General features: G+C 31.8%; 4 protein-coding genes and 2 long non-coding RNA genes across 9 annotated transcripts; 2 read left to right on the forward strand and 4 right to left on the reverse strand.

Annotated features, from left to right (window-relative positions):
- Window positions 1–2592: 2592 nt before the first annotated feature.
- Window positions 2593–4632, reverse strand: LOC107919759 (uncharacterized). The gene is made up of 3 exons (XR_001690445.2): window positions 4546–4632; window positions 3527–3628; window positions 2593–2969 (listed from the first exon to the last, which is right to left on the reverse strand). It is a non-coding gene; the product is annotated as an uncharacterized lncRNA (long non-coding RNA).
- A 26594-nt stretch (window positions 4633–31226) lies between these two features.
- Window positions 31227–32398, forward strand: LOC107918656 (probable calcium-binding protein CML11). The gene is made up of 2 exons (XM_041074796.1): window positions 31227–31632; window positions 31757–32398. Exon 2 carries the CDS (start codon window positions 31807–31809, stop codon window positions 32305–32307), a length of 501 nt encoding a protein of 166 aa, XP_040930730.1. The 5' UTR covers window positions 31227–31632; window positions 31757–31806; the 3' UTR covers window positions 32308–32398.
- A 1085-nt stretch (window positions 32399–33483) lies between these two features.
- LOC107918782 (uncharacterized) lies at window positions 33484–34455 on the reverse strand. The gene is made up of 3 exons (XR_001690239.2): window positions 34265–34455; window positions 33992–34083; window positions 33484–33894 (listed from the first exon to the last, which is right to left on the reverse strand). It is a non-coding gene; the product is annotated as an uncharacterized lncRNA (long non-coding RNA).
- Window positions 34456–35237: 782 nt separating this feature from the next.
- On the reverse strand, window positions 35238–37803 carry LOC107920635 (uncharacterized). The gene is made up of 2 exons (XM_016850442.2): window positions 37469–37803; window positions 35238–35970 (listed from the first exon to the last, which is right to left on the reverse strand). The coding sequence occupies exons 1-2, from the start codon at window positions 37597–37599 to the stop codon at window positions 35508–35510; spliced, it is 594 nt and encodes a 197-aa protein (XP_016705931.1). The 5' UTR covers window positions 37600–37803; the 3' UTR covers window positions 35238–35507.
- A 7205-nt stretch (window positions 37804–45008) lies between these two features.
- Window positions 45009–47247, forward strand: LOC107920718 (uncharacterized). Of its 2 annotated transcripts, none has more exons than XM_016850551.2 (4): window positions 45009–45147; window positions 45381–45715; window positions 45818–45862; window positions 45963–46664. In XM_016850551.2, the coding sequence occupies exons 2-4, from the start codon at window positions 45451–45453 to the stop codon at window positions 46103–46105; spliced, it is 453 nt and encodes a 150-aa protein (XP_016706040.1). In that variant the 5' UTR covers window positions 45009–45147; window positions 45381–45450; the 3' UTR covers window positions 46106–46664. The 2 variants fall into 2 exon arrangements, 1 of the variants encoding a protein (XP_016706040.1); XR_005899760.1 differs by adding an exon at window positions 46767–47247 and having other exon boundaries at window positions 45129–45715; window positions 45963–46539.
- A 3556-nt stretch (window positions 47248–50803) lies between these two features.
- Window positions 50804–54952, reverse strand: LOC107920790 (protein PPP4R3C). 3 transcript variants are annotated; one of them, XR_005899761.1, is made up of 7 exons: window positions 54608–54838; window positions 53282–53331; window positions 52828–52907; window positions 52408–52467; window positions 51853–51983; window positions 51671–51748; window positions 50804–51151 (listed from the first exon to the last, which is right to left on the reverse strand). XR_005899761.1 is itself a non-coding variant. In XM_016850638.2 (7 exons), coding segments are annotated over exons 1-7 (453 nt in total). In that variant the 5' UTR covers window positions 54691–54952; the 3' UTR covers window positions 50804–51149. The 3 variants fall into 3 exon arrangements, 1 of the variants encoding a protein (XP_016706127.1); XM_016850638.2 differs by having other exon boundaries at window positions 51853–51952; window positions 54608–54952; XR_001690788.2 differs by lacking the exon at window positions 50804–51151 and adding an exon at window positions 52240–52332 and having other exon boundaries at window positions 51670–51748; window positions 51853–51952.
- Window positions 54953–72089: the final 17137 nt, after the last annotated feature.

A 72089-nucleotide genomic window follows, 5' to 3' on the forward strand; every position in this document is an offset into this window, starting at 1 on the left:
CAACACCCTTTTAAATGAATTAACTAATTCTATAGTACCAAAAATGGTGAGACCCCCCAATACCTCCCAAATCAATCAAAATCATAAAGATGGAAAGAAAAAAAATTTCTGCAAGCAAAAAAAGTTGGTGATCATCCCAATCATGTAAATCAATTTTTAATTAGTGTCTGTCTATATGTCTTATCCAACAAGGTTGTTGAGAGTGGTGGATGTGGGGGGGGGGGGTCCTTTTAACATGACCAAGAGAGCTTGAAAAATGCAGAGCAGTCAAGCCGAAATGTACTAGGAAAAGAGACTTGGATAACAAGGAAACAAGCTAGGGTAGGGAAAGGCAAGTGAGGTGACTTGTGTAGCTTTATCCTTCCTATAGAAACTGAGTTCAAATAAAAGCTGTTGTGTGTTTATATTTTGTCAGGATGGGTGCTTGCAAAGAAAAGGGGAGGATAAAAACCAAGGCCCGTGAATGACGGTACTCTAAATACACCCCCAATCAAACCAAAGGGTACAATAAGCAAAGCTTATTCTATTCAGTCTGTGAATCTCATCGCAAATTAGTATCTGTTTTTAGGTTGTATTATAATGTGAATTTAGTTGTTATATTTTATTTTATTTTATTTTTGTACTTTTTGAATTTTAAAATTTCAGTATTAGTTGAAACAGTAATAGTTAAATTTATTTGTTAAATTTTGTTGTTAGTCTTATACTATGCATAACCATAAAGTAGTAGTTTTAGTTCATATTCTTCAATTTGACCATTCTTAATTCATAATACTTTTTGAATTTTAAAATTCTAGTTTTGACACTCGTTAAACCCATAGAATAAATATTAAATTTATATAGGAATTTTGGTCAAATGTACAATTTTATATATGAGCTTTAATTTGGTGCAAGAATATACATGAAACTTGCATGAAACTTTGATGTTAATTCAACTATGCACATTTGAAGAAATGAATATATACATTTATTTTCTTATTAGATTAATATAATTGTTTGTATGTGTAATATATCAATGTAAAATGACACTAATTCAATAATGTTATCAACTATTTGTGAAAATTAAATCAAATCAATATTTCATTTATAAAATTGCACAGAATCAAGGTTTGAGTATGAAGTTGCAAATTGAATCAAAATTCATATATAGTTTTGATATGTATCCCTTAAATCCATTAACTATCTATATTTTTAATAATACATAAAAATAACAAACCGACATGGTATTATACATGTGATAATATATTTACCGCATAAGATTTTGAAAACATCAAAACTTAATAAATTTAACAATTATCATTGCATCAATACTAAAATTTCAAATTTAAAAAAAAATACATTAAAATATAAAGATTAAATTCACAACCTATATGATTAGCCCATCTTATTTGGCTTAGTCATGTGGCGCATTTAAAAGAATCGAAATCTCATTATCTTTCAAGTAGTTCCATGGAGTGTTGATGAGATCATCAGAGAGTTTGGCAAAGCATTATGCATCCCATTCCAAGGCAAAATCCATTGCGAGACAAAGGACGAGTTATGAATTTACCTGGTTAGGCAATTGGGTGTGACTTAAAACGGATAGTTCAGTTAAGGTTGACTTTGGAATGGCTGCAGTAAGGGGAATTGGTAGGGACGAGCAGGGGAAGTGGATCATGGACTTTAATAGGCAATGGGCAAAATGTTAAATTTTGGAGGCCGAATTATGGGGTATTTTAGATGGTTTGTTATTATTACAAGAGAAGCAATGCAATATGGTGTTGATACAAACCAATAGTTTGGAGGCCATTGAAACTATCCAAGATTCAGAGCTTACGTCAACGAGATCATCAATAATCCATCATATCAATTTTTTCCCGAAGAATATAGGGAATTGGACACTCGAATATGTTCCCACAGAAGAAAATAAATAAGCAGATCAAAAGGCGAAAATAACTTTTAATAGAGAGAAAGTGTTACAATTATTTGCTGAAAATTCCTTTGTATTAGAGTAACTGTTTGTATATTGAAATTTGAAATATAATACAAAAAGTAATAATAGGATTGGTGAGAATAACAAAAATTGAATTAAATTAAGCAGTAGTTATGGTATTGGGAAATGGGGAAGTAAGAAATAGTTGATTTGCGATATTGTTTTTAGTGTATTTATAAAACACCTGGGTACGGCCTTATATTTAAAATAAAGCAAGCACATTTTGGAAAGGGTAAATGAAGATGCATAATCCTTATCCGTCATATTGAGAAAACAACATAATTAATAAAACTCTTATGTTAAATAAAAGAATTAATAAAATACACTAAACAAGGAAGTCAACCAGCTTAAATTAATAAAATACATAAATCACAACACTCCTTGTGCCTATGTTGATAACAAGCTTCAGATGTGAATCTCTACCTGCACCATTACCTAAAAAGCGATGTAAGTGGGCACAAGATATTGCCACAATATGTACCTCCTTATGTTCCTTTTTAACAAACCAAAATTAATATTTACTGCATTATATATTTTTTTAGATAATTAAATGATTATACTACCAACACCAACATCCAGTTACTCCTACCTTCCTTAACCCTAATTTATAAATCCTTACCTAATACACTCAAACTCTCATTTGATAATTATTTTGTTAAAATTAAAAAATATTTTACGTAAATTAACTAACACTTGAGGAACAAAAGAAAAAATATAAAAGATGATAGTTCACACAGTGATTAAGTGTTGAGAGCGGCTAAAAGAGAAGAAGAATAAGAAAAATGTATAAAGCACGAAAAGTGGGGAGTAGTTAGAAAATCCCTCTTCTATGGTCAACGATGGACATTTATATAGGCAGGGTCACCATCATTTGGCCTTAGACCTTGGCACGTGCCTGTAGTTGGTCTTGCCTTGGTTGGCCACTTAGGGAGAATGATAGCTTTTTATTAATGTGATTGTCATTCATCAAACGACGCCTCTTGTGTGATCTTTGTCAGACCTGTTCATAGGTCGGGTTATTTTTTCAAGTATAAAAGTTTACTCGAAATTTGAAAAAAAATATTAGGTCTGAAAAATGAGTTTGAGAAAAAAAAAAGGCTCATTTAAAATATGGGTTGGGCTTAGGCTTGAACATTCAAGACTCGAGCTAAGACGTTTTAAGTTTATAATACTTTATATTATGTTATATATATTATGTAATTTAGAACACATTAAAAAAATAAATCTATACTAAATATATAATATTACTCTAATGTTTTGTTAAAAAAAATATTAATCTAATATAAACATTAAAATAATGTTAAGATGACTATATAAAAAAGTTCAATAAAAATGTATAAAATTATTAAATATTAAAATAAATATATTTTTTTAAAATTAAAAAAATAATATGGGCGGATCTAAAATGGACTTGGGTTAGTTTTTGCAAATATGAGCAGGTTTGGGCAAAATTTTAGGCCAGGCTTGGGCAAGCATAAAATATATTAATATCATACTTAGACCGGACCCAACTTGGCCCATAAGCACCTCTAATCCATGCAAAGAAGAATCCAACACCTGTTCTTGGCAAGGTAGATTCATGGTGCTCCATGTGTTGCGTATGTGCATGTCTGCAAGGTCCATAGTTGACGAAGTGTTGCCCATCGGCAAAATCGTAGCCTAGAAAGTTGTAATTGGTCAAAATGAGAGTAACGAGGTCCATTCTGACAATACTAATAACAAACATAATTAATAAAAAAAGAAGAAGAAGAAGAAGAAGAAGAAGTAATATATTTATTGTGGGATAAAATATGATGTATCGTCAATACATAAATCTTATGCACCATCAACAAATTACATTAAGCCACCTCATCAATAAGTAAAATAGAATAAATATTTGAGTATTTATAAATAATTATATGATTAAAAATATTAATTTTTCATCTTCTACTCAAGGTATCGAGATAGAAAATTTCAGTAAAATCCCAAAAAGAAAAATTATACTAAATTCAAGTGATGGTTGAAAGGTTTTTTTTATTGGTAGGAATTTATTTTCTTAAAGTTTATACATGTTGGAAAATTGTTTTTGATAAAAAAGATTTTCAATAAGCAAACGGTTTATACGTAATCAATAATTTCTAGATTTAAACTTGTTTATAAGGCTCCATCGGTATAAATTGTAATTAGTTATTTCTATTGACCTTTTTCAATAAAGTTTTTTAACATTTGTGTTGATTTACAAGAAAGGAAAGAGGATGAGAAAAATAATAATTTTAATTATATTTAAATACCCTCAAATATTTATTTTATTTTATTTTATTTATTGACGAAGTGGGTTAATATAGTTTATTGTTGGTGCATAGAATCTTATCCCATTTAGTATTGATAATGTATAAAACAAAATTTGTAGTAAAGGCTTATTAGAACCGACAACATGATACTTACTATTTACTTAAACGAATTAGGTAATGCTAAGTTGATGGAATTTATAAGATACCTCATTGTCATCATGTAGTAATAAGGTGAATCTGATAGCGCATGGAAATAAAGATAAATACTGGAGTGATAAAATAGAAAATAAAGAATTGAAAATTTACTTGTAAGATCTGTCCGATTCGAGATGGATCGCTCTCCCAAATAATACTTTTCAATAAAAAGACTCATCCCTTACTAAAGAGTTTCTTAGGTTATTTATACTAACAATCCCAGGTAATAACCTCAACTAATAAGCTTAAATAAAGGAACATAATCTGTAACAGCTAAAGTGGTTCCTAATTTTTAGATTAGTGTAACCAAGGTGGTTCCATGATTTCAGCTAACTGACTAAATGTTACTTCTTCCATATTTTTTCCACGTGTCCTAGATTTCTGCCTTGAGTATACTTGTAGGAGAGTTGCATCAATACTTCCCCCCTCGTAAGACAACTTGTCCTCAAGGCGAAAAGATGGAAATTGTTTGACAAGGAGATCATAATTTTCTCATGAAGCTTCTTCCAAATGTCACTATTTCCATTCAATCAACAACTCTAATATAGGAACCCCAGCTTCACGAACCCACCGGTGAGATAATACTTTGGTAGGAGAAAGAATTATTTCTCAATCTGCCGAAATGGGCAAAGGAGCAGGTGGTGATCAGGGCAGCTAGCCCGTGGCTGGTTGAAGTAGTGATACATGGAATATAGGATGAACTTGAGAAGAATGCAGCAAGCTAAGTTCATATGCCACCTTACCAATGCATTGCAAGATTTTATAAGGGCCAAAAAAACGTGGAGACAACTTTTCATACCGTTTCTTGGTAAGTGATTTTTATCGATAAGGTTGAAGACGTAGGGAAACAGAATCCCCAACCTCGAAAGAAAGGTCTCAATGCTTAGAATTAGCTTGAGATTTCATACGAGACTAAGCTTTGAGCAAGTTACCCTTCAAGAGCTTTAGCATGTCATCTCGATGGATTAGTTATTGCTCTAATTTCATCACTGCAATCTCGCCAGGAACATAAGGATAAAATAGTGGCGGATCACAACCATAAACTATCTTGAAATGAGTAGTATCTGTTGTTGTGTGAAAACCAGTATTAAAAGAGAATTCAACCCACAACAAAAAACTACTCTATCCAGTAAGTTGTTCTCGTGCAAAATAGTGAAGGTAGGCTTTTAAACATCGATTGACCACTTCTGTTTGGCCATCAATTTGAGGGTGGTAACTTGTGCTCATCCATAGTTTTGTTTTACTTAGTTTAAAAAGTTCTTACCAAAAATTTCTGAGGAAAATAACATCTCATTCAGATACAATCGAACATGGAAAACCATGGAGTCTAACAATTTCCTTGCAAAAATTCATAGCAACTACTTGGCTGTAAACGGATGAGCCAAGGGAATAAAATGAGCATATTTACTCAAACAGTCTACCACCATTAGAATCGTGTCGAAACGGTGTGACTTGGGAAGGCCGATAATAAAATCAAGAGAGATGTCTTCCTAAATACGATCCAAAATCGGCAAGGGTTAGAAGAGACTAGCTGGCACCAAAGCTTGATATTTGTTTTGTTGGCACTGCAAACTGTTTTGGACATAGTGATGAACATCTTATTTTAATTGAGGCCAAAAGAATTGTGCTGACAGTTGTTTGAGAGTCTTCAAATATCTTCCATAGCCTGCAGTAGGAGTATTGTGAGACTAAAAAAGAATCTTCTACTTGAGGGTTGCATTGTCAGGAATAACCAGCCTATTTTTATAATAGAGCATTTGCCCTACAATAATAAAATCTGGAAAAGAAGCAAGATTAGATGTTAGTGACAGCATATTGTGGTTGGTGTAAGGATCCACTTTGGGTGCCTCTTGTAAATCTGACAAATCCAAGTTAAACGAAAGTGCTAGAGATAAAAAATCTGTAGAATGTGGTCTGCGGAAAAGCGCATCAGCTCTCTTGTTTTCTTTTCCTTCATTGTAGATAATGAAAAAGTCAAATGACATTAGTTTCATTAATAATTGTTATTATTCGGGTGTCGTAATACGCTGTTCCAACAAGAACTTAAGCGTATAGTGGTCTGTTTTGACAAAAATTGCCTCAATAAATAATGTTTCCATTTATGTAATGTCAACACCAAAGTAAGTAATTCTCGGTCGTATCCTTATCTTATGCTATTCGTAAAAGAAAGCCCTTTACTGAAATAAGCTATTGGATGCTCAGCCTGCAATTGGATGACGCCCACTCCTTCGGATGATGCATGTAACACCTCTATCTCGTATCCGTTACTGGACTAAGGTTATGAGGCATTACTGTATAAAACACAGTTCAACACAATCATTCCTCACCTTTCATACACCAAAGAATTACTAAACATTTAAAATTTATCAAATATAGATATCCACAATTCACTTATTATAAATTCTAATACATGAGTCATAATTCCAATTCAGAAATAATCATACCTTACTGAACGTATCACAAATAAGCACATTTCAAAAATTTCAACTAATTCAGTTCGAACATATATCAAAACCCAACAGATCATGTTCCATAATTACTAAATTCTAACCAAACTTTTATATATATCAAAGATATGTTCACATATTTAATATTACAAATATTCAATTCCCTATCTCCATCATATTAATGCCATTTTCAAAATTAAATTATATTCTATCATATATCATTATACTTTATACTTCGAATATATGCCAATTTCTATCTCATTAATTGTATATCAAACATATCATTTGATAACTTCTGCACAAGCTCATAATAAAACCAATTGAATCATATTACATAAATTATTATGCAATCACATATGAAACTTAAATACATTATAACATGGCTAAACATACTAATGATGCATATATACAAGTGCGCAATTCATCCTAAAAATAAAAGCCATACTTAACACTTGAACACAAATAACACTCCAATGTGCATCTAATTCATATCTATGTTAATATACCTAAACTTCATATTTTATCTTATTAACTAATCTTTATTTCGATCTCACCATTATCAATATCATAAGCATATCAAATTGAATTTAATATCATATTCGGATTTACAACCACACATGAATGTATACCTATATTGGTATTAGCAACAACTTAACAATTTTAACTATCCATTAAAACTAACCCAAAACATACTTAATCATTACCATCATTTACCATTTGAATTCATACCAAAACAATCAACCAAAATAATCATGAAACATATTTATTACTTACCACTTAGCAACCGAACCTGTTAAGTTAATATACCATCATCCATCACTCTAATTATACCACATTTCATATTTCCAAAATGAGCTAACTATTAAACCGATTACCAAAACCAAACTCATCAAACATTTTAATTAAAAACATGTAAAACCAAACTTAAGCATAATAAGCAAGCCATTTTCGCATGGCTTTAAATACATACTTATTCAAAATAATTAACTCTAAGACTAGCCTATACATGCCACATAACCGAGTCTCAAAATATTATTTACTGAAAAGATAATCGAATAGTGTGATGTCGTCTCCATCGACTTCCAACCCGAGCAGATCTCCGAAAATCTATAAACATAGGAAAAACACACAGAATAAGCTTTGAGAGCTTAGTAAGCTATAAGCAAATAAATAACTCAATTACAATAACAATTCAATTACCAAACCAATTTATACTATCATAATCACGTTTAACTTCAAACTTATAATTTCATATAATACATATACTTTCATTTTGCCAAACATCCATACAACTAATATTAATATATCATTCAAATTCCCAAAGCCACAATGTCATTAATTAGCCGAATATACATAAACTCGTATACATATATTCATGGATCATTTCATAATTATTCTTACTTTATATCATTAAGGCCGTACATAATCATTTATATAAGTTTACACATAGGTCACAATATGATATCACTATACTTAACCTTTGGACGAATGTACTGTATCTATTTTCGAGGTAACATTCAATTTCAAAACTATAGTACCATTATATAATTGAATATATATACACCCATAAACATATATTCCTGAATCAAACTTTAATACTCATACTTATACTTGTCATGTAGCCGAATATACATATGTCTATACCAAAGTATCATACACTATTAAAATCATATTATCAATGCATAAAGCGGAATCTTTAAACACTTGTTTATATATACTCATGTATCGAACCTTAATACCATGTAATTACACTTAACTTATGGCCGAATATAATTCACAATAACTCACAAATTCAAACTAACATCATACATATGTTTGTATCACATATCAAATAATCAACTTACCTTATTTTCAAATATGTAATCAACTATCACATACCTGGTCACTTAGCCCGATTTATACATTCGTACACAATTTATCTTTGCTCGTTGAACCATTCGGAATTGGATAGGACACTCGAATAATCACATATATCGTACAATGCCAACGTCCTAGACGTGGTATTACATGTAATTACATATCGATGCCACTGTCCCAGACAGGGTCTTACTCGCACACATATATTGGAGTCACATATCGATGCCATAGTCTTACTCGCACATCACATATCGGAATCCTATGTCATGACATATGTATCCTAGCTATTCCTTGTAACACTCCCTAATCATTTACCGTCGCCGGTACAAGATTACGGAGTATTACCGATCAGTACAGTTCAAACATGAATAATACAAAAATAATTATTAAGCAATTCAAGAATTTGCCCTACTGTCTTTGTAATGGGCCCTCGAGACCCGAATTAGAAGATAAAAATAAATCGGGACTCAATCGAAAGCTTATAAGATTTTTCGTAAAATTTTAAAATTTCCTTTAATAAACAATACCACACGCTCGTGTGGTCTAGATGACACGCCTGTGTGTTCCATAACACACCCATGAGGGCACACCGTGTGGTTCACACGGCCTGGACACGCTCGTGTCCTCTACCCTTAGAGCTTTTTGACTTGTTACCCATGAATAAATTGATTTCACACGGCCAAGTCACACGCCCTTGTACTTAGCCATTGTGGATTTATTTTCCAATTCGAATCTAGTGCAGTTTTCACACGGCAGTATCGCACGCCAATATTTAAGACTGTGTCATCCACAAGGCTGAGACACACGCCCGTGTCTCTGCTCGTGGGGAAAAAACCTGGACATACTGAATTGTAACATTTTAGATGCAGGGGACACACGGCCTAACAACATGTCCGTGTGCAAGCCGTGTGTCTCACACGGTCTGGTTACATGCCCGTGTACCAGGCTGTGTGGACTCAATAATGAGCCTTTCACACTTTACTAGCTAACCCTGCAAATTTCAAACCACAACCAATACAAATACCAATACTAAACCAATCCAAACACATTTTATATATTATCCAATACTTGACTTAAAACACTTTTCTTGTATCATTATCAATTGTCAATTTACTTTTTTCACTATTACAATCACAATGCAAAATAACACACTTAAGACATCATAGGTACATTCCATTATCAACAATTAACATGCTTTACCTTATTGAGTTCGGGATCGGCCTAAGATGCTGATTCAATAGTCTGGCCTTAACCTAACCTGCGCACGGAAACAAACCATATGCTGAGTATGAACTCAGTGGTATTTCTATAAACCGATACTTAAATCAGTAATAAATCATATACCAATGAACTTTGAGATTTCAATCTAATAATCTTAATAGTTCAATCATTTGTTTTCATTTTATAATACTAATGTCTTAACTTATTAATCAATTTCAATGAAATATATATAGTTTCAGTGTTTGTTCAATATCAACGATTTTTCATTATCACTCAACCAATATTCAGTATCATTTAGACATTTAGTAACTGTCCAATATTCAGTAACAATCAATTGATCTTTATTGTTCAGTAACAGTCAGTCATCAGTAATAATCAATTATTCAGTAACGGTCGTTTATTCAATATCAGTCAATTATTCAGTAGCAGCCAGTTATTCAGTAACAGTCATTGATTCAGTAACAGTCGATTATTCAGTAGTGGTTAATTTTCAGTACCTTTATTTACCACTATTAACATGACTCGGACCTGGACGGATACGCAGATTCAACGCACATACCGGGATAGCACACAGTGTTTCATCAGCCGAAGTCAGAATACACAGCATCAGTAACAGTAATAGTAGCAGTACGGTACATAGAGTACCTCATCGGAACAAATCCAGAACAGTAACAGTAATAGTAACAGTAACAGTAAGGTACGGAGTACCTCTTCGGAACAAATCCGGAACAGTAACAGTAAGGCGACACTTATAGTGTCTCATCGACACAAAGTCGAAATATCCCTGAACACTTTCAATCCTATGACATGCCAACTATATCCGACTTAGCCTGATATTGTTAATAGGGTATTTAACCAGTTTTCGATTTTCAATCAATATGTATATATTTCAATTAATCACATAATTTAATAAATCAATACAATTCAATATAATTCAATTCACTTTTTATTAACATATAATCAAATTCCACAATAAACACTTATTCATAATTATTTCACCACATTTTGAAATCAATTCATTTCAATAATAAACACAATACCAATAATTCACACTTTAATTATTTACCATAACATTCATTCAAAATATAACAATTAATAATAAAATTCACTCTTTAATTCTAATCAATATTTATTCCTATTCAAATATTTACCTTTAGATACTTACTATACTTATCAAGTAATAAATTCAACAATTAAGTATTAAGTTCGGATTATAGAAGTACAAACCGTAATTTTCGAGCTATCTCTCGTCGGCTTTGTCTTTTCCTTGTCTAGCCGAGATTTTCCGGCACAACACTAGCTACGGAAATCAATTAAATATTATCAATACATTACCATTCAATTTTCATATTGAATATTTCAATTTCTATCCAACTTTTGCCTAAATTCCAATTTAGTCCCTAAACCAAGACTAACTTTTATTCTTCACATTTAACTCAATATTTTCATTCAATTTTCACTTTGAACTAATTTCAACTCTTTAATTTCATCATAAATCCATAATTTCAAAATTATTTCAATTTAGTCCTTACTATTCAAAACTTATGATTTATTTTGCAATTCAATCATTATTTCACTTCTAACTTGAATTTCTATCAATTTAGCCCTTAATTCATCATTTTATTAATCATGAACAATATCTAGAATTCTAATAATTTTCAAAATTTCCACTTAATTTCATCAAAACCTTGTTCCAAAGCTTCTAAAACATCAAAATTAAATAAAAAGTGCTAAATTGACATACGTATTTAAACCTCAAGCTTCAAACCCTCAAATTTCCCTTTCTTCTTTCTTTTCTTTCTTTCCTTATTTCCTTCCCCTGCTAACGTTTCATATTCTGCTTCTTTTTCTTTTGTTTCCTTTCTTTCTTTTATTTCATTTACTATATATGTATAATAACTTAATAATATACTTATATAATAAGTAAACATACATGTATTTTAGAAATGTGTATATATATTAATATTACACATGTCAACATATATACCATACATTTGTCAACTTTTAATTTATTTATCACATAAAATCTTATAAATATCTATTAATAATTAAATACATATATTACAAATGTATGTATTTTTATTTATACACTTGCATCAAATCATTACCATACACTTGTCTTTATTTAATTTATTCATCATATAATATAAATTTAAGAATAAAAATCATAATAATAAATTAATCAATTAATCTAAGAAAATCTTAAATTTTTTCATTCACTGTCGCCTCAATTAATACATTAGGCATAATTGCCTATTTGTTCCTTTTTATTTTCTTTTAGTCTATAATTAAACTTTTACACTTCATTCAATTTAATCCTTTTATCCAATTATCCTTAACTAAGCTAAATTCACTTAATTAAACTCTAATTAACCACTCAATTAACTTTTTAAATATTTTTTATAAATATTTACGGATCCGTTTTTCAGTAACGGAGGCTCGAAAATACACTTTTGTGATAACCGTAAAATTCGGGTCATTACATTCCTAAGGTTCATACGGGGCTTTCGGACATCGTAACTTAGTCGAAACGAACTTGTAAACGTAATTCCCAAATATATATACACATTCAGTTATTTATATATAAACTCATAAATTCAAATCAGCATTTCACATTCATATAGGCTCCGTTTGGCAACCAGGAAAACATTTTCCGGAAAATGTTTTCCTGGTTTTACGTTGTTTGGTAACCTGAAAACATTTTACGAACATTTCAATACAAAGAATCGAATTTATTATTTCTTTTCACTTTTACCCATCTCTGCGATTTGCGTTTTTTTTCTAAGGATAGCTGGGAATTTGTTTAAAGATCTCGTGCGCCAAAGGGTTCCACTTCCACAGCATCCTCTAGGTATTGGCAATATGCCATTGTTTATGTTAATGAAAATTATCAGATTTCATTCAATCTTATGCTCCATTCTTCCTTTGCCTTCTAAAAATTCTAAGTTCTGTTCTCCATTCTTGACAGTAGCTAAAAGCTTGAACTTCAAGCATTTTTCCTTCATATTTTACCCGGGTATAATACGTTGCTGCTGGTGCTCTGTTTGAAATTCTTACTTTACCCGGTTAAAGTGTGTTGAAACTCCAACAACTGTTTATAATAATTGAGTATTATTATATATTTAAAATGGTTTATAAATAAATCATTGCAATACATGTAAAAACAATTTAAAATATAAATTTATTAATATATATATATATAAAGTAAACTCAATCAAACAAAGAAAAGATAATAAATTCTCAAATATATAAATTTTTATTAAAACAACTTTTCAGGAAAATATTTTCAGGAAATCTGCCAAACAACAGAAAATATTTTACACAGATTCATCCAAACACCAGAAAAGTAAATCATTTTCCAGAAATCATTTTCCAAGAAATTATTTTTCAGAAATCATTTTCCGGAAAACATTTTACCTGCAAACAAACGGAGCCATATATTCAAAATTTACAACATTTATTTGCTTATAAACTTACCTCGAACAATGGTAATCAGGACGGGATGACTAGTCAACAACTTTGGTTTTTCCCTTGTCCAAATTCGATTTCTACATTTCTTGATCTAATTCAATACAAATTCAATTTATTTAATCATATATTCAATCAAATTCATCCACAAACACATAAATGGGATAATTACAATTTTGTCCCTGATATTTTACATTTTTTGCAATTTAGTCCCTATTTCAAAACAACACAAAATACTCAAAATTTCACTATGCCCATGTTAGGCCGAATTTACCTTAGGTCCCTAGAAGCCCATTAATTTTATTTATTTCATATTTTGACCCATCAATTTACAAATTTCTCAATTTAGTCCATAATAAGCATTTTTATCAAAAATCATTTAATAAAACATGATAATCTAACATTAAATATTTATTTTTCATCATCAAATAACAAAAACAACAAGCTCTCATAAATGACAAATCACAAAATACACAACCAATTCAAAAATTCAAGCAACGATCTCAAAAACGTAAAAATTATCAAAAATCAAGTAAAAATGAACCTTGAATCAAGCTTGGAAGGTGGCCGAATATTTGAAAGCTTCAAAGCCCATCTTCTTTCTCAAGTTTCGGTCATGAAAAGAAAATATATGCACTTGGTTTTATTTTATGTTTATTATAACATATAATATTATTTGTTTTACTAAATTAACCTTTATAAAATAATAATAAAACTATATAATACATGTCCAAAACCGTCCATGTTATAGCCATTTGGTCTAATTTCATTTTAAAACCTCCTATTAAAAGGTATAATTTCATTTTAGAACATCCTATTAAAAGAACAACAACAATTTAGCCCTTTTTAAAAATAGTCATCAAAATTTTATTTTACGCGATTAAGTCCTTTTAATTGATTCGAGCACACAAACGATAAAATTTTCACAGGTAAATTTCACACATATCAATTCACATATTTTAAGCATGAAATATAATATTAAAATATTTTTTGACTCGAATTTGTAGTCCCAAAACCACTGTTCCGACTAGGGTTTAAACCGGGCTATTACAATGCATCACATTCTACAGTGAATGGTAGTCAAAAATTCAAAAGGCATAATACTAGGACTATCGTCAATGTGCACTTAAGGTTGCTGAATTCTTCTTCTGTAATTGGGGACCATTAGAAACCATCTTTCTTAGTGAGTTGAGTAAGAGGAGGTGTTGTAAGTGTTGGTTCATATCCTTACTGTAAATAAGGATATCATCGAAGAAAACTAGAATAAATTTCCACAAATAAGGCCTGAATAGATCATTCATAGCAGCTTGAAATGTTGATGGAGCGTTAGTGTGACCAAATGGCATGCCTACAAATTTGTAATGCCCTGAGTGCGTTCTGAATGTTGTCTTGGCTATGTCTTCTGGTTTGACTCTAATCTGATGGTAGTTGGAACGTAAGTCGATCTTGGAAAAGATCGTAGCCCCTTGTAATTCATTTAATAATTCATCAATATTGGGAATTGGATATTTATCAAGTATGGTGATTTTGTTAAAGGCACGGTAATCAACACACATCCTCTAGGTATGGTTTTTTTTTACCAAGAGTACTAGGTTAGTAAAGGGGCTGATGCTAGGTCGAATAAATCAAATGGTCAAAAGTTCAGCTACTTGGCTTTCTATTTCAGTTTTCGGTTATAAAGTTAAAGGTATGGTCAGATGTTTGAAGGTTAGGCATTGGGTATAAGAGGAATGGAGTTAATGTGAGACCGAAAGGGTCGTAAAGTACTTGGTTCTTGGAAAATAGTTTAGTATTAAAAAAATAACGATTGCATGGGACCAGATGATACCTGGGCATGGTTAAATTCAATAAAAAATATTGAAATGTGGTAGTAGCTGTAGTTTTCGATGGCTCTCCTTGTAATTTATACTTTTACCCGTCAATCAAAAAGATATGGAACATTTCATTCCAGTTTGCTTACATCATGTTTGGGGATGCCAACCATTGGATGCCTAAAACCATATCGACTCCTCCAATATTAAAAGGGTAGAAATCTTGTATAATCTTCAACCCAAGAAGCTGGATCTCTAAATTGAGACAAACATAATTACAACGTATGATGTCCCTATTGCCAATCTAGAGCCCAAAAAATGGTAGAATTTGTGTCTTCAGATTTAATTCCTTGACAATTGTATCGACTATGAAATTGTGTGTAAAGCTACTGTCAATAAGAATTAAAACTTCTTTAATCTTGATGTCCCCTTTAAGCTTCATGATAGTGGTATTTGTCTTCCCCAATATGGCATGACAACTAAGTGTTGCTAATTCATTTCGCTGAAGATTATCAACTTCCTCAGTTGGGTAAGTCTCTTGGTCATCACCTTCTTCGATAGCTTCCAAAAGTGAGAAAAATCCTATTTTGAAACGATGGCCAGGATCGTATTTTTCGTTGCATTTAAAACAAAGCCCTTTGGTTAATCTTGCTTGTCTCTCAATATCCCAATTTCAATTGGGGTTGTTGAAGCACGTATTTACGACTAGTTAGGGCATGTTACCATGTCCTTCTCGAGAGATGAGAGGACGAGATTATTGCAGAGCGGGGTTGGGCTTACTTGAATTGGACCAAGAGGTTCCTCTCGAACCATGTGTTGAGCCTAATTGGGATTTCTATTAAAGTGTCAGACTCATTACTTCGAAGATTGTCTGTGGTTGATGGATGAGCACATCAACCTTTAAATCTTTTCTCAGTTCATTAAGAAAATCCCCTAACAGACAATGATCGAGCCAATTTGTTACACAAGCTGAAATTTTTGCGAACTCCTGGCGACATTTTTAAACGGTACCAGTATGCTTGATATTGCAAAGATACTTATTAGGATTTGGTCCATAATTTTCATGTAATGCCTGAACCAACTCGTCCTAATAAAGGATGCCTTGTTCAGAGTTGAGCCACGAAAATAAATCAAGAGCATCACCTTTAAGGTATATCATTACTATGTCTACTTTAAGCTCTTTTAGAATTTGATAATAGCGAAAATATTTTTTTCTCTTTAAGAATCCACCTACATGGGTCACCACCATCAAATTTGAGGAATTCAATTTTTGTATAGGGACGGTGTACTGGATTTCTTTTCCACCAAGGTTGAGCACCGTCATAATCATCTGAAAGCCAGTTGTCGCATTGTTGCTCACGGTTGCTCTGGTCCGTCTTTTGTCTTCCTTTGTCTCGAGGGTCGATTGTATTGGAAGCAGAAGGTTGATTAGTTTGGGATTGAATTTTCAAGGATGCTACCCCTACTCTAAGGGTTTCCACGACTTCTAATTTGGATGCCATTGCGGCTAGTTGGGTGGCTATAGGGTCAGAAGTTTGGTTGGGTGATACTGGACTGTTTCTTGTATTTCATTTGAGGGATTAGAAGTACTTCGAGTGGTGACTACCATCTTCGTTTCCCGGAAACGGAACAAAATATGATAGGGGTAGGGAAATAAAGGGAAATACTAGAGTGATAAGATAGAAAATTTGAAAATTTACTTATAGGATCAGTCAATTCGAGATGGACCACTCTTCCAAATAATACTTTTCAATAAAAAGACTCATCCAGTATTAAAGAGTTTCCTGGGTTATTTATACTAACAACACCAGATAATAACCTCAACTAATAAGCTTAAATAAAGTAACATAATCTGTAACAGCCAAAATGGTTCCTAATTTTTAGATTAGTGTAACCAAGGTGGTTCCATAATTTCAACTAATTAACTAAATGTGACTTCTTCCATTTTTTTTCCACTTGCCTTAGATTTCCGCCTTGAGTATACTAGTAGGGGAGTTACGTTAGAATAAAACCCAGGAATTTGGTTTTCATACCAAGTCCACCACACGTAAGAATGTTATACATGCAAAGGAAGTACTAGGTTCAAAATAAATTTGTTAATAGGGTATTTTACTTAAATGACCCCAAAAAATAAATAATTATACAAATGATCTGAGTTCAAAAATAATCACCCAAATAACCTGAAATGAACAGTAAACTTGGGTTAGAGGACTTAAATGGCTTGCATTACCTCGTATTTTGTCTCAATCATTACCTGATAATTGTGTCAGGTGATAAAAAATTATTCTTTGGGGCTGGGGGACCTAAATGGCTGACACCCTTCGTATTTTTTTTCCAATCGTACGATACTGGTATACTTTACACCAGTATTTGAAAAAAATTTGGGTTGGGGAACTTTGCTGGCTAGCACCACTTTTTGTATTAAAAAAATATTTTTTTAGGTACTGGCATATATATGGCCGACACCCATTTTACCAGATAAAAAAATTTTGGGTTGAGGGACTTTGATGGCCGGCACCACATTTTTTGGGACCCGAAAAATAAAATTTCTTAGGTTAGGGGACTTTGATGGCCAACACCATATTATTATAAAAAAAAGGTGCTGATTTAGACAGTTGGACACATAGACGCCGGCACCCACTTTATTATATACAAAAAAAATAATTTTGGTTAGAGGGACTAGATGACTGGTACCCCTTTATCCAATTTAAAAAGTAATTTTTTTGAGGTGCTGATACACTGATGGCCGGCACCTCAATATCAGATTTAAGAAAATAAATTTTTTTGGGTGTTAGGACACTGATGGCCAGCACCCCTTCAATATATAGACTTATTTTGTCTTCCATTTGAGCTTTTTCTTTGATTTTATTAGTTGAAATCCAATATTAAGAGTACCAGTGTTTTGTTTGTTGAGGAGGAAAAAGAAATTGTTGAAAATGGGTTCCCAAATTCTGTTAGTTTATGTTTATTTCGATGGAGAAATGATAAATACAGCTGAAGAAGGTTGTACTTTTCAAAGTCGGCAAAAAATCGGAATAAGATTTAAGAAACGTGTTTTGCTGACAGATTTGAGCTTTAGGGGACTTCATGACTGATGTAGATCTTGATGCGGCGCTTGTGCGTGAGTTCTCTAAATATTAAAATATAGTGTCAACTCACTTACTGGATGAAGAACCAGAAGTTGAAGTGTTGTTCGTAGGACAACAATTCGATAACAAGAAATATTGTTTACATGCAATAAAGTAGTACAACTTAAAATTATTTGTCAACTATAAAGTCACGAAGTCAACGTAGTCTTTATATGTCGAAGAATGTTGGAAAGCCTCAAGTGGCTGCAACTAGTGTGCTCAAGCTGCATTAATGCAATGAATCCAGACGTGGACAATCAGGAAAATAGAAGGTCCTCATACATGCACGGATGCTTGTATGTCACAAGACCATTGAAAATTGGATGCAAAAACAATATGCAACTGCATCATCTCGTTAGCGAAAGACAGTCCCACCATCCCTGTATTGGCTCTTATTACGGACATTCAAGCTTGGTTCAAATACTAGGTTTCCTACAGTAAGGCATGATGGGTGAAACAAATGGTGATGAAATAGTTGTATGGTGAGTAGGATGCATTATACAACGAACTTCAAGGATGGATAACCGCGATGTGGGAGTATGTGCTGGGAATGGTGATTAATTTTCTAACACTGCCATGTAAAGACTCAGATGACGAGATAGAACCGGGCAAACGAGTTTTCCACCGATTATTTTAGATGTTATAGCCGTGTGTTAGGGTTTTCCCTCGCTACTAGCCAATGGTACAAGTGGACGAAACATGGCTGTACGGGTTATATATACAAATACTCCTGATTTCAGTTGCACAAGACTGCAATGGAAATGTACTTCCTATCGCTTTTCCTATCGTAGGGAGTAAGAACTTCGAGTCTTGGGAATTTTTCTTGTCAAATCTGCTGAGGCATGTTGTTAGGCAAGATAATGTTTGCCTTATATCAGACATATCAAAGGGATTAGTTACTGCGGTAAGGTGTTTGAAAATTCTAAGGAGGTCCATTTATTGTATCCGACACATCGCGTCAAACTTCCAAATAGAATATAAAAATAAAGAATGGTGTAGAGAACTCGTGAAAATAGGTAAAAAAACATAATGTTCCAAAATTGATTTGTATTTTCTCAAGATTTATAAGTTTTTATTTCTAAATTTCGTTTTTATAAATTTATAGCTGTGTAATTGTTTTAAATTATTTGTTTGAAATTGCTAACACAGAGTACAAGCTAGAACCGTGATGATTCAGAAAAAAGTTTGCGAGGCTTGAAGCTGATATGAATTTGTTACCCGAAAATTGTCTTCTTTAGTAGTGATTGGGTAAAATAGAGAACTGGAAATTGAGTCAAAGTTTCGATGATGGGTTTCGGTATGGTCACATGATGACCAACCTCGTAGAGGCGGTTAATGCGGTCTTGAGGTGTACACATTATCTGCTAATTTTGACTCTTTTCTCGGCAACATTCTATAGACTGGAGACGTTAATGCCAAAGATGGGGTAAAGGCAAGTAAAGCAAATGACGGTCAGGCATGAGCACGTTGAAGGCGTCCAAAACGTAATAAAAGTAAACCTGAATAGGGTGCGGAGGATGAACGCAAAACTATATTCGTGCGACTTGGAGACATTTTGAGTTTAAGAGTACGTAGGCCATCGCTTGGGTCTTTCGCCCAAGTCGTATGCTGTTGATCTGCGAAACAGGTATTGCGAGTACAATAGGTTCCAGACTCTTCAATATCCATGTGTGCATGTTCATGTAATTGTGCGCATGCAAAGTAGACGTCGAATAATTCATAGAAAAGGTCTACAAGTTAAAATAAATAAAGTGAAAAGTAAATAAATTAAATAAATTATTCAATTATTACAAAATGAAATAGTGTAAATAAATAAATTAATTAAATAGTTAAATAAAAGTATAAAAATTAAAATAAATAAATAAAGTAATAAAAAATAAAATATAGATGAAAAAAAAAGTGAAAATAGCCCCGTGAATTGAAAAAAAAGAGTAAAAAAAGTAAAACATTGATAGTTTTAATCTTAGGCCAAGCCAAGTAATGGTCGGCTTCAGTCCCCCCTCTCTTTTTGTCAGGCTTAGGCCTAGACCTATTTTTTAGGCCATGGCCAAGCAATGGCCGGTTTAGGTCAGTCCTGTGTCAGCATTACCCGATCCACTAGTGGTAGGCTTCAGGCCTTCAGACATGATCCATCAGTCACGGGTTACAAGGCTTTCCAAGTATTTTTTTTCCTATTTTCATCCTATTTTTTCCTTCAAACCCCAATGGTTCACCCACTATAAATAGGTGATTTGAGCCATCAGCTGTCTCACCACCGCAAATTCCATCACTGACCACTGTAACTTCCACCACCGACCACCGCAAGTCATTGCCGACCACTGTAGACCGACGCCAGTCACCAAATTTTTTCCAATCATTTTTTTTACAATATTAAAAATTGTAAATTTCCACATACTTGTTTCAAATTTAAAGGTTTTTCAGTAATTTCCTAATTATTTATATCGTTACTAATAATTTCTTCGATTTTTTCACAGATATTGAAATGGATGATAATTCTTTTCTGAAGCATGACAACCACATTGCTAAATTTGTTCGCAATACGGTCAAATATTCACTAATTTACCTTTATACAAATATTCACTAATTAATAAAATCTTTCTTTTAAATGATAATTATAACTTATCATTTTTACTATTTTTGTAGGAACGATACTGGATTGTCAAACCTCGACTTAATGATCCAGGATATTTTTTGGATCAGAAGGTTCTACCGTATTTGATGTCACTGGGCTTGGTGTAGTCGCATACATTCAAATTGCTGACCTACAAGTTGATTTAATATCAACCCTGGTTGAACGATGGTGCCCCGAGTCACATGCGCTCTAGCTTTCGTGCGGGGAGGCAACAATCACAATGGAAGACGTAGCAATCCAATTGGGGCTGTCTATCAATGAAGAAGTAGTAACTGGGCCTGGAAAAGTGCTTGATCCATGAGGCATTTGCAACCGATTATTAGGAAGATTGCCCCTCGATGATAAGGGAGGAAAACTAACCGAGCTAAAATTCACTTGGTTAAGAGCTAATTTCGAGTATCTCTCGAGAATTCCAACATAGATGGATATTATCTATTCTATATAATTTTTCATTCTGCAACTCATAAGGAGGATATTGATGCCAGATGTAAATCAAAATAAACTCCACATCATGTACCTCTCCCTACTAAAAGACCTGACTCAAGCTGGTAACTACAGTTAAGGCTTTACAGTACTAGCGTACTTATACAGCAAGCTTTGTCAAGTGACAAAGCCATCTACAAAGATTATAGGCGGTTGCTGCATGCTACTGTGGTCATAGGTATTATATTAAACGCCATTTCTAGCAGATGTGAGCCATCAACCGTTGTCCTAGCCACTCGTAAATAGGTGATTTAACATTTAACTATATCTTTTGTTTATTAATTTTATAGTATTGTACTTTTTCATAAAAAGAATAATAATAAAAAATATTCATGTGTATTTTAGATGGGCGACGGTATTGAGAATTGGATGGTTATACACCGTGCCCGTATTTTGCCAAATGATAGAGACTCACACTTGGGATAAGGTAAAATACGCTTCCGACTTTTTCCAATTAATACATTTTTTGCAAAAAAAAAATCAACTTTAAACTTCTGCTCTATAATGTGCAGTTTCTATAGATGTTGTATTCGTACTGAAAATTTACGCCACTCATACTATCATGGGTACACGATCAACAAACTCTGTTCGTAACAAATATGCCATTAATTAATTTTCATGTGGTCAAGTGGAAAATTATTTCATGCACGCATATCACTTTTACACCTTTCGCATAATACTTTTACATGCTTTACAATTTAATCCTTGTACCAATAATTCGTATACTTATATCTTCTATATCTTCAATACATGTAATATATTTCAAAATTCACTATTCATTCATAATTCTCTAATAATCCTTATCATGTACTTCATATATTACTTTTATATATTTTGTAATTTAGTCATCAGCACAATATTTCATGTAGTAATATAATTTGCTTTTAATAATACATATAACATAATATTCATCATCGACATGTATTATAAAACATTTATTCATACCATTTTTTTTATACCGATTCATCATAATCAACTTTCTACTCATATACTTGAGTATCGCTTTTAACATTATCGGAATGAGCTTGGTTGAAAAACATCTCTTTCTATAAATAAAACAAATCTCATCAGAGTCGAGAGATATCACACTATCACATATTATAATGACATGTGTTTTTAGACTTCACATATACTACGTTTGACTCGAGAACCGACTAAACTGTAGCTCTGATACCACTAAATGTAACACACCCTACCCGTATTCATTGCCGGAATAGGTACAAAGCATTACCAGAGTTTACTGAATATTTTCAGATAATTCTGAGTCAGTTATTATTCATATTTTGAAAATAATCATAACGTATCTCTATTGGGCCCTCGAAGCCCCAAACATACATTAAAAACCAACTGGAATTAAATCGGGAACATAAAAAAAATTCGTAATATCTTAAATTTTATTTTTATCTAAGTACTTACCATTTCAATACTTCTTATAATTAAACATGTTACCATTCAATCAATAGCTTGGCACTTGTCTAAGCGTCAAACAACATCATTGTTAGTATACTTGCACATATTTCATATAAATTCAACATTGATATACTTATTTTCTCGACATGTCACACTTGAGTTTAATAATTGTCTTTACTTACATAATTTCCTTGTATCAACATATCAAAGATAATCATATGTACATGTCATGAAACATATCATTCTCTTACCGTTTTTTATAAGTATATATCAATCATTTCATTATATCAATATTTCATGCTCCATCATTTCCATATATTTTATGCATATTTATTCTGGTAAAGTTTATATCAAACTTAACATAAATTATATTCCATGTACTTATTCTTATTTCATTTATCTATCTTCATAATTATTTCATACAACTATTTTGTACATATATTTCCATATGACGAGTTCTTGTAAACATTTCACACAACCATTTCATATAACCATTCGTCATCTGATACATATTACCTGAATATCAATTGTTTAATAGATGTCATCGCGTCTCCCATCCACGGTCTTATTTATCTTTGACATGATGCCATAGTGTCTTTCAACTATGGTCTTACTCATTTTCTGTCATGTTGCCATGGTATCTTTCAACCATGGTCTTATTCATTTTATGTCACGCTGCCATGGTATCTTTCAACCATGGTCTTATTCATTTCCAGTCATGTTGCCATGGTATCTTTCAACCATGGTTTTATTCATTTCATATTAGGTTGCCATGGTATCTTTCAACCATGGTCTTACACATTTCATATCAGAGAGCACACTCCCGCGAACCTTATCCTTACAGTGGGATTACCAGTCCAGGCTAAATCCTCTGTAATATAAACTCATAGAGTATTGTCGGGATTACCAGTCCAGGCTAAATCCCCTGCAACGACAATTACTCTAATGAGCTTAGATCTGAATTACCAGTCCAGGCTAAATTCAGACCCTGATTCGGATTACCCGTCCTGACTAAATCCATTTACACGTATTCTTCGGGAGGGCTATATCAGGATAGGATCACCCGTCCGGGCTAGATCCTTTTTACCATCAATTCCTTTTCAGAGATCCATCGAATTTTCCTTTCATTCAACCGGGATTTCTTCCCATTTTTATCAAATATGTTAATGTTTCATCAATTTTCATACAATAAACATTCAAATCATATTCATATCAAAAACATACATTTCAAGCATTTAAGAATATAATTCAAGTTATACGAATTTACCTAGCGAAATTACAGAAATATCAAGATTTAGGGACATTTTAGTAATTTACCATTTTCCCAATTTTCACCCGATCTTAAATTGAAAATTTTATTCAATTTATTAATTTAGATAATAAAACAATTCATTCCCTTCAATTTGGTCATTTTGACATTTTTACAAATTTGCCCCTGAAGTTTTACTTTTATTCAATTTAGTCCTTAAGCCTAAAACATGCAAATTAGCCATGCTAGCTGAATATTCATATATATTTTCCTCCTCCTCCTCTCCATTCCACATCCTTAATGTATATAACATATTTGTAAGTAACATTATCTATAATCTTTATTATTTACTTTTTGTGAATATTCAAGCTATCCATCTGTGTCATAGTCACTAAATTATTTATATCTGGAGCTCTAGAACTATAAATTAAAATTAGATAATTTTCCCTGAAACTAGACTCATATATATTCTTACCATAAAATTTTCAGAACTTTTGGTTTAGTCAATAAGTACAGTTTATTCTTTAAAGTTACCCCTGTTCTGCTGTTTGATAGTTGTGACCCTTCTTCACTAAAAATTAATTATCTCCTCGTACAGAATTCAAATGATGTTCCTGTTTATTTATATTAAAAATATACTCATTCAAGATTCTAAAAATATAAATTTAATCCCATAATTATTTTTCTCCAATTTTTTATAATTTTTCAAAGTCAAAATAGGGGAACTCAAAATCATTCTGACCTTATCTCACAAAATTTATTATATCTCATGATTTACAATTCCATTGCTTACATAATTTCTTCTATAAGAAACTAGACTCAATAAGATTTAATTTCATATTTTATTCATCCTATAATTCGATTTATACAATTTTTGGTGATTTTTCAAAGTTAGACTACTGCTGCTGTCTAGAACTATTTTAGTGCAAGATATTAATTACTATGTTTATAACACCCTTATTTTCTTTTTCTACATTATTTCTCATCACTTTCTCTTATTTTCTCTTCACTAACATGACAAGAACATAAGACCATATATAATAAAACTCTAAATCAACATCAATTCCATGCTTTTTCAACAATATTAAACTTAAAAATATATTGAAATCTTGATGTTCTTACCTTTTCTTATTGACTTCAATCTTTAACTTGATTTTTCTCTCTCCTCCAGCTTCTATTTCTTGAATCCAACTTGATATTCTTGCTCCCCATCATCTCCTTACTATCTTTCTCTCTTGATGGCTATGGAAATTCTTTCAATTTTTAGGTGAAAATAATGAATTTTTGATGAAATGACTAAATTGTAAAGAAAGAAAACTTATTTTCTTCTTCTTCTCTTACGTTGGTTTGCATGGGAAAGGAAAGATGATGATAATTCTTCATCTTTCCTTCCTTTTATACTAAATAAATAATAATATAATAATAATAAATATCTCATAAAAATATTAATAAAATAATATTTATCTAATTAATTAATTTAAAATATCATCAACATAATCATTACATTCTAGAATTCTCTCTCTTACTAATTGACCATTTTGCCCTTCATGATCTTTTAGAATTCCATCATTGAGTCATCACTTAATTTGGTAAAATTGTGATTTAGTCCCTCATAATTTTTCACCTATTCAATTTGGTCCTAATTCATCAATTTTTCTTGATTTCTAGATCATTCCACCCTTAAAATATTTTCACCATTAGTCCTTCAACTTTTTTTTATTTACACTTCAACCCCTTAAATTTTGAGTATTTACTCTTGTGCAACAAGACTTTTCTCATCTTTGTAATTTAGTCCTTTCTTGAATTAATATATCATAATATTCTTCCTAATATTGACTTAACTCAAAATTTACCTTTTTGTCACTTTATTTCCTTATTTTACTATATCACGGATAATATTTTACTGTAAAAATTTTCAGGGTATTACAATATAATTCAACCCCAAAATTCGGTTGTACACTCCCAAACACTCTCATCTACAACCTACTACATCACACCTTTTTGATGATATACTACCAAAATCAATATCAACATTTGATAGTACACTCCTAGACACTCCTATTTTAGGGTATGTTCAACAAGTTTTTTTTCCCATCCAACTACAATATCACACCCCCAAGACCTTTCATATATATAGACTAAGTGGGTGCTGAGCATTAGTGTCCTGGCACCCAAAATTTTTTTTTAAATCTGTTATAAGGGTGTTGGCCATTAGTGTGCCAGAACCCAAGAAATTTTATTTTTTGAGTCCTGAAAAAGGTGGTGCCGGCCATCAAATTCCCCCAACTCAAATTTTTTTCAAATACTGGTGTAAAGTATACCAGCATAATACGGTTGGAAAAAAATACGAAGGGTGCCGGCCATATAGGTCCCCCAACACCAAAAAATATTTTTTTATCATCTGACACAATTATCAGGTGATAATTGGGACAAAATACGAAGTAGTGCCGGCCATTTAAGTCTCTCAATTTAAATTTATTGTTCATTTCAAATTATTTAGATGATTATTTTTGAACTTGGATCATATGAATAATTATTTAATTTTTTGGTAAAATAGCTTTGCTGACACCAATAAAAGTAAAACGACACTCCCAAACAAACATATAGCCGACACCTCTAAAAGCTTTACCAGAACAGGTCTACTTCCCTCACTGTCTTAACATCCTTGCTTTCCTCATTTGCACTGGAAAATAGTCAAAGTCATCTCACCAAATTTCCATTGTAGCTATAAAAAAACACCAGCAAAACCTATAACAAAATGTTTAATCATGGAAAAGATTGATTATGATTGTGGCATAGGGAAGGAAAATCTCCAATTTGATATCATCTCAGACTAAAAGCAAAAGCCAATTGTTACTCTCCTCCTTTGATATAAAATTGGCCGCCACCATTTCTCCACATGGAGCTCAGCCTGTGATTTGGTGCCACATCTAAAAACCCTTTGCCCATTTTGGGTTTGGTTCCATATCTCAATTTGTCACTTTGTTGCCTTCACTTTCTATTCCTTGTTCATTTCCCATTATTTTCTCATGTTTATATTCTTTTATTCCCCTTACACCTCAGCATGCCACCCTTGCCTTTTGCTTTTCTTTCTCCAAAAGCCTTCAGTTTTCCCTTTTATTGGCGAATTGTGTTTCTTTTCACATTTTTCTTTTGCTAATGAGTGTGTTTCTAAAGTTAATTAATATAATTTGTACTAAATTATTTTTATTAGGTTCAATGTATTGATTAAAATATAACCAACGTAAAAAGTATCATAACATTATATCAATAAACAATTTATGATAACATTATATTTATTTCAATTTTAATAACATGTTTACTTTTGTACAAATAGTGATAGACTTAAAAACACTTTTTTACACGGGTTTTTTTTATATAAAATTATTAATTGAATCATTGAATATAAGCAACTTGAAAGAATTTGTTATTAAAATATAACTTGCAAAACACGGTTAAAAATTATATAAAAAAGGTAGAGGGGTTCATGTTTCAATTTTTCTCTCCACAAATGATTGCTTTATTTCCTTATTACGTGTCAAATTTTTATAGTGTGAACACGTTAAAAAGTTAAAAACCTTGTAATGATGTATGATTTTTTAAAATATCTATTATATGAATTAATTAAAACGTATACTTTGAGATTCTTCAAAATTAGTCTAAAATATCCAATTTTATACCTATTTATAAAATTAAAAAAGAAAAAGGCAGGTGGTGGATGTAACATATTGGAGTGTTTGATTATTCTTGACCTAGTAAATAGATAGTGATGGTTGTTGGAAAAGAGCAAGACCTAAATCACTGGTTTGAGTGAATGAGTCCAAAGCATAGCGACTACGTGGAGTTTTGGCTTCTATTCGATTTCATACATAGAAATACAGAATCTTTTGCTTTAGAGATGATGATGATGATGATGATGATGATGATGATGTTGCATCTTCCTAATTTGTTGGGTCCATTTTGCAAAAGGATTAGACAGCTTGGAACCCAATACCTACATATGGTCCAACGCCATTCCCTCTCTCTGTCTCTCCATTCAACCAATACCTTTGGAGGGGAGTTGTCATTGTTTTAATAGAACTGGTCATGTTAGTGGGACATTTAAAAATAAAATATTCCTGGTTTTCTCTCCAAACAACACTGTGAAATCCAATTAATAAGGGCCTAAACCGATGTCTGAATTCTGAGTTTAGGCCCAAAGCTGAAATCCCTTGCAAATGCAACATCAACTAATGGGCATCCATGATTTTTCTTTTGGACCCTACTTTCCTTTTCTATTCAAATTTCTCATTCATCGGTTGCTAAAGAATCGATGTCTAATGCTTACTCACGTTTATGGGCAATGCATTCTAACGCTTGCAAATTAAAACCAAATTTACGTCTAACTTCCTTTGCTCAACATACGGTGCTGAGTTTCAAGGGTCGGATTACCCGTTTGAATTTTGAAAAAGTTTGAACAAAAATATTATAATAAAAATATAAAGTTGATATAGTTAAAATTCAGATTTGGTTTAAGATTGAATATTCAAGATTTGACTCGACCTATTTTCTAAATTTGTAATATATTATATTATATTATATTATTTTATTTTATATAAATTGTAACACAAAAAATAAATCTATATTAATATATAATACTATGATATAAACATTAAAAATGAAAAGTTGTCTATATATACAATTTTAATAAATAGAAAAAACTATAATACTAATAAGTTTTAAATTAAAATAATACAAAATATTTGTTTAAAAAAATATAGACGTGATTAAAATGAGCTTTAACCATATATAGATATGAACATATTTATATAAAATTTTAACTTCATAATTCATATTAGTTCAGACTTAAAATGTGTTAATAAGATAAACTCAAATTCAGCCGAGAAATCCTCTGCTTGCCGCCTAAGGTTACATTAAACAAGGTTTAACTTCTTGTCTTTCCCACCATAAGAAGTTAAGAATTGAAATGAAGATAATTTTTAAATTCAACTTTTAGTTTAGAGTAAGAGGAAATTATTAGCACATTGATTGGAAGCAGTGAAATGCATTTTCCAGGATGGGAGCCACCTCATGCAAGGCATTCCCATTTGAAAGAACCTGTAGCTGCAAATATTCAGCAATCAGCATAACAAAGTATATTATAGATTTTAATTCAGGTCAAAGGAAGTCAATAAGCTGCGATCTACTACGTTGATCCCTCAAAAGATGAAAGACTTGGTGGTGAGGATACAACACAAAGAATCAGCCGATGGGGTTGGCCAGCTTCTGCGACTTTCTTTCTTGTGATTCTAACCGTACTATCGTCCAAGGTATCCGGAACTACTGATGTTCACACACGAAGTCCTTATCAATGTCATTCTTTGAGCATTTCTTTAATCAAACAGCTAGAGGGTCGTCTTCTCCTGTATAAGGGAAAGTTGTTATGAAAGCCATCAAGAGGGAAATCAACAATTGCCCAACAAGTTCCATAATGTACACCTTGTTGTTCGGCAATAACCAAGAAACTAAGCCTCTCCAGTCTGCACCAATGGAGACTAAACTCCCAATTTTGCATACATATGCTCAAATCAACAAAATTTAAAGCCAATTGACGTGACACAATCAATTCAAGCTTGAATAAGCTCCATTATTAATTTTCATAGTTAAACTTGAGTTTCAACTTGTTTTCCTCATTTGTATTAAAATTCAAGCTCATTTATATTTAAGCTCTTTCTATATAATAAATATCTTATAATATATTAGATGAAAATCTCGATTAAGCTCATGAAATGTTCAATAATTATCGAATCAAGTTTGGATTTTGCTGACAGGTGAATTGGCTCCCTTCAAGAGAAGTCTTTGAAGTCTAACTCAAACCATCAACAATCGAAACAATGGTCCTTGTGGAGAGTCATGTACAGTTCATCAAAGGGGGAGTGGTACCATGTTTACAAACAAGTCACCTATAATGCCTTTATTGGTGGTTCAAGCTATGGCATGCCCAAGTACCTCTATTATTATTCACACGTCCAATACTAACATCTAACCCAAGTCTTGCAAGTACCTACCTCCATCGTGTGGATGTTGGGAACAAAACCTCAATACGGAGGCAATACCTTCGATTGTTGATGATCTGGATTGGCTACCTAGAAAACGACACTTCGAAGACTTCTCTCAGAGGAGTCGATTCCCCTGTCAACAATAAAAGGTGCCTTTTATAACAAAACCCTAACACGGGAACAATACCTTTGATTGTTGACGATCTAAGTCCATTGCTCGAAAAACTACACTTTGAAGATTTCTCTCGAAATGAGTTAATTCTCCTATAAACAATAAAAGGTGCCTTTTATAAAAGCTTTATTTTCCAAATGATTTTTATAGAAATTGTTGAAAAATATGGAACGGGTAATAAAGTGTCAAGGGAGTGACCACTAAAGTTGTTTAAGACAGTTTCAATATTAGAGAGGTTGGTAATTTATTGAACGATATATATGAATTGTGTTGATTATGTGGATGATATCTAGCCTATTATTGAATATCATATCACTTGAGGAACATATTTAGGAGATTTAATAAGATCGGATTACTCTTATCCAATCTTTTGAATCGTGGATATTGGATTATTTAGAACATTGCATTCTTAGTTGACCAGAGTCATTGTTTACCTTATTTGTTATTATATTATATTCAACTAGTTAATATGGTGTTTAATAGGGATTGTAATGAATTTTCTCTATGGTAACAAGTCTCAAACAAACTCTATATAATTAAGAGGCTTGTATAAGTAATTGTACCTAAAATTGATAACACTAAATTTGTTCAAGTAAGGAAATATATTTTATAAATGCAAAGCGATAATAAAAATTTTGTTTATATATAAGTGAGGAAATTGTCATGAGAGTGTGATAGATATGTAAGAGTAAAACTCGATTTTGAATTAAATAGAACAGCATTTAACAAATAAATCGTCCAACTGCCACAAATAAGTCATTTATTTTGGGGACAGGATTTCTGACGCCCAATGAGTTTCAGAAAACATGATATTCTTGATCCATTGGGCCAAGCCCAATGGTATGATATATTAAGACCTTGGAATATTAGCCCTAATGATGAGGTGTCGTAAACCACCTCCGGTTGACGGAGTCTAGCTGCCAGCGCCAGCCAGCAAGAAAGACGTGCACCAATAGCGGAATGACCCCACTTTTCACGTATTCTTTTTCCTCTTTCTATTTTCTCCAATAATTAAAGACGAGATACGAAGCCCATTTTCAATTTTTTATTTTTCATGAGGTTGACTATCCATCTCTTTTGAATATGCTTGTGGTGTTGCTCAAAATTTTAATTTTTAACAAAAAGGAAATCATCGCCTTTCTCTGTATATGATTTTCTGTTAGTTTAGTACAATCCAATATTTGGGTACCTACAAGAAAATGGAGGATGATTAAGAAGGATTTTCGAGGCTATCCTTGAGTTGAATCCCTACAAGACTCTTTTTCGGCGCAGGAAAAAAAAGGTGAGGAATATCTCTCATCCCGGAACACCACAATCATCTTGTGCTAGCAAACTCCTAGAATTCTTATTCGAATGTTTCTTTTTGGATTGATTTTCTTTTATTTGGTTTGAGATACGTTTTGTAGGAAGCATTGAGATATACAAGGTGTAGAAGGATTATAAAGAAGAGTTTGTTATGAAAATGGGGGACAAGCAACCAACGAAGCTAGATGAGGAGCAAATGGCTCAACTACGAGAAATATTTTCTTCTTTCGATCGGAACAACGATGGTAGCTTAACACAGCTGGAACTGGGGTCGCTGTTGCGGTCCTTGGGACTAAAACCGAGCCTTGACCAGGTGGAAGACCTTATACAAAAGGCTGATTCCAATAACAATGGGCTGATCGAATTCTCGGAGTTTGTGGCTATGTTGGCTCCGGAGCTGCAGCCGGAGAAGTCACCGTACAGCGAGGAACAATTGAAGCAGCTGTTTAAGATGTTTGACAGGGATGGTAATGGTTTTATCACTGCTGCCGAGTTAGCACAGACAATGGCCAAACTTGGACATGCATTGACTGTAGAGGAGTTGACAGGGATGATCAAAGAAGCCGATGCGGATGGTGATGGGAGGATCAGTTTCGACGAGTTCTCTCGGGCCATTACTTCCGCTGCTTTTCAAAATAATTCTTGGGCTTGATTTCAACTCTCATTCTATTTATCCACTTTATTTGTGTTTTGATTTTTTTGGTTTGTAATTTTCAGTTAAACAGTGGATCAATTTTCTATGATTTTTTGGTGTTAATTTTCGTAGTTATTTCTGATGATGAGATTGCAATCGTCCAATGACCGTGAAATTTGATGACAACCGCTGAAGCAATTTTAACAATGATTTTCATATTATTCCAATTTCCAATGCATTTCAACAGTTTAGATTGAGGGGGGGCATCCCACAAAAGGGTTTTTGTGACATTCAGTCCCTGCATTATTCTTGTTTTCAATTTCATACTGTGTTGGGGCATCCTCGTTTTAGATCAGCTTCTTTCCCATGACGTTTGGTTGAATTTGGTATTTCTTTGTGATGTATAAAGCTCAATGCATGGTATGGTTGTAACTTCATATCACTCTTTCTGAAGAGGAAACGTCACCTAATTTTTCTTCAATTTTCTTGGGGTGTACTATAAATACATGAAAAAATTTTGTCAAATCCAGGTATCACATTAATTTAAAATATAATTATTATAGCTTAAAAAACTTACATTAATTTAAAATATGATGCGACATAATTATTGTAGCTTAAAAAACTTGACCTATAGCATTAAACACATCCTATGTCATACATTATTGGTACCATATCACTTAAAAATGCCACAAAGGAAGGCCTTTGAAGTGATAATATAATTCTAGAAAGATACATTAATTAAATTCTTAAAAATAAAAATATGAAGACTAAATTTTAAATATATAAATAATATAAGAACTTAGAGAAATTACAAGCTTTAAATTTTTACTCTATAATTTAGTATAAAAATAAATATTTAACCGTGGTCAGGAACCATATTAGTGTCATTTGATTAACTCTACCTCATAAAACTAACCATATTTTTTTCTTCAACTATTACGAACATAATTATCCTGCTCATTATTCTAATATACAAGGATTTTTGTGCTCATTAGTCATTAAGGCCATGTGTAGAAGTCTCTAACGAATAACGATCTCTCAAAGCCTAATGGATTCAATGCAATGCAACTCAAAACATTGACAAAGAGAGAAGATCCCTAAACAGCTTCTCATGAAAATATATTTTAATTTGGACATTGAACAAGCCTACTAAAATACCAATAAACTGAGCAGGAAAAACATGATGATGAGAAATGGAAAACTGAAAGACTTCAGGCTTTAGCCATTTCAGAAAGAAAGAAAAATACACTGGGTTCTCTGTAGCAGTTGTATATTAGACAGAAAAATCAAATAAAGTTGTCCTCAAATGCAACAATCTTTAACAAATTATGATGGCCTAAACACAAATTCTCATCTCAAAACTTAAATTCGAAGCAAAAATACATGGAAGAAAACAAGCAATGCTATACCCAAGGCATGTTTTATGCAGAGATGATAAAGTAGCATCAAGCTTCAAGCCTTCTTCTTCTTGGATTTGAGCAGCACGAACCCAATAAAAATACAGAGGAGGCAAAGGAGCACCACACCGGCACACACAGGGATCAGTATGGCATATTCCTGGGGTAGAAAATAGTTGTGGATGAAGTTATCACTGTCCACAAATGGCTGTCCAGAAATCAGAATCAATCAGCAGGTGATAAATAGGTCCTACTATTCAATTAAAATTGAAAAGTAAGTAGTACTATTAACATCAGATACTGACCAGGATGATGACCCAAACGTATAATACGTGAATATTGATAGACTGGTAATAGATAATAGAAACCCAACTGCTCGATCCGCTAATTCCATTCTCTGATAATATCAAAACCCAATGATGTATAAGAAAAGTAATAACTATCTATATTTCCAGAATTCGTTAGCTTCCACAAGAATCTATGAATTGGATCGCAAAACCAAATCCCCATGAAGCTTCTAAGATTTTAAGGTGCACAAATTAAGAGGGGAAAAGTTATCAGATAACAGGAGAAACTACCTTTGCAAGAGCACAGATTGGTAATTGCTAGCTTGGATTACAACGGTTCCGCGGCTGACGGTGACAAGATGAACGGAAAGAACGAAAGTCGATTATTTGAGTGGAGGCAAAAGATTAGGGGAAAATGCAGTGTAATTTTTATGCGACGACAGAATTGTTTTTTTTTTTTTTTTAGGTGAAATTCTCACATTAGTCACTGTACTATTCCTAAGTTATGGATTTAATCCATACAGTCTAATTTGATATAGTCGAGTTTAGAGATTTCAGTCCTCATCCAAATGGTAGCAATTAAATTTGATAGATCAAATTTTGTTATTAGTCTTATATTATTGTAAGATGTGAATTTGAACATTATTCTTCAATTTGATAAATTTTAGTGGCTAGAATTTGAAATTTCAATCTTTACACAAATGATAGGTTTCGTGAGTATTGTATGACAATGACAAGTTGACGTGGTATTACATATGATAATATATTTGCTAAGTAAGATTCTGAACAGAATTTAACTTAACAAAATTTGACTACTATCGTTTGAGTCAAACTGAAATTTCAAAATTAGAAAAGTACAAAAACTAAAATTCTACAAATTGAAAAACAAGGTCTAAATCTGTAACTTATGCATAGTACAGGGATTAATAGCAGAATATGACCATTATTTTATTATTATTAGGAATCTTCGGTTCTTGAGTTAAAAATGATGATAAATATCGAATGTAGCCCCTGTAGCCTTTTGAAAATGTTGATTTCAAACCCCGAGAGTTTCGAAGTTTGTTCAATCAAAGGACAACCAATACCTCAGTTCTTCAGTCGATTTTGGTTTAAATGTAATTTAATGTAATAGGTACCAATCGGATGAAACTGAAAGTCCCTTTTAAACAAGATTGCTACTACAATTACATAAGATTGGTAATCAAATTTAAGTAAAATTCAACGTTATCACAAATAGTGTCCAAAGAAAATTTCCATATGGCAATGGCAAACCAAATGATTCACAGATCTTGTATAACATAACGACAATGTCATAACATCTGTGTTCTCCAAGCAACAGAATGCTGGAACATATAGACTCGAAAGAATCTACAAACGCAGATGACAAGTACATTTTATTGTCCCATGAACAGGCCAAACTCAAAAGCAATGTATCCTTTCAAAAAAACAATTTCCAGCACCAAACATACCCCCTTCCACGACCATAGGGGGTTTCTGAAGTCCACAAATGCAAACGGAAAAGAGTTTCAAATCTTCAGTTGTGCAGCATCCATTGCATTATATCCTTTCTAATAACTCCTTCGCCTCGTGTGTAGTTCAACCTCAGTGTGTGAGGTCCATTGATGCTCAAATGCCTGTACTGAGTCATGTTTCCAGCGGCCTTTGGTGGCCGAATCATCATTGCAATTGTAGGGAGGGATTTAGACAGCATATACGTTGATGAACTAAAAAGACGTCTATCAGCTTCACCATTTCGTGGTGTCTGCAAGCTTCTAGGAGTTTTTGATGAGTTATTCACTTGCTTTGTGATGTTCATATTTGCACTGCCAGTACCATGGTGGGGTTTCTGGTGGCTTGGAGGTCGGATTTGAGCAGAAGGTTTCATTTTGTCAAGCCAGCGGAGGATCCAGTTACCAAGGTTCCTACCAACTTCCAAGTCTCTCTGTTGTATATTCTGGTGAACCTTGAGTGCTATGTCAAATACAGCACGTGTTCGTCTGGTCACAGAAGAGAAACAGTTTCCGATTTAGAAGGGAAACAAAAAGAAAAATTAGAGAAGGTATTTTCGAGTCCACATCACAAGCAACCAATATTCAGGATTACATTATTGTCTATACATTAAACTCACTACCCAAATGTAAAAATGAAGGAACATCATCACAAAATTAAAGTCACTTCAACATTGGTGAAACACTGAAACTCTTAGGAATAGAGCATAGATTACAAGAGTTAGTTCAGGTGTTTCACCCATATTTCTCTCCCTTCGAAGCAGTGAACTTGGTGGACGTTTAAATCATACAGTAAGGAAACCCGCGGCACTTTATACAGTCATCCTGCACCTACCTTATTAGCTAAAGAACCAAATCACTGAGGTTTTGCAGCATGCATAGATCTCAATTTAAAAACATGAAATATTTTGCAGCTTTTTTTAAGTACATATTTGCATGTAATTGGAAACACAAAGAAAAAGAAGAAAAGGTTGATTGATGTACTAAAAAGGAAAACATCACCTTCACACACTATAGCAACTTCATACAGATATTGGCACAAATCTTCATTTTCCACTTAAAAATAACTCTAACTATTCAACGATGACCTTCAGCTAAACATAGATTGTAATGAAAATGAGGCTTCATGAGGCCCAATCACAAGCTCAGCTAAATACCATGGGCATGTCTTGGGCGAAAAAGTTCAGGTGAATAATACTTGGAATTCATGGCGTTTACATAATTATCTCAAAACTACGGAGTTGGTTATAGGAAACATAAAATTCAGTAAAGGTTAGAACCAACAGTTGAACAAAACGAAATCAAACACAAATCAAAGAGAGAACATAAGAGAAGGAATGCTAAGCACTCCTTGAGTTCTACTACAGTTTCAAGTTATCCATAAGTGCACCTGGACCTTGAGGGCATTGCCAATTTTCTTAAGAGACTAAAGACAGGCACCAATAGTGCATATGAACAGTACCTGTCTCTCATGAGGCAGAACGATGAGCTCGGCTATAAATAAAAAAAGTAAGTCGTAAACATCCGATGCACCTGTATGTGCCATTTTGCATTTTCAATGAAAAATATATGGAAATAGACCCTAATTTGACAACAATGACCAGTTCTTACATGTAGAGACTTGAGCCCCAATCTTCCGATTATCTTTCTGAAGACATGAAAGCAATTTAAATTCCTAACTCCTGTAATCAAATCATCTAACAACTCTAAAACAAACACAAACACTGAAAATTTTATCCAACTTATTGGAAATGAAAGATTCATCAAGGCACTTCATCACAATCTAATACACATCCATTTGTCTCAATCCCTCAAGCCAAATGATGGATAGTACTAGTACAGCTAAATAGTATACAAAATATAATTCCCATGCTGATATTCAATAAAAGCAACCAAACCGATCAAGAATCAAAAAGAAATAACGCAATAAATAAATAAATAAAACACGGCCACTAAATTTAGGAGAGAAAGCGAGGAATCTTTTTACCTGTGAACAAATTGTCGAATCCTGGGACGCTTAGGGCTAATAATCCGACGCTGAATCTTCAAAGCAAGCCTGTAAGTTCGTTTAAGCCCCAAGAAATAAGCCGTCCCCAATGTGATCTCCCACAACACCATTTTTCACTCTCTCTTGCACTCTTGACTTCCTTGTTTTCGATCTTCAAATATACATGGTTTTTTCAATGGGTATTTTTTATTTCTATTCGTATCTTTTCCAGCAAGTTAGCAAATTTGTTTTGGAGCCGCCAGATTTTTTCAATCTTGTGTGCTGCTATTGACGTTTTTCTTCTCAATTTAGATCTTTCTAGATTATATCATGGACCGACAAAAAGTTTAAAATTTCGGCCCAATATTCAATTTTATGCTTTTGATATCTTAATTCTTTGTAACTCATTTTAAAGTGTAAAGCGTTGAAATTTTAATCCTATCATAAGATCAATTAATTTTAAAAATAAAATTATTCCAAATAATATAAGTCAGAACATATTGTTAGGCAATGAAGTCGAGAAGATCAATCTTTCAAATAATGAATGAAAATCCATGTGAGGTTAATTACTATACATTCATTTAATTATTTACATGTAATTTTGTCCATTAATTATGTGTATAGGTGAAATCATTCAAGTTGACACCACTTATATTAATTTTTTTTTAATCTAAATTCAAATCACTTATTAATTTTTGCACCGTAATCAATTTATTATTTTTATTTGTATAAAAAAATTAATTCAAATTTATAAATACTAATATTTTAAATTTCTTTACATATATAAGTTGTACTATTAAAGTTATTTATGAGATTAGGAATGTTTTTAATTTAGATTTTTTATAATTTATCAAATTTTAAATTAGTAATGATAAAATTGTATTTTGATCTTTCTAAAAATAGTAAAAACTTGATTTAACCCTTTAAAAATGATAAAATTTTGACTTAACTCTTTAAAAATTATAAAGATATAAACTATTAAAATGATAAAATTATATTTTTACTATCATAAAAATATACAATTTAATTCTCTCAAAAAATTCAAGCTGCACCACTTATTCAATAGAAAAATAAATTAAATTTTAGACTAAACAATATAACAACCCTTTTCAATTCCAAATTAAGGTTATATAATAGGAACATATTTTTTATTACTTTTTTCACGTAAGAATTTAATATGTTTTTATACCCCACCCCAATAAGAACACATTGCAAGTCAAAAAGCTACTTGAGTAGTAAATTCACCAGTAACTGATCAAAAGATCACTCACAAGTCTTACTTTTCGTCATTATTATCTGGACGGGTACGAGCCATCTGATATCTCAACTCCTAGGCTTTCATCAGGGATGTGATGGCATTGGTTACCAAATACTACGTGAGTTCAATCTCTCTATAGGGTCAAGTCAGAATAAATGACAATATTTTTCCTATCATAGACATCCTTATCTCATTGAAGATATTTACCCCACGCGTTTTGTAATGATAGTTAAATGACAAGTTTAGCACATTAGCATCATTTTACATGAAACCTAACCTATAAATACTTGTAGGAACAATAAAAAATGGATCAACTCTCAAAATATACTAAGTCTATACTCTACCAACTTATCTTCAATATTTAGTCTACATACTCTCCTCTCCTTTATTTTTTTGTAACTTTCACTCTCCGTCTCAATTAGAAGAACCAATCTCACCACCACCATATCTTCTTTCATACTTCTCCCTTTTATCATTGCATCAACAATATTTTAATATCTTTTTAATAACTAAATACGCAGACTAAGTGAAGATAGAAAACATGATTTGAAATGTTGTCTGGCGAATTATATGTCTTGGAGATCGAACTAACAATTACAACTTTCATTAGGGAAACAAAAAATTTTAATTACGGATCTTCATGATGTATGTTACAAAACTAAAGCATGATTTGCATTGGATGCAATTAAAAAGATATCACATTGCAATCTTTATATTTTTTCTTCATATATTTTATTTATCTGGTTTTAAAACTATAAAGTTGATTGGGTTTATTATAAGAATCCATTTCTTCTGTAATCACTATAGCTTCATTGATTCATGGTCAGTTTTTGGTTGCTTTTTGAAGTGTTTGTAGAAAGTGTTTAGAAAAAGTTTGGTTTAAAATTTAAGTATTAGTAGGGGTGGAATTAGAAATAAATTTTGGGGACTGTAATTAATTTATATAAATTTTATTATAGTAAATTACAATTTTACCATTTTAATAGTCTGTATCTTTATACTTTTTAAAGAATTAAATTAAAATTTTATAATTTTTGGGGGCTAAAGTACAATTTTACTATTATTGATTTAAAATTTTATCAATTATAAATAGTCTAAATAAAAAAATTTCCCATTTTAGGGGAGTCGGACCCCTACTAGCCCCCCTCACTCTGCCCCTGGTATTTAGTATTGCTCTCAATAGTGCTTTTGAAAAATAAAATACTCATTTTAGACATGATTAGAGTTGTTCATGTGTTCAAGCTGGGTCAAGGCAAGTAAAAAAATTTAGGCCCATTTTTTAGTCTCGGGCCTGGCCTGAAAAATGGGCCTAAAATTTTGCCCAATTTGGCCCGGATAAAAATATTAAAACCTGAGCCCAGCTTGCACGTATTGAATTTTTTTATATAAAAAAAATTAAAATATAATACATCAAATATACTAAAAACATTAAAATAAATGTTTCCTAACAAATAAAAAAAATTAAAAGAAATACTTAAATAACATTAAGATAAGTGCAACTCAGCAAGAAAATACCTCTACAATAGTAGAAAAACTAATAATAAAATAAGAGTTATACAATATCCAAATAATAACATCAAAATAGTATCAATATAATATCAAAATGATAGCAAAATAACGAAAAAATAGTAAAAAAAAAAGCAATAATTTTTTTTTGCAAATTGGGATCAGGTCGAGCCCAAACAAAAAAAAACTTATCAAAGGCCCGGCCCATTTAGAAAACGGATCTTATTTTTTGTCCAAGCCTCTTTTTTAGGACTTATAGTCCCACTTTTTAGGCGGACCTTCAAGTTGGATTGAATGGCCTGGCCCATGGATAACTCTAGACATGATGTTGTGAAGTAAAAAATACACATTTAAATAATGTTCAAATTCGTTAATATTATGATATTTTAATAAAGATATAAAAAAATAATTTATTGTAACTCATTATTAATATTTCAATATATGAAATATAAATTTAAAATATTTGTAAGTAATTAATATTAATTATTTTTAAAATTTAATTCAAATATATAATTTATGTTTTAATTATTATAAAATATAATTATTATAAATTTAAATATATAATTTTATATATTTAAAATAAATTTTAATTGAAAAATAATTATATACTTAATATAAATATTACATAATTATATTCGAATATAAATAAGGGTTAAATATGTCATATTAGCTCTAAAATTGCTTTTGGGTTCAAATGTATTTTTTAAAAGTATTTTTGAATTAAAAAATTATCTCTTTAGTATTACTTATGACTTCAAAAGCACTTTTAAGAGTAATGAGAAGCAAAACCTTGAATATGAAAAGTAATTATGAAATAAATTAAATGACTAATGATAATTTCCATATTTCTCCAAATCGTGCTTGCATTCGGATGTAGATTATTATTAAAGGTGTTTATAAATAAATCAAATTATACATTATTAATATATCATTGTTTTCAGAATAGGACCGAATCAATCGAAAATCAGTTAAGATATTAGTCCGAAATAAAGGGTTAGATCGATTGATTTACGATTCAGTACGAACTGATTGAATCAATTTTCTCTGTTTTTAAAATTATTTAATTAAACTGATAATTTAACTGATTTGTAACAGCAATTTAGTTATGAAACCTTCAAATAAACATTACACATAAATTCAATAAATTATCAATGTAAATGGGACCAAAAATATTGATTTCTTAAAAGAAAGGAGATGATAATAATTACAACTACCAAAGAACTAAAGAGTATATTAAAAGGCTTCTATTGCTATAAGTCCCTATAAATAGAATCCACTTGCTATAATGCCCCAAATGCTCATCGTGGTTTTGCGTGAGTTTAACTCTATTGTTATGACAATAAAGACCACTTCACGCGTTGATTTTATTGAAGAAAAATAAAAATCTCCTCATTCTTATTGTATATTTGAAGGTTAAATTCTATGAGAGAGCTTCTGTAACTGTAACCACCAATTCAAATTAATCTTCTTTTATTAAATAAATTAATTTGGTTCCTATATTATTAGAAAATTTAAATAAGTTTAAATTCAAGGGCGAAGCCATAAAAATTTTTAGAGAGTTAAAGTGTTAGGATTTTAACCCGATTAAGTAACGAACAAAAAAATAGCAAAATAAATTGAGAAATTGAACACACAAATTTAACGTGGAAAACCCCTCCAAAGAGGATAAAAAACACGAGCAAAGATAATTTTACTATAATGGCAAAAGAATGAAAAATACAAAAGATGGAGATAAAAACTAAACCCCGAAAACCCAAAAACCCAAAAATAAAGAACCCACAAAACGTAAACACAAAATTCTCTAAATGTGTTATGAGTTCTAATCTCTAATGGATATCAATTCTAAGGGTGTAAAAGAGCCTATTTATAGGCTAAATTCATAAGTCAAATAATAATAAAATAATCTAAACTAATCAGTGTTTGATTGAAACAAGTAAACAGAGTTTAACTGAAATATTATTTCTCAAATTTGACTGAAAATAGGAGTCATATTTAACAAATCTCCACCTTGACTCATATTTTCACAACGCCATCTTTGCCAAAGCCTGCCACGAGCCTATCTTGAACTATGCAGAGAATTAACTGAGTCGAATTTGTGCTTAGAAACTGGAAGACTTCTAGCCTTCGACTTGTACACTGTCAAATCAAAACTAACCCGGGTCTGATTTTCACGAACACAGTGCCCTAACTTTTCAAAACCTGCATCCAAAAGAGAACCTCTCTTCAACGAAACGATCATACCTTTTTCCCTCCTATGACCAAGTTGCCTCCGCTCCAAACAAGTTGACTTTAACTCCGTAACAGATGAAGGACATTCGATTTCACCGGTCACTGTAGAACCTTCCAGAATATAAAGACTGCCGGTTCTTTTACCTTTTAACAAAACGAGAGCTCCACGAGATACTTTAATACCGCTCGACTCAATGTTGATTTTGCATCCTTTCAAGTCTAAAATACTTAAGGAGATGAGATTCTTTAGTAAGTCAGGTACATACCTGACATCTGAGAATGTCTTAATCGTCCCATCGTGCATCTTAATTCTAACAGTACCAATACCAATTACCTTACTAGATGAATCGTTTCCCATGCGCACAAATCCACCTTCAATCGAACTGTATGTGGAGAACCATTCTCTATTGGGACACATGTGGAAAGGACATCCTGAATCTAGGATCCACTCGGACATGAGCTTGGTGTTATCACTTGTTGACACTAACAAGAAATCATCCCCATTTTCATCGGCCAAATTAGTACCAGCTACATCTTCCTCGTTACTCTCAGCAGCTTTTTTATTTCGCAGTTTATAACAATCTGCTTTGACGTGACCTAACTTTTTACAATGGCGACACCTTTTATCTCGTTTCTTTGATGCTACCAAAACGGAAGCTTGCCTATCTGTCTTGCTATCCAAATGAAGCTCATTGTCGAGTTTGTCTCTACTCAACAAATGACCCTTCACATCTTCGAACGAGAGTTTGTCTCTGCCATAAATCAGGGTCTCCTTGAAAGACTTGTATGAAGGGGGTAAAGAGTACAATAATAGCATAGCCTGATCTTTATCGTCAATATGAACCTCAACATTCTTTAAATCATTTAAAAGAGTAATGAATTGACTGATGTGATCTCTAAAAAGCTCACCTTCGTTCATGCGAAACGTAAATAGGCGTTGTTTCAACATTAAACGGTTAGCCAGAGACTTAGTCGCATAAAGAGTTTCTAACCTTTTCCACAAGGCAGATGAGGTTTTCTCCATCAATACCTCCTGTAATACCGTATTCGTGAGGCACAACTGGATTGCAGATAAAGCCTTTTCATCAAACTCTTCCCATTTTGTTTTATTTAGATTCTCAGGCTTTTTCCCGATAACAACCTTTTTCAAGCCTGATTGAACTAGAATTGCCATCATCCAAACTTGCCACAGATTGAAATTTGTCTCACCATCGAACTTCTCAATTTCAAACCTTGTTGTTGCCATCTCAGAACGGGCTGATTTATGAAAATTGGATTAGCTCTGATACCACTTGTTAGGATTTTAACCTGATTAAGTAACGAACAAGAAAATAACAGAATAAATTGAGAAATTGAACACACAAATTTAACGTGGAAAAACCCCTCCAAAGAGGATAAAAAACCACGAGCAAAGATAATTTTACTATAATGGCAAAAGAACGAAGCGTACAAAAGATGGAGATAAAAACTAAACCCCAAAAACCCGAAAACAAAGAACCCACAAAACGTAAACACAAAATTCTCTAAATGTGTTATGAGTTCTAATCTCTAATGGGTGTCAATTCTAAGGGTGTAAAAGAGTCTATTTATAGGCTAAATTCATAAGTCAAATAATAATAAAATAATCTAAACTAATCCGTGTTTGATTGAAACAAGTAAACAGAATTTAACTGAAATATTATTTCTCAAATTTGACTGAAAATAGGAGTCATATTTAACATAAAGTGTAAATTTTTCTTTATTAATTTAAAATTTTAAAAGGTTAAAATAGAAAATTTTTCCATTTTAGAGGACCAGGCCCTGCTAGCCCCTAGGTCTACCCCTATTTAAATTGTAACAGATTTAATATTTATTGTATAAAAAGTATCTTGAATTTTTTTTTCAATTTGCAATTCAATTTTAAACAAAATTTTTTATTTACAAAACTATAAAAAAATTCCAAAAACATCAACATTATTAAGTGGTAAATAATATTTTTTTAATAGTAAATATTTTAATTTGATATTGTTTAATTTTTTTATTAGTACAATAGAAAGACTAAATTGATGAAATACTTATAATAGAGAGATGTTTAAGATACAATCACCTATATTTTAAACCATGTTAAGTTTTAATGAGTAGAATTATAAATATAATCTAGTGAATATAATCAGAAAATTAAAGTATATCTTGCCTGAGCTCACACATAATACTATTAAATCAAAATAAAATTTGAAGTAAAATTCATACATAATTTGCATAAAAATACTCAAATTTAAAATTGCTTTAATATTTTCATTAAATCAATATGTTATAGACATAAGTAAAAATTATTTAGATATAAAATTTAAAAAATGATTTATTTAAGTATAATGTAAAATAAAATCTAAAGAAATGTACTGAAAATGTAAAAATTCATTTAAAAAAAAAAGTAAGTTGAAGAAATTTATATAATTTAAATAGACAAAAAGATGAAAGATGATAAAGATTTGTACATAATTGATTAGAATAAAGAGTAAGGTCCACAATTGGTGAAACGAATAATTCTACTACCCATATTTTAGAAAAGGCAATAAGCTCCCCTCAACACAACAAAAAGAGCGCTCAAATCAATATCTTATTAATGCTTAAGTGGTAAGACTGCTACACTACTAAACAGCGAAGTAAAAGACCAAGTCGCCTATCCCTTAAAGAAGATACTCAAACCCTCAGGGATTTAAATAGCGGTCCGTTACCGAAATAGCGGCCGTTATATAGCGGTAACGGCACCGTCCGAAACCGTTACTGTCGAAACCCGCTATACCCGCAATACACAATAAGTAATGTAAAATTCACGACCGCGATACCCGCAGTGACCGCAATAGCGTCCGTTATGTCCGCGACCGCGACAAATGCGACGCGACCGAAAACGCAACCGCGACCGCAATTTAAATCCCTGCCCTCAACTAATCCTCATTTTCACTAACCAGTAACCAACCTTTGTCTCTTTCTCCGCTTTTCTGTTTAGAGCATGCAGAGACAATCCTTAGGTTCGCCAAGCTCCAAACTTCGCATCCATGGCGGAGAAGAGAGTTCCGTCTCCGAAGATCAGAAACGCCAAGTAATCATCGATGATGATGACAGCAAAGACATCAGGCCTCGTCGATTGTCCTTCTCTCCAACGTCGTCGTTGACATCGCCTCCTAAGCCTGAGAAGTTCATTCACTTAATTCCTCTTCTCACTCTCCTTTGCTTCCTCATTCTTTATCTAAATTCTCACAGTCCTTCACAATCTGGTATGCTTTTTTCGGTGTCAATCAACGTACGGATAAAGTTGACAAGCGAGGTTATTCAGGTTTAATATTCACAGTTTGTTCTTTTGGATTTATTTGTTTCAGATTTGGCTGAATTTAATGGATTTAAGCATCCCTCAAAGCATTCAGGTATAATGCAGCTTGAATTCACCTTCCTTTTTCTATTTTTTTTTTTGAAATTTGCGGTTTTTATTCTTGTTATCTCCTTTTGTGCTCTCGTTTTTTGCAGACTCAACTGCAATCGGCCATGTTGACCATTTTATTGATTCTCGGAGAGGCGATGTTTTGGGGATTCGAAGCCTAAAGAACTTGCAAGAACTTGATAAAAACGTCTCAAAATCTCGCCTCCACAGGAAAATAGCTGATTTCTAGGCAGCCGTCTCTCGGTTTATCCTTCTCTCTATCTCTCCCCCGTCGCTCGTTCATGGCCGCCTTGTCAAGCAGACCATAAGCCCACACGTGTCGGTCACACTTGCACTTGCGAGCATTTTGTGCAAAAAAATTGTTTTGTCTATCGTGTAAAATTAAATTGCATGTTAAATTCTTAGGTTGTGAAGCAACTAGCTTAGCTGGCGCTGCGTGGTGGCCCTTGTTCAGTTATTTTATTATTATTATTATTTTCTTGAAATAAATTACATGAGGGTTGCTTTGAAAAAGTATTTTCAGATTAAAGAAATCAAATAAGCTAAAGTGCGCGATGGAAGGCGCGAGTTAGCGATAGAGGCGGCCGGAGTGAGCGGCAGGAGTTTGGGATCCAGCTGGGAATAAGGAGCGTCATAGTGCATAGCATATTGATTGCTCAAACGGTGATACTGATAATCTTATTCTTGATTTGATTGCATTTTTTTTTCTGTGAACATACTCAAAGCCATGTGTGTAATTAAATGGGTGATAAGTGTTATAATTTCAGAATTGCTTGGGTTATTGACGATATTTAAGTTCCTTTGTTTTCTTTTCCTAATATTTCAATGTGTTCATAAACATTTTTGAAATAATTGTACTGAGAGAGCGTGTTGTCTTAACTGGGTTGAAGATTGTTTGGAAGCGATAGCGATGCAATTGCGACGTCATTAATAAGGTAGAGAAATTGTCGGTTGTCACGGACGCGGGTGGGTGAGTCCAATTGGTTCAAACCACCTTGTATTCCCTCCCCTTTTCCACTTCACCCTTTCTGGGCTAGAAAGAAAAAAAAGACGGGAGGAATAATGAGATGAAAGATTAAGATGAGACGCATGCTCGATGGTGATGACCACGTGCCGCCCCTACATATGACGCAAAACCAGGTGTACCCTTCCTACGTAGAGGTTTGATAATTTATTTGGTTCTTTGTCCCCATCCTCACCTCACCTTTCGCATTTGGGCCCCCCCCAACTTTAGTTACCTAGCCTCCCACAATCATCATATAACACCAAAAACCAAGTTATCACATTTTTCTCTTATATGTCGTCAAACTTTCAATTTCTTTGCTCTTAAAAATATTGGTTTGGATAAGGGCTTTTAAGTCGAATTTTTAATATTTATTTTATTTTTTTATGATAAATTGAAGAAAAATTTACATCAAAGTAAACTAAACAAGAACACCACTAGTTTTGTCTTGTTGACTAGACATCAAAAACTTGCAACCTTAATCGTCATCTTAAGTTCAACTTGACTGGACAATTAATTCTATAGGAAAAATTTAAGGTAGTCATTTCGAATCTTTTCTTTCAATCCAAATGCAGCTATAACAATTTCTTTTTCTTTTTTTAAAATTTCTTTTAAAGATACAACATATATGGATTGTCCCATGCTGGTTGTAAAATGGCATCCAATTTAGATAGTTGAATCTATTTTTACAGTTTTTTTTTTCATCATTTCAAAATAATGATAAAATTTATTTTTATAAAATCATAATTGAATCATGATTGCTGAATAAGGGATAGTATCCAATAAATTTTGCATCACATATTTATTTAAATACAATTATTGAGACAACGATAAATAAAGTGAGACTATTAGATCGTATCATAAAAATTGTGCGTTATATCACATAATTGATATTTTTCTTCACAGTGACTTTAAAATAGTGGGATGTAGGTAATGATAAATGCTCTGAAAACAATGTAGTGCGGAGAGGATGCTAGTGGGATCCGCCAGGCCCTGCATCAGTGGACTATAAAGTCTTGGTCTCGTGACTCGATATATTATCTTTTTTACAGGTTGTTTTGACTTTTTGTTGTTTTTCTTGTTGGTAGGATTAATTAAGCTTAAGTTTCCTGGAGAATTTAGTTATTCTATTATTAAATAGATTAATTTAACTATTATATTATTAAAAATATATATTTAAATTGTAATAAAATTAATATTTATTGTATAAAAAATATGTTGAAAATTATTTTTTAATTTCAATACAATTTTAAACAAAAAATTTTATTTACAGAACCATAAAAATTTTAAAACTATCAACTCTATAAATGATATTTTTTAAATGGCAATTTTTCATTATATTTCAATTTGACTTTATTTAAATTTTTTAATAATATAATAGTTAAAGTCATTCATTTAATAATATAGGAACTAATTTAATCATGTCTCTATCATAGAGGTAGTTATCAAATATATTCATTGATTATTTAATCTCTAGCTGTTTGCATACGCTCTATTGTCCTCCCCCACCGTCATCGTTGTTAAAAAAGCTTAAGGCCTAATTTAATAATGTTTCTCAAAAGTATTTTTGAAAAAAAAAAATTTTTGGGGGAGAAACTAAAGTTTTCGGCTTCTAGAAAAAGTGATTTTGAGCTAATTTTTGTAATGGGAGAAACAATTTTTTTTTCTAAAAAAATAGCTTATTTAAGAATTTTTTTATTTCAAAAGTGTTTTTGAGAAGTATTTCTAAACTAGGCCTAAGACTAAACTTAAAAGCCGAGAAAAACAAGACAGATTGAATTTACTAGTCATGCGAATTTGAATTTTTAAATTTGAATTTGAATTTTATTTTTTAGAAATAAATATATTGTTTAAAAATTGAAAATTATTAATAATGGAAATCCATAGCACCACTTAATTTTTATTATCTCATCATTCTTTTAATTTTCTTCTAATTTGAGAATAACAACTTTATATTAATGCATGAGTTGGTAAGTTAGAGAAAGGCAAACTTAACAACCTATTAATTTCATTGCTCTTTTTGGTTTCAAGTCATCCATCAAATTAAATCACTAGTGATGAAACCACGTGCTTTTGTGGGTTTGATTGAGAGAGTATGAAATTACTAATAAGAACAAGGAATGCTAATTAATCCGAATAAGTTTTGATCCATTATTAAACTTTGTGGGATTAGAATCGTTTTGTTTTGGAAATATATTTATCCTTATTTTGGGACTTAGATAAACTTCCATAGCGGTATGCATGCAATCAATTAAGTCCAAATATGCAAATCTTTCTTCCATTTGGAATTCATAGTCTTGAGATGCCAATGTTTGGTAACCACTATTTGTTTATAGAAATCAGAAATGGTAGTTGCTTGTAGCTGGTAATATTTGGTTGGTGGTCCTTATAGTTTTTGAGTTTCCTTTTTCCGGCTAAAATTTTTTGCAATAGCTTTCCTCAAGTTCCTTTCTTTTTCCCCTAATGACCGGTGGGAGTGGTTGGGTAACCAGAGGAGCCACCAGATGTAAGGGATATGGATATAAGCTCACCTAAGATTGATCATTAATTCTTCAAGGATACCTTACCAAACAATTGGGCAAATACTTCTACTGTATTGATTCGGAAAAGTGAAATTTTGGAGCTTGAAGAGAAAGTAGAGAAATACATAGTACATATATAATGGTGAAAGGGATCTTTTATTTAGACTTGGTAATGTTGTTGAAGAGACTAAATTTTTTAAGCATTTCAATGCCGAGGGTCAGTGAGTAAGGTCTTCCATTGGAAGGGAGATGTTAGTGTTGGCAGCTGCAGATACCGTCAACACAAATGTTGTGGCCCAGTGGACAAGGTTTAGGTTTACAATAAGCATGGTTGGAACACACCATCCTTGAACAGCCAATCCAGACCTCGAATAGTGGAAATATTATACTCAATTTTAGCTTTGAGATTTTTTCTCCCAACTCTGAGGAGAGCCCAAAGAGATTCATGTAGTTTATCGAGAGCGCCTAAGGTCCACCAAAGAAATGTTTTATCATTTTAGCCTTGGTGGGGTTCGAATCTATGCCCTTATAGAGGAACACCAATATTTGGGATACATCGAATACAATACTTATACTATTTAAAACTTGGACCCACTACAGCAAAACTGACTTTTAACGGCGTTTTTTTAAGCCTTTAGCGGCGCTTTTACAAGCGCCACAAAAAACGCCGCTATAAATGGCGCCACAAAACTAAAGGTCATGGCCTTTAGCGGCGCTTTTCCCACAAATGCCGCTAAATGTCATGGCCTTTAGCGGCGCTTTTCTCACAAACGCCGCTAAAGGTCATGGCCTTTAACGGCGCTTTTCCTACAAACGCCGCTAAATGTCATGGCCTTTAGCGGCGCTTTTCCCACAAATGCCGCTAAATGTCATAAATTCAAAAAAAATTATAAAATATTATAAAAGTCATGAAAAATATAAAAATAATGTCCATGATATAAATATAAAAATTTTCTATTAAAATTCATTATCAAATTAAATTTTCTATTAAAATTTTAACTTTAAAACTAAATACAAAAATTAATGAATTTAAATTTAGAATTTAAAATAATAAATTAATAACACAATTAAAATCCAAAAGTTAGAACTCAAATTATCTTAAATATTAAAATAAAAATAAAAATTTAGAATCAAAACTAAAATAAATAATAAAAACTAGATTAAATATAAAAATATCAATAAAATAAGATATTATAATGAAGTTACTTAAATGAAATAAGGACTTAAATCATAACCATGTAAAATATAAGATTTGAGTATCCATTCCCATGTGAAATATCAACATTGATTATTTAAGCTGGTAATGAATATTCTCTTTTCTAAGTCAAAATTACAATTCATGTTTTTCTTCTTTCAACTCAAATAAAAAAAATGTTGAAAACAAAACAATTAAATAAAAAAATAGAATAATTAGTTGACACGAGATTATTATTAAATATATGCAAATATACAAGTAGACTATTACAAAACTGGGTGTAGTTTTTGATCAATCCTACTGCAGGTTCTAACTATAATCTGCTTAACTAACATACAAACATAAGGCACTCTAATACTTTTTTGCACATAAAATATCTGAAACTCACACCTGAATTTGGATTCAGAGCACATACGGTGTCAACTGCATGTTGATCAATATCATTCTTATTTGTTGCTGCAATGCCTCCCATATGCATTTGTAGAGGTAGGCGCCAGCCATTATGTGCCTTCTGCAAATTGTTCTTGGACTGCAATCTAGTGTAGTTGGTTTTTCCTGTTCCATTTGCCACCAGTCAAAACATAAAAGAGCTATATTATGATAACTCCATCAGCTTACACAATAAATTATAGCTCGTATGTTTCAAAGGTATGATTCAATCAGTGGAGATTTTGGTAAAATAACAGTCATTGAGAAGGCAAATTGATGATAAATTAGATAGGAGCAGAGAATATATACTATATTTTATCTAAACAAATGTTCCTTTCTTCAAATATATTGGAATGAATAATGATTAATTTGCATCATCAACGCTATTGAAAATCCAATTTTAGGGCTATGGCATGTTTACATAACATTTCTCTTATTCTATTTTATAGAGCAACTACACGTGCAAAGAGTGATAAAACGAAAAAAATGTTATTAAAAGGTTATTATCATAAAAAATAATTGTACAAAATCTTATAACTATAAGCCCGCATCCAAACAATCAAATGAAGTTGCAAATTGAACATTCAATTCAATCCACCAACAGTCCCTGATAATATATCTGTAAATAAATAGTGATATACTTACATTCAAGAGAACCAATAATATCCATGATCAATTCGTCTCCAAATATTTTCTCAAAAATTTGAGCACTATTGAGCAAAACTGTAAGATAACCAATAACATAAATCATGGATCCATGAATCAGTCATAAATTCAAGCACGTCTTAATAAAGAAAAAGAGCATTTAAGCGAAAAAGTGTACTAACTTATCCCCTTGACTATTTTAAATATCATGTGAAGACCATCCATATTTTCCAAGTCTTCACAAATTCTGAATAGCTCCATCAGCTTCTGGAAGAAATCTTGCTGCATTGAGATCAAACTCAATTTAGCACGTCTGAACATTTAGAATCAACACAATAGAAAGTCAAGACAGATACTAAACCATAAGTTTGAAACAGAAACAAAGAAAACCAGGAAACCAAATAATAGAAAGCATAGGGAAAAAATTAAAAATAACCAAGAAATAAAGCTCATAGTTACATGTAGAAGAAATATGCAACATGTTTGATATTTCTCCCATATGACATGGAAGATCACTGAGAACACAAAAGCTCAGAGAGTTGATAAGCCAGAGGAAACCAAATTATTACCTTGATAGCACAGCCACAACTGATAACTTAATGTGGCTGAATACCAACATTATCAATGGTTAAGTGACTGGCAGTTAACCACCGAATACTAAACTGCACAAGATCTATATACAGAAGATATTAAAGAAGATATTAAAACGCATAAGCAAGGTTTTCAAAGAAGCATACATCATTCAATATTAGTTCTGTCAGCCGCATCTGATCAGCAATGCCACTCTCAGTCACAGTCTGCAGGGAAAATTGATGAACAAAATGAAAAAAATATTTAGACAGGTATACCTGAGCAGACTAATTTGAAGAAGCTTTCCAAAAAATATAAGCAGATCATACAGAAAATATAGAAACTACTAAAAGAAAACAAAAATAGACAACCTACTCCAGATTACAAGTAATTATAACATAAGCTGAAATAATTATAATCAAGACTAGCATAAAATAAATAACAACTTCAAATAATAAATAAGGAAGAAAATCATTGAGTGAAAACTTCCAATATGTTTGAAAAGGAAAGAACTCCAGGAATCACACCAAGCAACAAAAATAAACTTAAACAGAATGTAATCCAGAAAACGACTTGTTCATTAGAACCTTGAGGATTATTGCGAGAGTAGAAAGCTCCACAGCTGGCAACTCCCTCAACTCACTATTCATTGAGTGAAATGTTTCACCTGCAATAATAATATATGAGACAATTGTTATTCATCAGGGTATTTCAAAATTGCTCAATGACAAGTTCGATACTATGCCTAATATAAATACATTGCATACTCTAAGAAAACAATCATTCTGTGCATCATGGCTGAAGATATGGCCACTAAACAAAAGAAGCCCGTTTAATAAAGGTCTGCCTACATCTAAGGCAGAAGACAAATACATTATTTGATTAACAAAACTAATTCTCTTTACAAATTTTCTAGTTTCTAGAACTTAAGTCTTTGTTTGGACAAGATTGACCAAGGGAGTTAACCATTTACACAGATCTAATGTTTAATCAACTTCAGTGGAGAGTTAACTTCAAGGGTTTCCAAAAAAACAAACTTACTGTTGAGAGAACTGAAATGTATATTTCGTTGCACATTACAGATGTGGTCCCTGTGATAGAGAAAAAGGATTAGTAGAGGGGTGATGAAAGGGAAATAAAGGTTGATGTCATAAACTTCCAGAACAGTGAACTGTAAGAAAAATGATATAAAATTTGAGATCAAAATCATTCAATGACAATTAACTCTCTGAATTTATACGTAAATAATTTGACCAAAAGAAAAGGAGAGAAGAGTTAAATAGCATTCAAAGACTCATACAAAATTCAAGAAACAAACATCAGAGACTGAAAATGGTGTTGGTCTGGTGTATCAGAGGATATCATTAAAACACTGCACAGTCCCACAACATGAAGTTAAGACCTTAAGCTGCTATCTGAGCCATTCTACTCGTAAGAATATATGATTTTCTTATGATTTGACCCAAAAATGTAGAAAATATTTAAATAGCATTCCCTTTCTTTGATATTCAATATATATACATAAGGAAAAAAAAATTATGCTTTAAAATAATTATTAATAATTATTGAACAATGCATGCTCTCAAGGATTAAGATTGCGAACTACCACCACCAACGATCTCAGTACAGAGTTGGGCAGGGTAACAAAGAAAGTGTGTCAACGAGAAGAAGATTCGCCGAATGGGAGTGATGTAGCCACGGATTAGGAGGTTGCTCGAGTCTCCTTCAAAGATAATGTGCAGAGTCAAGGTGCCGGATTTGAGAATAAAAAGTTAGTTACTAAAGATGATGGTTTTGTTCTCCATATCAAAAGCTGTATATTTTACAAACTAAACACACAAAATTGGAACTAAATCATTGGAATATTTGCTAATATAACAAAACCAAACCAAACCCAGGACAAAGGGTAACATCACCAACTTAAAGTTAGACATAAGAAACAGTCTAGACAGTAAAAACAAGGCCACTCCCAAGACTTAAGTAACCCAACTAAAAAAAAAAAAACATTTCTTATATCCTTTTGCTTCCAACCCCATCATCATTGATTTGATGTGAGAGATGAGAGAAACTAAAGGGACAAAAAATTTGGAGAAATCAAAGGTGAAGGGAGAATCACGCCTTACTAACGAGGCAAAATATACATACAGCGAGGAGAACTTGAGATGAAAAGAGAAGAAAACGAAACTGATTTGCAGAGAGGCGAGAGGGAGAGAAGGGGATGATGGTAGGAGGAAGATGATGATAGACGAACAAGAAAAGACTCTTCAACTAAATGAACAAAAATAATTAGGGTGTAATAACGATAATTGGGAGCCCTTTTCCAGACCTAGAAGCAACAATAGAAACAAAACTATCGAGCCCTTTTACCGATTGGTTGTGGCAGTAGAGACCGACGGCGACGCAGCAGAGGGGTTAGTCGAGCACGATGCACTAGGTGGTCCGGTCGGCATCTTCGGTGGCAAATGGGCTGGGAACTTGGGGATGAAAATTTAGGGATTAAAGGAGAAGAGGGGGAATTGGGGAAATTTTGTTAAGGGGAAGAAGAACAGCTATCGGAAGCACTTGGAATAAATTGGATGAACCTAAAACGATGGAGTTTTGGTAAAAAATAAAAAGACAGTTGTGGCGTTTATAACAAAACGCCGCTAATTTCACTCCTTGAAACGGGAACGTCTAAATTCAATTAAATTTTTTTGCGGCGGTTTTTTAAAAAACGCCGCTAAAGGTGGTCTATTGCGGCATTTATATGCTAGCGCCGCTAACTCATTAAAGCATAAAAATAAGACCTTATTTAATTTGTTATAATTTGGTCCTATCCAAAATAGATAATTACCTGTTTATATCAATCTGTTGCTTTTATTTATTTATTTTTTAATAAATAATTTGTTATAATTTTAAAATATTAAAATTAATATTATCTCTTTTATAATTATATAAGAGATAATTTAATATATAAATTAAAAAATACTAATTAATCTAAACCTTAAACCTTTAATTATAGTCTCCAAACCCTAAATCATAAAACATAAACGATCAACCTTAAAAGAATAAAAAAATACTCTATAAAACAAGTTGGAGCAAAAACAACACTTATTTAGAAGCAAAAAAAAAAAGAGTTGCAACTTTTTAATAAGAAGATTGATTTACAAATAAAGGAAAATTCACTGTTTTATAAAAAGAAAATGAGTTACAATTAAAAAACGTGGAGACACAAATGAGTGCAGAGGATTTTCGTTCGTATAAACAAATATATATTTTACTTAATAAGTATAGATAAACATTAAAATAGTATAAACAAAAAACTATTAATAAAATTTAAAGGTAAACTTATCATTTAAAACGTTTTTCACAAAATATCCCTTCAATCCATTAAACAATATAACACCTTATAATATATAAAAAATATTTTTAGATTAAATCTTAAACCATTTAATATATATATAAAGTTTATCTATTATCTCTTAAATAATTTAAACTATAATCATAAATTTAATATATTCAAATTAATATTATCTTTTTTACAATTATATAAGAAATCGTTTAATATATAAATTAAAAAATACTAATTAATCTAAACCCTAAACTTCTTAACCCCTATCCCATAAACATTAAACCCTAAACCCTAAACCCCAAACCCTTACACCTTAAACTCCAACCATAACCCCTAAACCTTAAATCATAATCCCTAAACCCATAATTCATCATAAACCTTCAAATACTAGTTAACTCTTAAACCTTAATCCCTAAACCATATATCTTAAACCATAGTTAACTCATAAACCTTAAACCCTAAACCATATATCTTAAACCATAAACCTTAAACTGTAATGAAAATTAATTCAATATTTTAAATTCAATACTATCTCTTTTACGATTATATAAGAAAATATTTAATATATTGTATAACCATAAATTTTAATAATTATTGTTTTAGGGGTTATAGATTAGTGTTTATGATTTTTTTGGGTTTAAGGGTTATATGACTTTTAGCAGCGTTTTACAAAAAGCGCCGCTAATGCTATGGTCTTTAGCGGCGTTTTACTAAAAGCGCCGCTAATGCTCTTGTCTTTAGCGGCGTTTTACCAAAAGCGCCGCTAATGCTCTTGTCTTTAGCGGCGTTTTACCAAAAGCGCCACTAATGCTCTGGTCTTTGCGGCGTTTTTTTACTAAAACGCCGCTATTGCTCTGTTTTTAGCAGCGTTTTACCAAAAACGCCGCTATTGCTCTGTATTTTACAATTTTTGCGGTGTTTTATCATAAAACGCCGCTAAAGCCCTATTTTCCTGTAGTGACCGACTGTTCAAAAGATGACACTTCAAAAACTAAACATTTAATATATATGAAAACATTTAATATAACTAATATTTAAAATAAGATATAAGATATAAGATATTAAATGTAAAAATTTAATATAACTCATATTTAAAATAAGAGTAAACATTTTTTCTAATTTGATATAAATGTTTCTTAAATTTTTTTCTTTACCTTGATATAAATGTTTTCTTCTTAGTTTTTATTTACCATTACATTTTATTTTTATAAATAAATAGATTTTCAAATCTTTGAAAATTTCAATTCTCTTAATTTTTTTAAATTTTATTGTAGTAATTACTCCCGTCACGAGATTAGAACTTCATTCTTGTAATCTATACAGCCTTAGACAATTTTTTGGGATCAAATCAATCTAAGTCAGCTTAACTCTCACAAAGTGAGAATTCTCACTAGAAATTTTACAAGGCACCGAAATTAAATCAAAAGCAACTCAAAATGAAAAAGCAATGAAAGAACAAAATATGCCACAAGAAAACAAAGTACCCCAAGTGTTTGAGTAAATACTCTCAAAGTATTTTATTACTCCAGAAAGAATACAATGAGATGATTACAAATGAGAGGGAAGACCTCTATTTATAGTTGAGTTCCTCAAAATCAATGATACAGATTGAGTTACATCCACGGTAGAAATTAAAGCCTATCTATAATTGAGATTCTTAAAAGATTGACTCAATCCTTTAAAATTACAAAATCAGATCTTATCACATTACAAATCTTCGAAGATTACTCCCCATATTTACCAAGGTAGTCTTAATTTTTCATAAGTGCTTCATTGGACCATCAAGGCTTCAAGCAAACGGCTTCTTAACGTGTTCTTCAAATCAGACCAGTTCAAGTGAGTTAAATGATCTCCATAATAGATTGACCTCCATAGGACACTCTTTGTACAATGGACACGAGTTTTGATCCGCGACCCATAACACATTAACGTAGTTTATATTGTTTTTTAATTATTTTAAAAATGTAAAATCCATATTTCACATTTTTAAAAAGATTTTGTCAATCTAATAATATTTTTCCTCCATCATAATTACGAAGGATGGGAAAGCATTGTGCTGAAGATGGAACAAGTATGGGCAGCTCAAATTAGGTGATGTGATCCATTGCTATACTCCCTCTCAAGGTATGATGGAGGGTTATCATCCTAAAGACATTGCATGCGATTGGTGCACACCTTACCTCTTTTGTGTTGATGTACCGTTTAAGCTACATGTATAACTATAGCTCACATTTATATAAGTGCATGCCACGTGCACACATGCCTGTTTTGATTTTTTAAGGTTGATAATCACCATGATTAGGTTGAGTTTTAGAATCAAGATATTACACCATAATTAGGTTTATTTGTAGATTATATTGTAATTAGAATTATAACATGAAATTCAAATGCCTTGAAAAAACTTAAATTTCAATGCAATTTTGAATGTGTGGTTTGCTTTAGGAGATTTTCCAAAAAAAAAAAAGAGAGGTTAAGGCTATAGTCTTCTTTTTCCAAGTTCTTGAAGGTTGTATTATATTAGCTTTGAGGTGAGTGAAATGGACAAAATTACTATGGAAGGCATCTTTTTCCGAACTATTTTTAAGGTTAATTTAAATTTGCAATAAAGAATTAAAACTTAAAATGATTCAATTTGAATTTTCAGTAAGCTTTGCAATTCTTTTTTGTTCTATAAACACTTTCACTAAATATTACTTAAATAAATTAATGGGATTTAAATACTCTCCTTCTATATCAAAATAATTAACTTATTGTTGTGTAAATAAAAGGGGTAAGGCAATATTAGTCCCTAAATTCGGTAACTTTTTTCCAACTTAATTTGTATTTTTTTTTATTTAGTAATTTTTTCTAAGGACATATTTGGACAACACATAGTAATTTAATGAAAATGTAATTATTAAGGTAGTAATTACACTCTATTGTAATTAGAAATAATTGTAATTCCTTAAACGTGTTTGGCTGATAAAGTTTAATTACATCGTAATTTCTTATGTCATGTTTGGTAATACAAGTCGTAATTACACAGTTACACAATTTATATTTTTAAAATTATTAATTACTATAAAAATGTTAGTATGATAAAAATAATTTCCAAATAAGTAACAAAAATTGAAATTAAATCATCATATGTATCATGTTAGGTTGACAATATAATTACGAATAAAAAAAAAAGAAAAATAAACATTATATGTAATTTTATCTAATTGTTCTATTACATATTTATTGGGTTATTCTCTCTTATTTAACATATGCTCATTATCATCATCTATTGGCCCTTAATTTGAATTTGAATATGCATCATTAAGATTATTAAGATCTCCTTCCATGTACTTTTCGAAGTATGAATCATTTCAATTCTACTTATGATTGAAGTTATAAAACATGCAACATATTAGCTTGATCTAACCTTTTTTTAACGTTATACTAAGGTGATTTTAATATGTGAAATTTTTTTTTGGAATAAAAACATATCTTCTCAACTACATTTCAAAACCTTCAATTTCTCAAATGAAAGAGCTCGCATGCTATCTGTGATGCTTGTGTCTGGTACCATTCTCTCAAATGGTATCCTATCCCACAATATAGTGCAAGAAAATATTTTCTGTTTGAAAAATAAGCATTGTTCTTATAATATTTGGGTTCATAGTCTAAATAGTTTATAGCTTTAATTATAAACTCAAATTGGAGAAAGAATTATGCTAGGTTATATCCGTTTTTAGAATACGTAAATTAAATAAAAATAATAACATAAAATTCATAACATATAAGCTTTATGAAAAAAGATTTTATAAATTGTCCAAAACTTTCATATCACTCTTTAACAATAATATAATTTTTTTCCATAATTTTAGAAAGTTATTTTTTTTATAAATAAGTTATGATTACATCTTTTAATGAATAAGTATATTATTTTTATAATATATAGTATGGTCACATAAATAAGCTATGGCCATACTTCTTGACTATAACTTTATATAAATAAATATATTATAACACTTTTATAACATGCACATTATTTTATATAATAAATTTTTTGGCCATAAATTTTAAAAAAATTATGATTTAAATAATATTTTTGGTTATAACTTTATAAAATACACAAATTATTGTTATAATATATTTTTTTAGAATTTATAATATAAAAAAATTAGCCATAACCATTTCATACACTCATATATCTTCATTGTTATAATATAATTTTTTTAACTTGTATAAAAATAATTTTTAAAAATTGAATTTGGGTGTAATTAGCTGTGTCATTATTCCAATTCCTACCCTCTTTCTAATAATTGGAAATCATAATTGGGGTGCTCCAATTACACTCAACTCGATGAGACTCACAAATTATAATGTTTTATCCAAACATGCCACCATTGTAAAATTACAAGTTATTACACCCAAATCCAATTACTAGGTGGCTTTCCAAACACTAACTAAATTTTTGGTCCTTGTAATTATGTGACACTCTAATATTGTATCATATTTAAATTTCTAAATAAAATTATAGAAATGTATTCATAAATGTGGATCACTAATCAGAATTGTTTAATTTATTTTTTTTTAAAAATTAACTAGCTTTAAATTATTGTCTATACTTTTTTTAGTACATTAACATATGCAATTAAATTAAATCAAGAAAAGATAAAATTTTCACCAAAAAATAAATTTATCTTTACGCTCCACAAAAGTAAACACTTTTAATTCTAGCATATTTTTATAATCATTTAAATAATAATAATATTTGAATATTTTTCATTCAATTTTTAATATTAAAATTATCTATCTTATAAAAAAATATTTTAAATATTTTAAAATCAATCCTGCAACAGAAGAGGAACTCTCAAAGGAATTTTTTGACATAAAAAAAAAGTTAAAATAAATCTTTCTTTTTATATTTTTGAAAGAAACCTTTCTCTGCATTTTAATTTTTATAAGTTTATAATTATATTTTAAATTTTTATTTAAATCATAATAATTTATTATTATCATTAAACACAAATTAAAATTTTAATTTTAATTTATCGTTATCATTAAACACCCATTAAAATTTACCTTTTTTTAATTTAAAATTAAACTTTTAACTCATCAACATTGTGAAAAAAATAAAATTAAAATAAAATTAAAATAAAGAACACACAAATTTTTACGTGAAAACCCTTTCGGGAAAAAATCACGGGCAGAGGAGAAGAAAATTCACTATGTTGAATTCGAATAATTACAAGAGGAATAGACTATGTCTATTTACAAGAGGAGAAGTGTAATTCTATATGGATTCTTCTTTTATTTTATTTTACCACTGTATTTTGTTTAAATAAGGATTCGGCTCACTTAATTATAACAATCTCCACCTTGACACGAATTCTCAATGAACAAGTTCTTCATTGCGAACTCTCAACGAACAGGTTCTCTACCTCTTCCATAAAACCCCTTAAGGGTTTAACTTCAACAATGAACACCAACCAAGTCTAAGCAATGCTCAAACTTGGTTATAGGAAGTGACTTAGTCATCATATCTACAGGATTTTCATGAGTACTAATTTTGCTCACAACAATATCACCACGAGCAATAATATCACGAACAAAATGATACCGAACATCAATGTGTTTTGTTCTCTCATGAAACATTTGATCTTTTGTAAGAAAGATGACACTCTGACTGTCACAAAATACTGTGCTGATTTGAAGGTCTTTATTGAGTTCACTAAAGAGCCCCTTCAACAAAATAGCTTTTTTACAAGCCTCAGTAATCGCCATGCTGTAGTTTGCAAAGTGGCTTTCCAACTGATTGCACAACCTCCGATTGTAAAGACATAACCTGTGAGAGATCTTCTTCTATCAAGGTCTCCAGCAAAATCAGCATTAACATACCCAATGACTCCATCCCTAGTTCTTTCAAATTGTAAGCAAACATCAGTAGTACCTCGTAAGCATCTTAAAATCCACTGAACTGTTTTCCAATGTTCTTTACCGGGATTCGCCATATATCTGCTAACTGCACTAATTGCATATGATAAATCTAGATGTGAACAAACCATAGTATACATGAGAGATCCCACTGCACTAGAGTATGGAACATGTGACATGTACTCAATCTGATCATCTGATAGTGGAGACAAAGCCAATAAAAATCTGAAATGGGCTGCTAAATGAGTACTAGCAGGCTTAGCACTCTGCATATTAAACCTGCAAAAAATTTCTCAATTTACCCCTTCTGACTTAGGTACAATGTACTTTCTTTTCTATCTCTGAGAATCTTCATACCAAGTATCTTCTTTGCTGGTCTCAAATCTTTCATCTCAAATTCTTCACTTAGTTAGGCTTTGACCTTTCTCATCTCTCCTTTATCTTTTGCTGCTATCAACATGTCATCAACATAAAGAAGTAGATACACAAAAAAACCATCACCATTTTTCTTAAAGTAAACGCAATTGTCAAAACTACTTCTTTTGAAATCATGAGAAGTCATAAAGGAATCAAACCTCTTGTACCACTGCCTTGGTGATTGTTTCAAACCGTAAATGGACTTTTTTAGCAAGCAAACATAGTCCTCTTTTTCGGAGACTGTAAAACCCTCTGGTTGTTTCATGTAAATATCTTCTTCAAGTTCTCCATGCAAAAATGCAGTTTTTACATCTAACTGCTTAAGCTCCAAATCATGCATGGCCATAATACCAAGCAAAGATCGAATCGAACTATGCTTCACAACTGGGGAGAACACATTTGTGAAGTCCACTCATGGAATTTGACTGTAACCCTTTGCAATAAGCCTTGCTTTATATCTGGGTTCTTCAACTCCTAGAGTCCTTTCTTTTTTTTTAAACACCCATTTACAACGAATAGTCTTCTTACCTTTAGGAAGTTTCACAAGATCCCATGTTTTGTTTTTATGAAGTGATTCCATCTCCTCTTGCATAGCAAACATCTATTTTTCTGAGTCTTCACAGCTAACCGCCTCAGAATAATTAGATGGCTCTTGGTTTGCATCTATATCTTCAGCCACATTTAAAGCATAAGCAACTAAATCAACTTTGGCATACTTCTTTGGAGGTTTAATTTCTCTTCTAGTTCTTTTTTTAGCGATAGAGTATTGTGGTGAAGAAGCAACTCTATTCTCAATTTTTGTATTAACTTGAGGAGTTGACTCTCTATTAATCTGATGCTCCACCTGCTTTTGATTTTCTTTATTGGAAGAGTCTTTAAGATATAAGTTAGGTAGCATAGCAGTTTCATCAAAAACAACATCTCTGCTAATCACAACTTTTCTATTTTCAAGACACCATAACTTATACCCTTTTACACCAGCTTTAAAACCAAGAAAAACACATTTAATGGATCTCGGCTCTAATTTTCCATTATCAACATGAGCATACGCAGGACACCCAAAAATTTTTAAATCAGAATAATTAGCAGGATTACCAGACCATACCTCTTGTGAAGTCTTTTTCTCAATGGCAACGGATGGAAATCGGTTGATCAAAAAATATGTAGTAGAGGCTGCTTCTACCCAAAACGACTTTAGTAAGTTGGCATTTAACAACGTACATCGAACATTCTCCATGATCGTTCTATTCATTCGTTCTACAACGCCATTTTGCTGTGGAGTATGGTGAACTATTAAGTGTTTCACGATCTTTTCTGATTTGTACAATCTATTAAACTCATCAGAACAAAACTCTAAGCTGTTGTCTATGCGGAGGTATTTTATTTGTTTTCCTGTCTGTTTTTCAATCATAATTTTCCAAGACTTAAATGCAGAAAACACATCACTTTTCTGCTTCAGGAAGAACGCCCAAACTTTTCTAGAAAAATCATCAATAAAGGCTAGCATATAATTAGCTCCACCTCTCAAAGGCACTCTGGATGGCCCCCACAGATCAGAATGAATATACTCTAACGTTCCCTTCGTGTTATGGATTCCTCTAGTGAATTGAACTCTCTTTTGCTTTCCAAAAACACAGTGCTCACAGAAATTTAGTTTGCAAATTCCTTGCCCATCAAGAAGTCCTCTTTTGCTCAATTCTACCATGCCATTCTCACTCATATGCCCTAGGCGCATATGCCAAAGTTTAGTAATATCATCATTTGACAAGGAAAAGGAAGCGACAACTGCATCACCAGTAACAGTATAACCCTGTAAAACATATAACTTGGCAGTCTTTCTTTGCCCTTTCATCACAACAAGGGAACCTTTGGAAATTTTTAAAACCCCACTTTCAGCTGTGTATCTGTACCCTTTTGAATCAAGAGTACTCAACGAAATTAAATTTCTCTTCAATTCTGGAACATGTCGCACGTCACTAAGTGTTCTGACAACTCCATCAAACATCTTAACTTTAATTGTTCCAACACCTGTGATTTTACACGAAACATTATTTCCCATCAAAACAACACCTTCAGACACTGTTTCGTAAGTTGTAAACCAATCCCGATTGGGACTCACGTGGAATGTGCAGCCTGAATCAAGTATCCACTCTTCGCTTACTTTAGAATCATTGACAGAAGCGACTAGAAGTTCACCATCGCTGTAGTCTTCTACAACATCAGCTTCACCGGAATTTTCTGGTTGTTTTCCCTTTTGATTCGCAGCCTCCCTTTTAATCTTGTTTTGTAGCTTATAGCACTCAGATTTAATGTGCCCTTTCTTCTTGCAGAAGTTACAAGTTTTACCTCTATTTGAAGACTTTGATCTACCCTTAGATTTACCGCTAGGATTTCGTTCTTGTGTCCTTCCATGATTATCATCAGCATTCCGATCTTATCTCTCATGAACAATGAGACCCTCTCCCTGAGAGTCGGGTTTAACCACAAGGTGTTTCATCTTATCATACGAGGTTAAAGAATCATAAACCTCATCAACTGTGAGAGACTCGCGGCTATATAAAATCATGTCTCTAAAGGTTGGATAAGACGGGGGCAACAAACAAAGTAGAATCAATCCTAGATCTTCCTTATCAAATTGAACCTCCATGGCCTCCAAGTTTGAGAGAATTTCTTTAAACACTGTTAAGTATTCGTGTACAGACGCACCTTCCTCCAAACGATGAGCAGAAAGACGCTGCTTCATATGCAACTTGCTTGTTAGAGTTTTCGACATACATATTTGTTCTAACCTCTTCCATAATGCAGTGGCGGTCTTCTCTTTCATCACATCCTGTAAAATTTCGTTGGACAAATGCAGATGTAATTGTGTTAATGCCTTTCGATCCTTACGCTTCTTCTCTTCATCTGTTAAAGTCGAAGGCATCTTATCTATCCTTAGCAGGGCATCCTCTAGATCCATCTATGCAAGAACTGCTTGCATCTTAATCTGCCACAACGCAAATCTGGTGTTATGATCCAACAGCGGAATTTCATACTTCAAAGACGCCATTACCGTGATCGAGATGAACAACCCAGAAGCTCGGATACCAATTTGTGAAAAAATAAAAATAAAAATAAAATAAATAACACACAAATTTTTACGTGGAAACCCTTTCAGGAAAAAACCACGGGCAGAGGAGAAGAAAATTCACTATGTTAAATTCGAATAATTACAAGAGGAATAGACTATGTCTATTTATAGGCTTGTAAAGCCATATTCTAGTAAGACTAAAACACCTTATTCTAATCAATATCAAATAGATAGAATTTAATAAGGTTTAAAAAACCTTATTCTAAAATAAAATAAAGGAAGTGTAATTTTATATGGATTCTTTTTTTTTTATTTTACCACTGTATTTTATTTAAATAAGGATTCGGGTCACTTAATTCTAACAAACATATTAAATTTTTATTCAATATCAAATTTTAATTCGGTTGAATTTCCATTACTTTGTTTTTATTAATTTTTTGTATCTAGGTTATATTTCTATTTTTTTAAATGCTAACCTTAATTGCATGATGCTTAAATAAGCTTATGAGTTTTTTCATCTAAGCAAAAATAGATAATATCATGAATTTGTATAAAAAGAAATAATATTTTATAAATAGTATATAAATTGGACATTAATTTTGAATTTCAATGAAAAAATCTCCGTGGATTGTATTTTACCAAAAGAAAGGGTGAATTGATAATTAAAATTTTAGGCAAACTATCTGTTAACTCAAATAATTAAGCCAAAATTGTTAAGAGGGTTGAATTGGCTTTTAAAATTTTGTGGAAGCTAAAGAATAATGATAGAAAAATTTGACACAAGAATTTAAAGTGGTTAGACTTTATTTGCCTACTCCACTACCTTAGTTTTTCACTACTAAAGATTTTCTCAAATTCACTAAATTGATAATCTTTTATGACAAGGTTAAATCTTACAAACTCCCTCAAAGTTTCTACCCAAACCTTAAGATTCAAACTCTTCTCAAAGAAATACAAATGAGCAAACAATGAAAGAACTCTTACAAGATCAGAATGTTTGCAAATTAAGCTTAATTACAAAGAAAAACACTTAAGCTAAATGAAAACAATGAAAGCTCACAAGCATTTAAAGAAAATTGTTGAGAATTGTAAGCACAATGTGGTTTTTTATTGATCTTTTTACTTGATAATCTCTCTTCTAATTGTATGATCTTTGGAAGTTAGTATTTATACTCCTAATTTATTTCCAATCGTTGTGGTTGTTAGAGACATGAATAAAGCCCTTAGAGCTAAAGATATCGATATTTTTTGTATTTAATGCAAAATTCAGTGACCATTAGAGCTAAAGATATCGATGCCAAAGGACTTTAATTGAAACTTTATGAAAAAGTAGCAATACTGGACTGATACTTAGCTAAATGGTTAAGAAATAGAATGTCAATTTGGTATCAATTTTTGAGGGGGTATTGATATTTTGAAACCTATCGATACTTGGCCAAAAAGTACTGATACTTTTTGGCCTAAAGCTATACCAACTCTTTAAAAAATAATTTAACTTGATTGAAAAAATTCTAACATGATTGAAATCATTTTAACTTGATTTGGAAATTTATTCAAAAATTTTCTGAGAGTTCAAAGCATAAGAATCAAAATTTTATCTCTTAGACTTCATTTGGAATATCATTTTGCCAATTTTGTTTAAATTTAACTTTTATTCAAAAACACTTTAATTTTTTATATCAAAATATATAATCAAATAAATCTTGGTTTAACATTACCTCTTTGGTCACTCTAAAATTGATCACTCCACCGTTAAAATTCACGGAATACTCTCATTTCCTTTTAATTTTTTTCTTTCTTTCTTCTTTTTTTCTTGCTTATTTTTTTCATCTTATCCTTTTTAACCCATGAACCTTAGTCATCATTGCTTCCATTGAACCACTGTCAACGAGTGTTATCTTGTTAATGAACAACATTGAAAGATGCTTCTCACTATCTCCCCTATTTTCCTTCTCCTTTCTTTGTACCCATGCACATCACTTCTCACTGTGGTTGCCACGATTGTCCAATGACTTCTCCAGCGGTCAAGCCATCAACCCAAAGCCACCAAAGTGAAGCATGAAGCCTTCTCTTTTAATTTACAAGATTAGATTTCTAAAAAAAACTAAAAAATTGTGAGGTTACTCCTTAAGGTTTAGAATTTTCATGCTCTAATATCCTAATCCTGCTATTGATATAATATGATTTTGATATGTCTTTTTACATGCCCATGACTACTGTTTCACTATTTTAATTGTTGAAAAGTCGTTTGGAGCTTGTTGACTGAACCTTGACTAGACTTCAGGCGCTTCTTTTTTCTTGTTTGTTATTTTGTTTACTAATTGTTAGTTGGTTTATAGTTTTGAGCATATGGAGATATTGGTGGCTGAATAGGGGCTTAGACAGTGCAGTAACAATGATAATGAACGATAATCGGTATGATAAATGTGATGGTTGATGAATGAAGAGTTCAGTGCGTTAGATTTAGATGATGGTGATGGTGATGGTAAGTGAATGAATCTTGAGTCAATTTGTAGGGGAGTTTGGTTGAGTGATGATTATGGGATGAGATTTGGCGAGGGTATGAAAATGGTGGCAGGTAGTGGTTCCACAGAAGAAACAATGACATCTTTAAGAGATAAGGTGACTAGGGTTCTTGGGTTAGGAGGATGAAGATGAAGATATTTAACTTCTTGGTCGGTGTTGTTTCTCTTTAAGGGATGATGTGACTAAGGTTCTTGTGTTAGGAGGGTGTAGATGAAGATTTGTTAATGGTGGCTGACGGTGGTTTGATAGAGCAACCATGGCCATAGTCTAGTAAGCTTAACTTCTTATAGAGAATGTTTGATATTACTAACATAATATTTTGAAACATGTCGATTTTGATTAAAATCTAATAAAGTTATTAACGAAATTTTGTTTCAACAACTAAGTATAAAATAAGTCATAAGAATCAGTACTATCCTATAGGTATTGGTATCTTTACTTCAAGTATCGATACCACTGTCCGCGTATCAATACTAATTTGAGTTACGAAATTCAGGAAATTTATATAAAAATAATAAGTATCGATATTGTGTTCATAGTATTGATACATTCCTCAAAGTATTTATACTATGCTCCTAGTATTGATACCAAAATTTTGTTCGATGTTCAAAAATAAAAAATTTGAAGTTTAGGCACAATTTACATTTCCACACCCTAAACATCTCATAGTTATTCAAAAGTAACCCAATATGTTCAAATATAAAATTTATCATCAATGATCATTCTCCAACAACTATTTTCTTGAACACATGATTATATCAAAGTTTATAAAATTGTCACAATAGTTGAAGTTTTACAAATAAGTTCATTAGAGGATTCACATTTTACAAAAATAGTTTACTCTTTCTACATACTGTCACTGTTGCCAACTTTTACCAATCAAATTATCAGTTAGGACCCCCTTAATTTATTTTATAACAATCCCTAACTTAGTATTTTAACAATTTAGTTGAGCTTCTTTTATGTATTAATAAATCCATCATTTGCAATAATTTCTTAATGTTATAATTCTTCTACTATTTCCCTCCTCATCTCCATTCCACATCCTATATGTACATGTATTTGTATAAATATCTTTGACCTTTAGTATGGCATGCTTATATATAAGATTAATTATTATTTCACTATTTTCATATATATTCTTTAGCAAAAATTATCTTCTTGAGTAGTAGTTAATAAATTATTTATATCTTGACCTAAAGAATTCGAAATTAAGATATGCTTTTTATTTTTAAAACTAGACTCAATGAATTTTTATACCATAAAAATTTCATAATTTCTACTGAAGCCAATTAATATGGTTTTTTCTTAAAATCTTCCCCTGTTCTGCTGCTAGGCAACTATGACACTTCTTCACTAAAAATTAAATATTTTTCAGTACAGGTTTCGTATTATGTTTTCGTTTATTTTACATGAAAATAAACTCATTAGATTTTAGGAATATAAATTTCATCTCCTAATTTTTTTTACAATTTATAATGATTTTTAAAATTTAGAACAGGAGAATCGGAAATTATTCTGATCTTATCTCACAAAAATTATATATCTCACAATCTACAATTTTATTGTTTTGCACCATTTATTTTATACAAAACTAGACTCAATAAGCTTTAAATTCATATTTTATTTAACCTCTAACTCAATTTCTACAATTTTTGGTGAATTTTAAAAGTCAAGTCACTGCTGCTATCTAAAAACTATTTTAGTTGAAACATTTTCTTTAACATGGTTCTTTTGCAGTAACTTTCATCTAATCACATATTTTTATTATACTTATTATTTAGTTTAATCCATAAAACTCATAACTTTAAAATATAATTCTATCATAAATTCTCTTATTTCAATTATAAATTTCACGACTTTACAATTTAATCCTTAGAATCATGAAAATTAATTATTTAATATAATTTCACTTTAATATCATTTTGTAATTTATCTGTAATAGCCTGATTTTGGGGCTAGTCGGAACAATAGTTTCAGGATCGCGAATCCGACATGGAAAAATCCATTTTTATTTTATTTTTATGGTCTACAGTTTTATGGAGCTATTCTGTGAAAATCTCGTTTGAAAATTTTGACGTTTGGGTACTCAATTTAGTTAAAAGGACAGAATTGTAAAAAATGAAAAAGTTGAGTTCTACTTGTTAAATGTGTCCAATTGATATGAGATTTTAAATTAGAGATCCTTAGTTGGCAATTAGACCATTGGATAAGTTAGTGGACAAAAATGGACATGAATAGGTAAAATTTCAAAGTTTGCATTAAGGGCATTTTGGTCATTTGGTAAATAAAATAATAAAAAGGGGAAAATCAAGTCAAAATTGGTGTCCATCTTCTTCTTCATGTGCCGAAATTTCCATGCTCACCATAGCTAGGGTTTCTTCAACTTTCAAGCTTGATTATCAAGAAAAACAAAGTTCGAACCTTGATTGGGGGAAAAACAAGGTTATTGATGATTAGGTCCATTTCCTACCATTTTGTACCTAGGTAAGTTTGTCTGTAAATAATGCAATGTTATATTGTGTATTTAATGCTAATATTGCATAAATTTTACGATTGTTTCTATGAAAATATTCAACGAAGTTTTAACAATAAGAAAATCCCGATTGAACCTTAGGAATAGTTTAGGATACAAGTGACATGTCACTAGGAAAGCATGTGTTATGTGATCTATGTGAATCCAGGTGCTGGTCATATACATCCTACCGGTGACTGGGTAGTCCGGCATGTGTTGCGGATACTTGACAGCTTGTGTGAACAGCCCATGTAGTTACGTCTTGACTGATAGCTTGTGTGAGCAGGCCTGTGATTAGCTCGTGTACGGGCCCTATGTGTTATAAAATATGAGGTAGCATTCGCTACATATGTGGCACTTATGTGCAAGACTTTCGTGTACCCGATAGTATTCCAAGTGTTCAACGAGTAATTCGAAGAGTATGTCAAAGATAACAAAGTATGTGACTATGTTACGAGTTGGTACAGGTATGTTTGTAAAACCCATGAGTATGAACTTTGGTATGAGATGAACCCTTGGTAAGAATGCTAATGAGTAAGTTATGCCTGAGATACCTGATGATATTTATGTTAACTCATGTTGAGTAGTTATATGATTAATGAATGATGTTGCTTATTATTTGAATACAAACTTACTAAGCTTTAAAGCTTACTCATTTTTTCTTTCCGTCCCTTATAGTGTGGCCAAGTTAGCTCGGGGATCAAGGTTCGTCGAAGCTCGATTCAACTATCGAATGATTGTTTTAGGTATACTTGGTTTCAATATTTTGAGTATGGCATGTATAGGGACTTGGTCATTTTGTTATGTGTTATATTGGTTTAGCCAAATGTGTTGGCATTGTTATGGTTAATGATTCATTTTGTATATGGCCATTGGAAGTTGGTTAATATTAATTTATTGGTCATTGGTATGCTTATGTGATGATGCTTATCTTGAAGATGAAATTGGCATGAATAGAAAAGAAAGTATGTGATGTTTATGCATGATAGATGTTAGTATGTGCAAATGATGTATTGATATATTGTTGTGGCTGAATTGGTTGAATGTGCATGCATGGGATTGTGTTATGTTTTGTGGTGTAGGTTGGTGCAATGTAAGGGGGCAAAATGGCTTGATACATAGCCTTATTTTTGGCCACACGGGCAGAGACACGGCCGTGCGTCTCAGCCGTGTGAAAGACACGGCCTAGGGGCATGGACGTGTGTCCAAGGCGTGTGAAGTCTGCACCTATTTTTATGAAAAATTTCGAAAATTAAATTCTTCACACGGCCTAGCACACGGGGTGTGACCTGGCTTGTGACTTCCTTTGGTGCACGACTCATAAACAGAGAGTTACACGGGTTAGGGACACGTGCGTATGTGACCACACGGCCTACCCACACGGGCTTGTGACCCTATTTTGATAAAAAAAATTCTAAGTGTTTTAAAAATTTCTAAAGTTCTCGGTTTAGTCATGAACCACTTTTAACGTATATTTTGGGCCTCGTAGGCTCGTTTTAGGGAGGATATGATTATAAATGAAAATTTTTAAATTTGGATGAAAATTTATGCCTCAATATTTAAGTCCGGTAATGCCTCGTACCCTGTTCCGACGTTGGATATGGGTAAGAGGTGTTACATTATCATCTAACACCTGTTACATTATCATCTAACACCTAACATGTTATTTAAACTCTTTATCATAATATTTTATTTAAATCGTAAAATTTTATATGCTTTCAATTTAGTCCCCATTTTCACAAATACAAGTTAACTTGGAAATTTCATCACACCATCACTTTTGATGTAATCACTACATTATCATACTTCATTTATATTTTCTTTTCAACATTCCATTCAACATATCTTATTTTGTTTACTTTACAATTTAGTCTTTTTCTACTATTTCAATGAACAAATATAATTTCATTCATAATATTTTCACATTCATAATTAATTCAACTATTTAACATTCTCTACAGTTTGGCTAAACTTAAATAAAGTAAAATCTTTAAAGTGAATATCTTGTCTCTTTAATCTTTTCACTTTTTCCTCAAGTTCCTTCACCTGCAACTCTAATTTCTTGTTTCCAAGTTGGTATTCTAAC

Source organism: Gossypium hirsutum, chromosome A08, assembly GCF_007990345.1.
Source record: "Gossypium hirsutum isolate 1008001.06 chromosome A08, Gossypium_hirsutum_v2.1, whole genome shotgun sequence".
NCBI lineage: Eukaryota > Viridiplantae > Streptophyta > Magnoliopsida > Malvales > Malvaceae > Gossypium > Gossypium hirsutum.

Excerpts from the sequence above, each read along its gene's own strand:
- LOC107918656 (XM_041074796.1), top strand. The coding sequence starts at position 31,807 with ATGAAAATGGGGGACAAGCAACCAACGAAGCTAGATGAGGAGCAAATG.
- LOC107920635 (XM_016850442.2), bottom strand. The coding sequence starts at position 37,599 with ATGGTGTTGTGGGAGATCACATTGGGGACGGCTTATTTCTTGGGGCTT. Across the intron at positions 35,971-37,468 it reads ATTCGACAATTTGTTCACAG|ACGAACACGTGCTGTATTTG; the intron begins GTAAAAAGATTC and ends TTCTGTGACCAG.
- LOC107920718 (XM_016850551.2), top strand. The coding sequence starts at position 45,451 with ATGCAGAGACAATCCTTAGGTTCGCCAAGCTCCAAACTTCGCATCCAT. Across the intron at positions 45,716-45,817 it reads TCACAGTCCTTCACAATCTG|ATTTGGCTGAATTTAATGGA; the intron begins GTATGCTTTTTT and ends TATTTGTTTCAG. Across the intron at positions 45,863-45,962 it reads GCATCCCTCAAAGCATTCAG|ACTCAACTGCAATCGGCCAT; the intron begins GTATAATGCAGC and ends CGTTTTTTGCAG.
- LOC107920790 (XM_016850638.2), bottom strand. The coding sequence starts at position 54,690 with ATGCCGACCGGACCACCTAGTGCATCGTGCTCGACTAACCCCTCTGCT. Across the intron at positions 52,908-53,281 it reads ACATTTCAGTTCTCTCAACA|GTGAAACATTTCACTCAATG; the intron begins GTAAGTTTGTTT and ends TTATTATTGCAG. Across the intron at positions 51,749-51,852 it reads TAAAATAGTCAAGGGGATAA|TTTTGCTCAATAGTGCTCAA; the intron begins GTTAGTACACTT and ends GTTATCTTACAG.